Below are 59962 nucleotides of genomic sequence, written 5' to 3'. Positions count from 1 at the left end.
AGGGTCAATCCTAAGGTCAAGTAGCCCTATAGGAACTCTCCTTGAGTTCCCTCATAATGATCTTACCTACTAAGTGCTAGAGGTTAGGACCAATATGTGGAACTTCAAATTGAGTAAAGAGAAGAATTTTTGAGTTTCTAATGGTGAGGGTACCTTTTCTAGTTTTCTAAGACTAGTCAGTAGGAAAGTCCTATGGCTAGACCTAGGCTACTAAAAAAATTTCTAGACCTCAACCAAAAGTGAGGTCAACAAATATAAATAAGGAAATGTGGGAATAAACATTGAATTGCCATAGCTTATTACCATCAAACTAGTGGTTTAGCAGAAGTATCCAATTGTGAAATTAAAATAATATTAGAATGGACTCTAAATACTAATAAAGAGTGCTCTGCTAGACTTGAATTTTCTTTATGGGCCTATAACACTTCTTACAAAACTCTTGTAGGAATGTCACCATATAGGCCCATATTCGGAAAGGCTTATCACTTGTCAGTTGAATTACAATATAAAGTTTTTGGGGTGATAAAGGAATTTAATTATAACTTGAAGGATGTTGGTGAGAAACGATTACTTTAGTTAAATGAGCTCAAGGAAATTAGAAATGAATCTTATGAAAATGCTATAACTTATAAAGAAAAGATGAAAAATTGGCATGATCAAAAGATTTTAGGAAAATATTTTGAGTCTGGACAAGAGATTTTATTATACAACACTCGATTGAAATTATCTCCCATAAAACTTAAGTCCATGTGGTTAGGATCATTTATTGTAACAAAAGTCTATTCTTATGGTGTTGTGGATATTAAATATCCAAAAACTGAATAAATAATTAAAGTAAACGAACTATGATTGAAACCTTACATTTGTGGAAATAAGCCTTGGTATGAAGAGATTCTAATGCTAGGTCAACAAGACTAATAACATTGGATACGTCATGTTGACGACATTAAACCAAGTGCTTTGTGGGAGCAACCCATAGTTATCTGTGTGGATTGATTTATGATTGTTATTGTTATATGGACCATATGTTGTAGTATTGAAAACTACAAGATGTAAGGAGGCACAAAACACTAATTTGATAATTGAAACACGAATGGGACATGAAAATTTTGATGTGAGGCAAACCAACCCTTGGTAAAAAAGTGGGAAGCAGCCCATGGACATGAAAATTCATTCAATTGGCTTTTGAAAGGAGGAACTTCTAGAAGATTATTGAATGGAGCACATTTTGAAGAGATGCCAAGACACCTTTTGATTTTTTATCGAATGAAGCACATTCTTAAATTTGAACTCTTATTAAAGGTTAATTTGAGTTTAGAATTGAAATTGGGTAGGATTGGGGCCAAATTGATGGACATTTGAGGTGGATTTGGGGGGGCCTTTAAAGGTAATTTGGGGGTTTTGGTCAAAATGGTTGAATTAGTCAAATTGGGTTCAATTGGAGGGTACAAATTGTTTTTGGAAACATTTGGAGTGATTTTTGAGGGTTTGGGAAAGTTTGGGGTGCCAAGGGTGTTTTTGTAATTTTGGCAAATTTGGGGGTATTTTGGTAAATTTAAAAATTTTTGGTGGTTTTGGGTAATTTGATTATTTTGAAATGGTTTTTGAACAAACTTTGGTATTTTTGAGTGAAATTGGGATTTTTGGCCAAAGTTGGGATGTGGGGGTGTTTAGGTAATTTGGCTAGGTTTAGGGGTAAAAGGTCAAATTGAATATTTTTGGTAGAATTGGGCTGTCAACCACCATATATGAGCTATGGACCAATGAGATCCCCATTTGGGTCCTCTATGTACTGGTCTTAGCTAAACCCTAGCCTAGGACTAGTGGGTTAAGGGGACCATCTACATGAGTCTCTCAACGGATAAAGAGATCCAAGTCAACCATTTTGGGTTTTAGGATTGTGAGTGATTGTGGGTGAGAGTGAGTGTAGGTGAGTGAACTAGCTCCAGACCAACACTCAGGGCTAACCCTAAGGTCAGACAATCCTATCGGGGCTCATCTTGAGCTCCCTCATACTGACCCCATCTACTAAGTGCTAGAGGTTATGACCAATATGTATAACTCCAAGTTGAGCAAGGATGAGTTTAAAAATTCTAATGGTGAGGGTTCCTTTCTAATTTTCTAAGAATAATGAATAGGAAAGTCCTATGGCTAGATCCTAGGCTATTAAAGAGGGAAAAATAAATCTCAACCCAAAGTAATGTCAACATATATGTTTTGAACTATTTGGTGAAGTAATTGTTGTGGATTTGTTTTGATTTATCACTGCCTTTTGCTTATACTGATTGCTAGTTGTTGATACTGCACTATTGTTTATTTTTCTATACTATTGTTGTTATATATGTTTATTTTGTTAGAGGACTCCTGTACTTATCAATTTATTTTATACATGTTAATTAAGCTCTATTGCTATTTTATAACTATTTTTAAAACCTGCATACTTTAATTTTAAACCCTTTATAAAAAATTAATTTTTTTAAAAAAATGTTCATCCTACTTCTATATTTTCTGTCCTAAATGTTTTAACCTGTTATGAAAAAAAATTAAGTTTGGGGGAGGGAGAAAAACTTTTGAAAAACTTAATTTTATTTGTCCTTAAGAAACTATATTAAACAAAAATATCTTTTTAAAGTAATATGGAGTATGTGGTGTTATTTTTAGAGAACTAATTTTTTTTCCTATAAATATTATGGTAAACTAGTAAATTTTTGGTGATAAAGGTTAGATCTAAGAATTAAGATATTAAGTAAAAGAGAATAGAGATATGATTTTAGAGTTTGGCTTGAAATTGGGTCTAATTGGGTTGGGATTTGATTCTAATTGGGCTTGGACTTGATGAATTTTTGTGTGGATTTGACATTGGGAGAGTTTAAAATGAATATGATGGGTATTGGGGGTGATTTATAGACTTGGGCATTTAAGGGAAATTTGGGAATTTTGGTCAATTTTGGTGAATTTGGGTGAAATTGGGTGAAATTGGGATTATTGGGTGGTTGGACTTGATTTTGGGTATGTTGGAGTGAGTTTGGAATTTTGGGAATTTTTTGAACATGAGGGGCACTTTGGTAATTTTGGGTGGTATAAGGGTATTTTGGGAAATTTGGGGAAATTGGGGTACTTTAGGCAATTTGGAGTGCTTTAGAGTGGTTCAATATGAATTTTTGGTGAGAATTTTAAAATTGGGGCAATTTTAGAAATTTTAGGGCTCCAAGGGCATTTTGGTAATTTTGGGAAAGTTTTGGGGTAACAGCCTAAAGATGGGAGTTTTGGTAGAATTGAAGTTCAATGGATATGCTGATCATGAAATCACCCTCCTTATGCCATGAGACCAATTAGAGAGCCCATTTTGGATCCTCCATACGTTGGTCCTAGCCACCTTAGCCAACAACTAAGGGCTTGAGACCACCCACACGGGGCTCATCTTGAGCTCCCTCATACTGACCCCATCTACTAAGTGCTAGAGGTTATGACCAATATGTATAACTCCAAGTTGAGCAAGGATGAGTTTAAAAATTCTAATGGTGAGGGTTCCTTTCTAATTTTCTAAGAATAATGAATAGGAAAGTCCTATGGCTAGATCCTAGGCTATTAAAGAGGGAAAAATAAATCTCAACCCAAAGTAATGTCAACATATATGTTTTGAACTATTTGGTGAAGTAATTGTTGTGGATTTGTTTTGATTTATCACTGCCTTTTGCTTATACTGATTGCTAGTTGTTGATACTGCACTATTGTTTATTTTTCTATACTATTGTTGTTATATATGTTTATTTTGTTAGAGGGCTCCTGTACTTATCAATTTATTTTATACATGTTAATTAAGCTCTATTGCTATTTTATAACTATTTTTAAAACCTGCATACTTTAATTTTAAACCCTTTATAAAAAATTAATTTTTTTAAAAAAATGTTCATCCTACTTCTATATTTTCTGTCCTAAATGTTTTAACCTGTTATGAAAAAAAATTAAGTTTGGGGGAGGGAGAAAAACTTTTGAAAAACTTAATTTTATTTGTCCTTAAGAAACTATATTAAACAAAAATATCTTTTTAAAGTAATATGGAGTATGTGGTGTTATTTTTAGAGAACTAATTTTTTTTCCTATAAATATTATGGTAAACTAGTAAATTTTTGGTGATAAAGGTTAGATCTAAGAATTAAGATATTAAGTAAAAGAGAATAGAGATATGATTTTAGAGTTTGGCTTGAAATTGGGTCTAATTGGGTTGGGATTTGATTCTAATTGGGCTTGGACTTGATGAATTTTTGTGTGGATTTGACATTGGGAGAGTTTAAAATGAATATGATGGGTATTGGGGGTGATTTATAGACTTGGGCATTTAAGGGAAATTTGGGGATTTTGGTCAATTTTGGTGAATTTGGGTGAAATTGGGTGAAATTGGGATTATTGGGTGGTTGGACTTGATTTTGGGTATGTTGGAGTGAGTTTGGAAGTTTTGGGAATTTTTTGAACATGAGGGGCACTTTGGTAATTTTGGGTGGTATAAGGGTATTTTGGGAAATTTGGGGAAATTGGGGTACTTTAGGCAATTTGGAGTGCTTTAGAGTGGTTCAATATGAATTTTTGGTGAGAATTTTAAAATTGGGGCAATTTTAGAAATTTTAGGGCTCCAAGGGCATTTTGGTAATTTTGGGAAAGTTTTGGGGTAACAGCCTAAAGATGGGAGTTTTGGTAGAATTGAAGTTCAATGGATATGCTGATCATGAAATCACCCTCCTTATGCCATGAGACCAATTAGAGAGCCCATTTTGGATCCTCCATACGTTGGTCCTAGCCACCTTAGCCAACAACTAAGGGCTTGAGACCACCCACACGAGTTTCCAAAAGAGTGAGGGGATAGGTCAAGTAAAAAGTGCTTTTAGAGGCTTGAGTTTAGATGCTTTCTTAAATTTGAACTCTTCGTCACAAAAATTTTGTTCAGTTTTCGTAAGTTTACTTTTGAAAGTTTAGCAATTAATTTAATTAACTTAGTTTTTTAATAGCATTTTATTTAACATTCACTCATTTACTCTAGATTCGAAATTTGTACATGACTTTTGTAGTTTAAATTGTAATTTACATTATAATCATAAGAATTTACCTATAAGCATTTTCAACTTCCCTATGGGATCGATATCGGGGACTCAATTGGAGCCCTTTATTACTTTTATTACTTGAGTGATATGTATACTTGTGTTATTTATGCGTTATTTATTTGGGATTTGATAGTTTAAAGATTTTTAAAAGATAAAACTTTTTTCACTAAAGTTATTTTTGTTGGGATTAAATTGCATATTTATTATTGTATCTGTTGTGTGTATTTTGTAATATTGACAAATATTTACAAAAATAACACACTAAATCTACCCGCATCAGAAGGCAACGACGGGATCGTGGCATACATAGACCACTGAAAGTCCCATCCTTCTCATACTTCTGCTTCGCTTCTACTAGAAACCATTGAGGAAAATAAGCCTACTGACAGTATTCTTCCTCTTTGCTCGTCCCATATTTACTAAATTTAACGATTCACAACATTTACTAAATCCCGGATTTACATCGAACTAATGTCATTTTAGGATTTACCAAATCTTAGGATTTACGGAGATGCATTTTGTTGTTTGGCCGGATTTAGGGTCTGTTTGGGGCAACTGCAACTTATTAATAGGCTACTAATAAACAGCTGATCCAGATAAACTGTAGAGCTGCAACTGATTTGGATAAGCTAGTTGGCTGTTTGGTTTGTGTTGTTGGAAAACAAATGTTTTGCAGCTGTTTATAGATAAATGACAATTTTGCCTCTGTGTTGTAATGTTGTTTGCAACAAAACTGTCATAGAAATATCTTCAGAACAATATAAAAAATAAGATACACACCTCACTTTGTAGTGAATATCAAGATTGCTAAATAGAAAGAAAATAAACAATTAAAATTACAATTAAAAAAATGATAATATTAATTTAAAATACAGACGAGGTATGCCAAGAGCTACATCGTCCTCCAGGGATATCATTCAACCTCAATCACTATCAGAAGTTGAATCTGTCGGACTGTCTGCCCACCGGAAGATGTCACACTTCTCTGCGATGCTCTACGGGCACTTGTAGAACTGTCACCCATAGCTATGTGCCCAACGTAACGTCAGTAAGGAAGTCTGTAGTTCGTAGTGGCAGAGCATTTGTCGTGAGGTTCCTGAAATCCTAGAGCCCATCTTCCCTAAATAATTCAAAAGACAATCAATTAGTCATAAATGAAGATAAATTGACAAAAGAAATAATCAGTTACAGTTTTGTGCACGCGTGAGGTCTCAGAGAACTAACTACACAACCCCACCAACCAGTCACAACAAGAACACAATAGACCTTATAAAACAGGAGTTCTCGGTTGCCTTTAGCTCTCTTATCACCAAGCTTGTGTGTGTCACATAAGGATATTACAAAAAAAAGACCATCCATAAATACCTCAAAAACCCCAACATCGAAAATAAGAAATGAACTATATTACATTTATCAGGATTTCACATGTGACACCAACCAACAATGACTAATAGATAATCTAGAAGAACTCACAAGGTTGAACGTCTCATCATGGACCTCACAAATCTACAAAAAAAGAAACAGAAAAGAATAAAAAAGAAGAAAAAACAATTACAAACAATATAAAACATATAATATCTAAAATATCAATAATACATGGAACATAAAATAAACATGGACTTTATAAATTGATAAAGTAAACAATTATGGTTTTGTGCAGGCGCAAGGTCTCTGAGAACTAAGTACACCAACCCCACCGAACCTGCATAACAAGAAGACAACATATCTTAAAAGACAGAGGTTATTGATTGTCTTTAGCTCATTGAATATCAAGCTCGTGTATCATGCATACCACTAAAAAAGGCCATCCAAAAGTACTTCAAAAACCCCCGTATCGAAAAAAAAAAGAGGAACTTGGTTGCCTTTGTCAGTATTTCACATATGAAACCAACCAACAATAATTAACATACCATCCAGAAGTATCTAAAAAACCCCAGCATCGAAAAGAAATGAGGAACTTGGTTTCCTTTAACAAAATTTCGCATGTGACACCAACCAACTGACTAATAGGCCATAAAAAAGAGCCCACAAGATCGAACGTCTCATCATGAACCTCACAAACCCACCAAAATAAAATAAATGAAAATGAATTGAAGGAGCAAAAATAATTACAAATAGCATAAAATTTAGAACATCTAAAATATCAATAATACATGAAACATAAAATAAACATGAACACATTAAAAAAAATATAAAAATCGCGTAACCAACATCCAACCCTCTAAATTATTATTAGTATTTGTTTTCACTGAGCATCTGGCGCAAGACCGAACCAACCAGCTTAGCAAGGGTCGCCTGGTTTAGAGGCCTGGCCAAGCAGAGGCTACGCTGCCGTGGAAGAGGGAAAAAAAGTGCGCCGTCGCTGGCATATCCTCTGTCTCAATCATTGGCGAAGAGCTCTGCAATTGGAGGTATTTTATTCCTTTTTCTGTTTTCTTTTCCCTCCTCCCCTCTACATTTTTCTTCGGGGTTTTTACATACCTACCACCGGAGGTCACATTTCTAGCGGAGAGATGACCTCAGGGAATCCAGATCTACGTACTTCTTCTTACTCTTTCTCATAAACGTCTAAGTCTAGGTAAAACCTAGCAAATGAAACGAAATCTGATGAATTCATTTAGTTTTAGAATCCAGATCTGCGATTTTGTGGTAATCTTAGCTTTTTTAAAACTTCAGCCTTGACCCTTTATCGAAAGCTTCATTCCTGAATTTGGCTGAGGCTACAAAACGTTGTTTATCTGATGAGATACGATTTCCGCCCCAAACATTTTTGAATTACTTTATTAAGGACTCATCCTTCCTTTAGAGAGTTTCCATCACTTCATGTAAAATACACTGGGTGTATGTCTGACCTATTTATGTGATCCCATTTATTTTGTATGCGGTCATCTTGCTGTCATCTTCTTTGGTTTTGTTGGGATCATGAAGAACTAATATTTCAACTTTATAACTCTAGCACTAATGAAGTATACTGAATATTATTATTTCTACTGCAAATTGCATTATAGAGCTCCTATTTAACTCATTGTCAGACATCCATATTGCCTATACTGCATAAACTTGTACTGCAATCACCGCCTATGCCACTGAATCAATTTCAAGAAAAGAGAAAGTGTGATGATTTTTCGACTCAGCAGATAACTTAATCATATTATAACTGCCAGTAGGCAATAAAAATGGAGGTATGCATGCCCATGTATTGAAGGTTCATGATAAATCACATGGATATCTATATACAACAATGACAGAAAGTAAGATAAAATTATCAATACGTGAGTATGTCTCTACAGAATATGAAGCAAATGAAACATGGTTTATATTTATTTCATTTCAAGACCTCTCATAGAATAAGGTAAGAATGTATATCACAAACAGATCACTAAAAAGAAATAACATGTCAAAGTGAACATGTACAAGTTTTCATATGCAAGTTCGATATAAATCATCAAATTAAAAAAAAAAAAACATACAAATCATCTCATTCAGATAATTCAAATTCAAATTGTTAGACAACTAGGTATACTTGGTTGAGACCAGCCATCATGGTTTAAAGCTCTCGAACCAGTTATCTGCCACACCACGGGTTAGATTCGAAGGACTTATCAGCGCTAACTTGAGCTAACCGCATTGGGCTGTGCAATTATCCTTCTTGGTACAGAGACTTCAATATAATTGTTGATGATAGAAAGATGTACACATAGTTTGTTAGATTTTAAGTTGAGGGGATGAATAACAATGACATATATCATGCAAATCATGTTTATATAATATTAACTAAAGAGCCAAGCCTTTTCTAATGCAACAATATAAAGATGATTTGCAAAAACGTAGATCTTTCTTCTCACCTTCACAACAAGATGGTAATGTTATGCAATAAAATGAACCCAGCTTTTCTTTCCCAGCACTATGATAGTAATTGCATTGATATAAATGATAGTAAGTAAAATGCAAAAAAGCATGCACTATAATGCAAACCTTTCTATTGCAGTTTGGCCAAGAAAAATACCTACATCCTATACTTGAATCGTCCTATTGAGATTTTTCTAAATCTTCTTCGCAATCATAGGTAGAGAAGCTCACAACAAATGCTCTTTCATTGGTAAATGAGCCACCTTATAATTCTAATTAATGTCAAAAGCCCGCTTTGCCTAGCACATGTTTAGATCACAACGTCTCAACTTTAAGGCATGGAATCGGCTACTCACAACATAACTAACTTGATAACATCCTTGTAAATCGATGTACACTTTAAGATTATAGATCTCTCTTTTACAAACGAAGAACAAAGCTCTTAAAGCTGAATATGCAAATGGATGATCAAAGGAAGGGAATTAGAATGATTTGGAGTGGAGAAAAGAGCATCTAGGTTATTTTATTTCTTTTCCCTTTTATTAATGCATAGCTTAAGCCTTTCCGAACTTGTCCATTAACACGTCATGTTTTCAATTAACCTTTTTTAGTTAAGCGCAATCAGTTGTTCATTGGAATAAATTTTGAATGCATTATTGTACTCTTCAATCTTCTTATTTTTAGAATATGAGTTATAGATCGTGCAACATAATGACATAATCTTTTATGGCCCATAGATGGATTATTCAAATGTAATTAATTTCATTGATTTGGCGATTATAGTTTGAATTTTAGCTTGATCATAGTATGATCATTTTTATATGATATGATCAATATAATATAATATGTTTCATAGATGGATATATTAATTACATTTAATTCCTTCAGCTATTTGTCACGCTCCGCCATCTTCAAGAATAATTGGAAAACTAAACATGGGAAATGAAGATTCTAGAGAAGCCCAAAATGTAGAGAGCAATCCAAGGGGCTCTAGAAGATTACATGGTATTCTAGAAAAAACTAGAAAAAAGAAGAATATTTTAAAGAATTCTAGTAAGTTTCACATAATTCCAGAATTATGCTGAAAGAAGCAGGCTTCAAGAGAATTCTAGAATATTATGGAAAGTTCTAGTATCATGTATATGTAAAGAATAATGTAGAACTATCTAGAAATTAGTGTATCTTAATGTAATTTAGAATGTTCCCTTATCTTGAAGAGGAATGTAAATAGAAGTCCCTACCCTCATTTGTAACCATTTAAGAAAGAACCCTAGAAAATCATCTAAGCTTCCAAGTTTTCAAGTGTTGGAATTCTTCTTTCTTAGTGAAGTGTTTCTTTCTCCAATACATCTCCCTATTCTTCTTAGAGTATTTTGTGCTTACAAGTCCAAGTGTTGTGAGGGATATTAGGCTGATTTTGTGCTAAAGAAAAGCGCTAAAGCCTGACTTGGGATAAGTTAGTCCGTGATAGTTGGCATCAGAGCCTCGGTTCGAAGCTATAACAAAGAGCATTAAAGAGCACGTAATGGAGTCTGAAGCCATTAATATGGAAACATCTCAACAAGGGCGAGGTCGTAAGGAGCAACGAGATCGAGCTGCATCCAAACGACATGGGAGGTCCAAGGAGATCACACGACTTACTCAAGTGAAGGAGGCGATGAATGGCGTGGAGGCCCAGATAGAGGATCTTGGCTAAAAAGGTTGATAGACTCGAGGAGGACATCACAATCCATTTAACGATTAGAAGTATGATGCTCCAATTGGAGGAATCCTTAAGGGATCAAATGGAAGACGCGGGAGGATTTGATGGGGGAGCTCTAGGAGGTACGAAAAGCCCATGAAGAAGAGTTGAGAGCCGTGCATGGTAGCTTGGAGGAAATGCGTAGAGACATCTCACTATGCAAGAGGGCTCTAGCGACACCCACCAACCATCACACCTTTGAAGCTAAGAGGATTGAAGTTCCAAAACCAAAGAGTTTTGGAGGAGCTCGCAATGCGAAGTAAGTGGATAACTTTATATGGGGAGTTGAGCAATATTTCGAGGCAATGAGGATTACGGTTGAAGAGATAAAAATACAATTTTCAGCTCTTTTTCTCTTAGACATAGCTATGTTGTGGTGGAGAAGAAGACAAGTAGATATAGAGAAAGGTATGTGCACCATATCCACCTTTAATGACTTCAAGGGAAAACTAAAGAGACAGTTCTATCCCAAGAGTGCGGAGGATGAGGGTAGAGCTAGATTGCGAAGGCTCAAGCAAGAGGGATCAATTTGGGAATACATTAGGGAGTTCACAAGTTTGGTTCTTGAAATTCCCGACATGTCTGACAAAGATGCTCTATTCAACTTCATGGATGGACTCCAACAATGGATAAAGATTGAGCTTAGGAGGCATGGAGTGCACGATCTTGTCACTGCCATCGCAATCTACGAAAGCCTAGTTGACTACTTAAGAGAGTCCAAAAAGCCAATGGATAAGAAGAGTACCTACATCAAAGTTGGGGAGGATAATGATCAACATAAGAAGGAGAGTCGTCGTGAATCGACCCTATCCAAGACAAAAGACAAGGGGAAGTTTAATAATAAAATAAAACCACATAACTGCTTTCTTTGTGGAGGACCTCATTAGGTAAGAGATTGCCCTCAGAGGAAGACCCTAAACTCTCTCTTTGCAAGCCATCAAGAGGAAAAGAGAAGCGATATGGCCGCACAATTGGGTCTATACAACTGCTGAATGGGATGTAAGCTCCAACAAAATCCCAGGCGAAGGGGTTACTCTTTGTAGAGATAGTAATATGCGGAAAAACCGCTAGAGCAATGGTGGACACGGGTGTTTTCCATAACTTTATCTCCACCTAGGATGCAAAGAGATTTGGTTTGCAGATGACTAAATGAGGAGACTCCATCAATTTAGCCAATTCAACAGAAAAACCAATCCATTGAATAACCAGAGGAGTCAAGACCAGCATTGGAGCTTGGCCAGGTACCAATAGCATATGCATTATGGAAGGGAATCAAGCTTGTTTAGTACCGATGACAAGGGCTAACAAGCAGGAAGTTAAAGTGCTATTGACCATCCAATTCAAAGATGGCATTCCAAAAGAAAAGGGGAGTTAGTCGACTGATCTTCACGACTTCGATAAAAAAATGAAGCCCCAAGAAGGCATGCCAAGGGAAGTGGTGGAGGTTCTTAAAGAACTACCACCGAGGGGGGGAGAAAAATCATCTGATTAGGCTTGAGCCAAGGACTAAGCTGCCAGCCATAAAATCTCACTACATGACACCCCTCTTCATACCACCATGGAAAAACCTAGGTTTTCCAAAAGCAAAAAAAAGAAGTTGGTTCGAGTGCTAAGGGGAAGCCGCAATGAGGGCATTGCGAGCTTAAGTGGAGGAGAGTTTCACGCTTCGCCATCTTCAAGAATAATTGACAAACTAAACATGGGAAATGAAGATTCTGGAGAAACCCATAATTTAGAGAGCAATGAGTCTAGAAGATTCCAAGGCATTCTAGAAAAAAACTAGAAATAAGGAGAATATTCTAAGGAATTCTAAAAGGTTCCACATAATTCTAAAAATATGCTGAAAGATGCAAGCTTCAAGAGAATTCTAGAATATTATGGAAAATTCTAGAATCATGAATATGTAAAGAATAATGTAAAACTATCTAGAAATTAGTGTATTCTAATGTAATCTAGAATGTTCTATAAGTCTTGGAGAGGACTATAGATAGGAGTCTCTCCGCTCATTTGTAGGCATCCAAGAAAGGAATTGGGAAATCATCTAAGCTGCCAAGCTTTCAAGTGTTGGAATTCTTCTTTCTTAGTGAAGTGCTCATTTCTCCAATACTGCTCCCTTCTCTTCTTAGTTGTGCTTACAAGTCTAAGTGTTGTGAGGGATATTAAGTTGATTTAGTGCTAAAGAAAAGTGCTAAAGCCGCACGGGTGACTTAGGATAAGTTAGTTCGTGACATATTGCTCGAAATTTAACATGCTTATATAGTACAATCCAATTAGTTTTGATTTTGAATATTTACGTATGTTATTTAAATTAAACTCAATCATATATTAATTGTGAGTGTGTGCAACTCATTTCATGCTTCCTAATAGTTTTAAACATAATATTTAGTCTCAAAAAATAAAAAATAAGAGATGAAATTATTCTTGTTGAAGCTTGAATTTTAGAATGGCGAATTTCATGTCTTTAAATTTATTTAGTGATTAGCTTCAACTTGAGCAAGGTAATTTTCAATGTGCTTAATTTTTATTTTCATTGATCTATTGTTGAAACATTTTAATATAAACCTTCATAAATCTTAAATAATTAAGCTTAACTAAATTATGTATATGATCATCAAAATTATTATTTATACTAAAAATCAAGGGTTTAACATCATTGTCCCTTTCTTTCTTATATATCATTGTCCCTTTAACATCATTGTCCCTTTCTTTTCCTAAAGTACTCCTCTATGTGAGACGAAGCGACCCTTTCAAATATGGAGATACATTGTCTTAAATTTTTTGAGAATCATTCAAGCGGCAATGAACTTCTCAAAATTATTCATGACAATCTAATCATGAGAAATTTAAAGTGATAATCAATGGGCTATCAAGGTCACTGCCCATGACATGGAATATTCAGTTCATTGATCGAAGGCTTCGTCGATGATTCTAGTTCAATTTTTTGTCATGAGGTCAGTGCTGGTTGTCTAGATCCACCTAGGGCTTAGCAAATTGTTGTATTAACCCAAAAGCATTATCTTATGATCATGGTTTAATCATTTGTAAATATGAAAAAAATTTAATAAGGACTTAAACACCTCTTATGAATAATTTAAATAGTCGCTCATTTTTTTTAAATATTTAGACAAATTTTTGTCTCATCAATGAATGTTGTAGTTATGTCGATGAACAAATTACACATGATTGTCACCAACATGGACGAGACACCTACTTACAACCTTGTCAGTTCATTTAGTAGTTTCTTGTAATTGCATTGATTGTTGTTGGTCCATTATCACTGAATTGGACTTGCATTGCTACTGCCCCCAAGTCCACCATAGCTCCCATCCTCTTTATTGACTGCATCCACTATTGCTAATCTTGTCATTGTTTTTTTTGCCTTGAAGTGTTTTCTTGTGTGTTAATGCAAGCCACCTTAGCTTTTTAATTGAGGGCTTAAGTCTCAATCAAGAGATCATGGGTTCAGGCTTTTACACATATGCTGTGCATGTTTTTGCAATTAAAGAACATTAAAACTACTATTGTTGGGTTCCAATCCCTAAATGAGAAAAATGGAGGGTTGTCTTAGGTAGTCGGCAACCAACTAAATTTTTTGTCAAAAATATCATCACTTGAATGTCTTAAATCATTATGTAAATGTTTGGGTGTCCCTAGAATTAACGGGCTGCATGACTTGAATACAATGAAAAGTGTGTAAGAGCTGCTACACCAACGCCTGAGTGTAATGTTAAATAAGCAAGAACTCACACATTATGGATGGATGTGAGGAAAAAAGTTAATCTTTGAAACTAATATTAGGATAAAATCATGGAATATAGACACTCTCACAAGTAAAATAATGGAATTAATAATAAGAAGAAAATATCTTTTGCATTCAAGAAAGTAATTGGGTTAGAGAAAATGTAAAGTCATTGATAGCTTACAGGTAGAAGTCACACTAGAAATTATGTGTGTAATTATAGATAAGAGTTTGAAAGATAATGTTGTAAAAATTAATATAATTGGAGATAAAATTATGACCCTAAAGATTGTTATTGATACTACAATTTTTAATTTTACAATTGCTTATGTTCCTCAAGTAGGTTTAGATATATGTTAAACTTTTTTTTTGGAATATCTATAAGAATTTATATAAATGATACATTTATAAAGAATAATTTTTATTGGAGGAAAGTTAAATTGACATGTTGTTAGAGTGATATAAAATTTTAGAAATATTTGTGGTGGCTACAGTTTTGCAGTTATTGATGAAAAATGTAGAACCATATTAAATTTCACTTTAGTTTATGATTTTGTTATTGCTAGTATTTTATTTAAGAAAAAATATGAACATATTATTACTTATAAAAATAGATTAAGTAAAACATAAATTGATTATTTTCTTATGATAAAAGAGACCGTCGAGAATGTAAAGACTGTAAGGTCATCCTAAGTGAAAATTTAGATACTCAACATCGATTATTTGTTTTGAACTTTAAGATGAGGAGTTCGAAGATGAAAACATATAATGAAGTATTACTATAGAATTAGATGAGAATACCTGAAAGACAAAAAAAAATTACCTTTATGAGTGAACTTCAAGATTTTAAGTGTTAGGATATTTATGAAGAAGTTAATTCTATGTCTGATAAAGTGACAAATACTATTAAATAAGTGGCAAAAGATGTACTTGGAGAATAAAAAAAAAATTATAAACAAAAATAGTTGGCAATGGAATAATAATATGCAAGAAAAAAATAAAATATAAGAAGTTTTGTTATAAAAAATATTTCAGATGTAAAACTTAGAGAACTAGGAATAATATAAGGTGACACATAGAGAGTCTAAGAGAACAACTTGTAATGCTAAAATTTCTACTTTTAGTGATCTTTATAATGAATTTGAGATACTGAAAAAGGTGAAAGATATATGTATAAATTAGCTAAATAAAGAAAAAATAAAAGTAAAGATTTAATTCAAGTAATGCATATAAAAGATAAAAATAGAAAATGCATTTCTTAGTGTAAGATATTTAACATATATTGGTAAGATATTTTAATAAAATTTTTAATAAAATTTTTGGAAGTAAAATTGACTTTAGTGATCTTAATATCGTTAATAGTTATTTTTTTTTTATTTTCACCCTCGCATTAGTAAAAAGGAAGTTGAGGAGGCTTTAAAGAAAAATAAGGTAGAAAATCAGTAGAAATTTAGGAATTTTTGGAATTTTTTGGCTTTCTAAATTTTTTAATATTATTTTAAAACCTAAAAAGATGCTCAGGTAGTGGAGGAAGAATATTTTGGTCTCCATTTTTAAGAATAAAGGGGATGTACAGGGAGGGTATGCAAGTTATAAAGAAATTAAGTTAATTTGCCATACATTAAATAATGAGAAAGTAATTAAATATAAGTTAAGATGTGATATAAAGATTTCCCATAATCAGCTTGGATTTATGTCAGACAAGTCTACTATGGAAGCTATACATTATTGAGAAGTTTGATGCAGAAGTACAGAGAGAGTAGGGATGATCTATATATGATTTTTATTGATTTATTAGAAAAACTTACAATAAGGTTCCAAGAGAAGTTCTTTGAAGAGTTCTATAAAAGAAAGTAGTTAATATTACTTATATTCAAGTCATTAATGATATGTATATAGAGTTGTTACTTGTGTTCGAACAGAAGGATGATTGAACAAGTACTTTTCTATTTCAGTTAGATTACATTAGGGATCAACTTTAAGCTCATATCTTTTTTGCTTGAGTTATGGATAAATTTATTGGATATTTACATGAGGATGTACCTTGGTGTATGCGTTAGGATGTACCTTGGTGTATGCGTGGTGTATGCGTTTTGCTGATGATGTCCTTCTTGTGGATAAGACTAGAGAAAATGTTCAAGATAAACTTGAATTGCGGAGGTCTATATTAGAGTTTGAATGCTTTCGTTTGAGTAGATCTAAAATGGAGTACATGGAATGTAATTTTTATAATAGTAGATCTAGTGGCATAGTTGTAATATTGGGTAATCAAATCATTAAAAGAAGTGATATAGTTGGCGATGTTATTGGTAGAACTCAAGTTGGATATTTGAAGTGGAGGAATGCATCGGCTTATTGTGTGATAGAAAAGTACCTATTAAACTTAAAAGGAAAATTTTATAAAATGACGGTGAGACCAACAATGCTTTATGGCAAAATGAATATATCTGTGAAATGGTTGGCATGTGATAGAAAATTAAACTAAATTTTGCTGAGATGAGAATGCTTAGGTGGATGAGTGGCTCAACTCTTAGAGATATCTGTGAAAGGGTTGGTGTAGCTCCAGTGACAGACAATATTAGAGAGAGTCGTTCTTTATAATTAACTTTTATTCTTTTCTTTTTATAGGGGCAGTAGCTGTCATTTCAAAATATTATTTACTCTTTATGCATTTTTTACTTTTTAATGAAGACCCAGGGTGAATCTCTAGACTGGGGAAATTAGTTTCATTGTTATGGGGTTTATGAAAGAAAGCAAATATCTCTGCAATATAGAACTGATGTGACCATAGGATTATGCTATTCTGAACAATTGGCTGAAAAAATTACATCCCACCTCTTCTTAACAATATGGAATTTTTGTGATAGTTGGAATCCATTGAAAAATTGTTTTAAGTCCTTTATTGACCAAGATATTGATTTCAATTTCATCTAATAGTTTGCAAGTTATTAGATTGACTTATTTTCTATATTTTAGTTACCGAATCTCATATCAAATAATTTTAATTGAGATATAATTAGTTTTAATCTAATTAATCACACTTATAACATTATCAGGTAAATAATTTACTCATTTCATTTCATTTACTAATAATCAGTTGGCAGATTTAATCAATAATCAAGCATGAATTTACTAATCATTTCCTTGAACTAATAAATTAAATTGTATTACTGATACTAGCATTTGCATAATTATTTAAACATTTGTTATAAATCAACCGTACAAGGTAATATCCACATCTCCCTGATATATGGCTTCTCTTGCTTCTATGGCAGAATCCTCAGAACTATGAAGTTTTGATGCTTCCTTCTATTACAAAGTCTGTAAGATCCATCTTTCATCATCTGGAACAAAACACCTCTCAACATCTTATTCCAGGTATGTAATCAGCTTCCCTAAAATAAACTTTTACTAAAGAAAGCAGCATAAAATCTACTGGCGTTTTCCCCTAGTATCTGACAACAACACCAGGTTCACTGAGAAATCAGTGAAATTTTGCAGCATGGTTTCTTCCACCATTGTGGAAGTTACAAAACAGCAAGAATCCGTTTCGGCTAATGTGGGCAGTCGTTGCTCGGCAAATGTCGGTGCCACTCCAGATATCGAAAAAAAATATGTGCACCATGTTTATAATGACATTGCTCAGCATTTTAGCGCTACTAGATTCGCTAAATGGCCTAAAGTTGCCAGATTTTTGAATTCCTTGAGTCCTGGTTCTGTCATCTTGGATGTTGGTTGTGGAAATGGCAAGTATCTGGGCTTCAATCCGAACTGCTTTTACATAGGTTGTGATATCAGCCCACCTCTGATCAATATATGTGCAAGGAATGGTCATGAAGTTTTGGTTGCTGATGCGGTTAATCTACCTTATATAACTAATTTTGGCGATGTTGCTATTTCTATTGCCGTTCTTCATCATCTCAGCACAGAAAGTAGGAGGAGGAAGGCTATAGAAGAGCTGATTCGAGTGGTACGAAAAGGTGGAGTTGTTCTAATCACTGTCTGGGCTGTAGAACAGGAGGATGGTTCATTAATTTCAAAGTGGACACCACTTTCTGGGAAGTACAATGAAGGATGGGTAAGCTCTGGCTGTCCTCAAGTGCGTAATTCTGCCACACAGATGCTAGAACAGATTCCAGAGACAAATGAAGGTTGTAGAACAGAGAGATCCAAATATCATTTCACTGGTCCAGGAGATGGTGAAACTGGTAGAAAGGACAATATGATGGCTGCTTCTTTTTGTAATGTAGTAAATGAGCCTGCCATTGCTTCTAGTAATTGTAAAGCTGATATTAATCAGGAATACTTTGTTCCTTGGCATTTGCCATATCATCGTGCTGAAGTTAATGGCGCTTCGACTGCAGCAATTGCACATGGATTGGCAAAGAAAGATGATCGGAAGGGAGCTGTGGTTTATAATCGCTATTATCATATATTTGCTGAAGGTGAACTTCAAAGGTATGTTGGTCTTCTTGTTTGAAGATGTTGACCTCTGTGATCATCAATTTTATGTCTTTTATTTTTTTAATTTTTTTAGCTTAGAGCTATATTCAAATTAGTATCAATTCCCATCTATGTGGTAGTCTTTCTAATTGATTTACTTATGAATTAGACGTCTCTTATGATAATTAACTGCTTTCCATATTTCTATCTACTTAATATATTGATTTCTCACTTATGCTAGTAACATTTTATTCATTTGCATACATACCACACAATTATTATTTGATTACATATCTAGCACCTAAATTTTTAAATTTATAAACACATTATTCAAATCTTTAATATCATGTGAAAAATATCACTATAACTAACTTTTTGAAAGTGAAACACATCCTTTCATGCACAACTTTTTGACAACATATATATTATGAAAGAATATAAGAAATTTTGAGAGGTTAGGAAATATACAAGAATTGTGGTTTGCATATAATTTCTCATATAAGATTTTGTTTAAACTCTTTTGTGAATTTTCACGTGTTTCCTTCTATTTTTGAGTTTGCCAATGTTGTACTTGCACGACTGAACAAACTATGACTTAGGGTCTGTCTGGGATAGCTGTTGATTATTTATAATCTGCTGATAAACAGATTATTCTGATACTCTGATATTCTGCAGATTATCAGAATAAATTGGCTTGTTGTTTGAGGCAGCTTATTCAGAACAACTTACTTGGAGCTGTTGTTGAACAAATGACCATTCTGCCTCTGTTTGGTTAAGCAGTTTGCAACAGAACTGTTTATGGAAAATAATAGATAAAAAATATGTCTCAAACTATTACAGTTCAGTTACAAAAATTAAAATACATTGTTCATCATTTCATGAGTATCAAAACAAATAAAATAAGAAGAAATACAATTACAATTACAATTACAATTACAAGTAAAAAAATTAAAATGTTCAATTTAAAATTCTGACGTCATCTGTCCTCAGCGGCACGGTCCTCTTGGGAAATCATCGTAACACGATCACTGTCGGCATGGGAGCATGTCGGAATGTCGGCCTAACAGAAGAAATCGCATCTTGTTGAAACACCACTCTGACAACCGTAGAACTGTCTCCCACTGCTATGAGGTTGGTGTGACGTGAGTAAGGGAGCCGGTAGTCCGCAGTAACACAACACAACTTGGGAGGTCCTTCAAATCCTAGAGCTTATGCTGCTACTGAGATAAAACAACCAAAATTTGGTATCTGGTGTCTGGATAGGGCTTCAGGTAGCTCCTTAGCATCAGATATCCAACATCAACCAAATAATACTTTACTGTTATGAAAGCCAATATTAATGAAAAATAATACATGTAATTTGTAGGTTTAAGTGAGATGAACAAACCTGAAGGTGGGTGAGGGAAACAGTGTTCTATTCCTAGTTGCATGAGAAAAAAGATGACTGTCATGTGCACTTTCTTTCCATCCCGCCATTACAAATGTGAAGCATATATTGAAGTCACACACTGCCATGACATTTTGGGTAGTTGTACCACTTTGACCAATGTACGCGATCTTTTTTTGGCTTGGTAGTCGGGCATCCACATGCATACCATCAATTGCTCCAATGCAGTTCTGTTACTCATATGTAGCAATTCAATAGGTTATGAAGCTAACATAACAAACTAATAAAACTTACTTTGAAATACGATATGTAACGGGATCATTTGCAATTTGTTCAGGAATAATTATGAACGATGGATCCGCTGGCTCAATGTTTTCCGCTGCTAAGCTCACAAGTGCTTGTATACCTATGGAGAAGTATCGACTAATTATTTCTGAGAAATATTGAAATTGCTCCATAGCTTCTCTAATTGATTCATTCTATGAGAGAATGTATAATGTTGTAGCCAACACTTCTCTCGTGGTTGTTCTAGAAGAACCTTGGAGGCCGTGGTTTGACATAAGTCGTGTAGTAGATCCATAAAAATGGGCGCAGTCATTCAAAAAATATTGCTGAACCTTATCGGATATCTAGCAAGCATCTCACTTACCCATTTGTCCCCAACATATGAGGACGTCATGCGTGGTAATTGTCTAGTGCTGGAGCGGTAGTATTCCAACAATAATATCGCTATAGTTGCAGCCCCTGCCATTCTTTCACGACATCCTTGCTGTGGATCCTTCTTGAAATTAGAAATGCATTATGATGAAATAATTTATGGAGAAGTGGTGATGGCAAAATAAAATAGTAAAAACATGGAGTACAAAACATCAGAAAATGAATTACATAAATTGTTCAGGAGTACAAAACATCAGAAAATGAGTTACATAAAATGTAATACATCTAGTGACACCTTAATACAAAACAAACTCATTCTTTTACTAAAACATGTAAATATTCAATGCGCAACTCGGGCCGTAGCGCTATGAACATTTGCCTATTAGTAGGGTCCTCAAGTTTTTTAACACATTTTGCCTGAAAGCGCATATCAGCAGCTACTTCTGAATAATATCTAAAATGGCAACGCAATCCCAGATGGTGCTGTCAGGGGGAGGCAGAACTAAAAAAACAGCAATTAGTTGATCAAATGAGCTTTTCACGAAACCATCATTCTCTTTCTTCCTTCTGCCAAGCCTGGGCCTTTTGGACATGGAACTGGACTCTTTCATCTCCTTTTGGTTAATACTAGGTCTTTTTTCATCAGCTATAACTTGTTGAAGTAGCAAGTCATCTGGTATTCCTATAAATCCCAACTCACTTGGGTTGAATGCATGCTTTCCAGTCGCGACAACCCCCTTAAACATTATGCTTAAACATTATGTCTAACATTATGTCTAGTTTTTCCTCGAACTCTGGCTCAATTTCGCACTGCCTATATTTTTTGGCTGTTGGCATGACCTGCATATTGAATGGAATTAAAGGGGTTTCAAAATTAACCAAAAAATACTGAAATTAACAAAATAAGATTGTATTTATTACCTCCAATCTTTCAGCCCACCATTCATCTGAAGTATCGACTGTTCGCTTAACGGGATGCTAACCCAATCCTATGGATCCACATTTGAGCTCCTTCTAAATTTTTCATTCTTTCTTCAACTGTTTCCATTTATTTTTAAATTTGAGCCTGTCGTAATCTCTCCCTGTCAATTATTTGAACCTTCTAGCAATATTTTGCCAACATTCTTTATTGAAACACGTGGTTGACCTATTTCCCAGTTCTATTTTTTTAATACATAGATCGCAAAAAATATTTGTTACTTTATCCCACATAGCAGACAGTCCCCCTTCAGCAGCCTTAGACATGTTGGAACTGTAAATGAAGTATAAAATTATTGAAAAAAAAAATGTCACAAAAGAATTATATGGTTCGGTCAAAGATCTGCATGCACAATAAACATCGAACACGTTTTATTATGTAATTGTGTAAAGTTACATAGTTATGAATCTCAAAGGAGACCCCTATACAATCAGTTTTTCATATGTATCCTCCCTTTTCATATTTACCTCAACTAACAAATAAAAGTAGCTCAACTTAAACCAATGTCGAGCATATTCATTTTTGATTTCACTGCATTCAATGAAAGAGATATTTATGAAGCTATTAGAGGCTTCATCCTGTTTTTGTACCAAAAAGAAATGTTGCCAAATTACTGCCCTATAGTTTCCAGCCATACGTTCATTTCCAGCTGCTGGAAACAGGTATGAAGTATAGAGCTCTACAAATTTTTGAACTGATGCAAACATGTTAATTGCTGGAAACAGATAAATGAATCCAATGGATGAATGTTACGAATGAACAACAACAGATGATTGAATCCAACAGATGAACTGTTGCAGCTAATATCTAAACAGAAATTGCAACTGCAGCTAAAAGGTGCAGCCAATCAATCTGCAGCTAATAACATTACCAAAATAACCAAACTACAGCTAAGCAGAAGTTGCATCACAGAAAGTGCTGCACATTCCATCACATAAGCTGCAGCTAAACAGAAATTACAGCTAATAACATTACCAATATGCCTAAAACCTGCAACAAATTCCATCAAAAAAGCTGCAGTTTAATAGAAATTGCAGCCAATAGCATTACCAATTTGTAGTAGTTTCCTAAAAACTGCACTAAAATCCAATATTGAAACTGCAGCTAGCAAATCCCCATTTATTGAAACTGCAGCTAACAAAAGCTAACAATGATATCAAATAAACTGCAGCTAACGGAATTGATTCATTCGAAAGATCGTGGAAGAGCAATTACCACAACAACTGCTCAACACAATTAAGCCTAAACAAACATTAAAAAGTGAGTGCAATATAAATTTTAACTAATAAAAAAACACAAAAACAACCCAATTCATATGCCTCATAATATGAGTAATTTATCCATACATTCCCACATTATTTATCTGTAGAAAAATGCCTACACATCCATTTTGGATAAAACTACAACTAGTAAGACATATAACCTCTAATAATCAGGGGCTAATTCTTCAAGTTCAGGCCCTCAAAAACCTGAATAACAAGCATATTGGACAATTTCAATGCATAGCACAAATTTTATACTGATGCATCTATCATTGATACTGATGCATCTATCATTGCTAAAAATTCAATCTCCTCACAAAAGTTTAGAAAGCAGGAAAAAATGACAATCCAACGGAGCTGTGGTAACTTTCTAGTAGGCTAATGAATTCAGCTGCCACAAAAAACCACTGAACAAAAAAACAACTGTTCTTTAGACTTTCAGTTTTGTTCTTCTGGTTGGACACCAAAATTCCAGACATAACCTTATTATATTTGACATTAAATGCTCATAACAGCAAAAATTTGGATAAACGACGCCGATGTATTCTTTCAGACCAATATAAATAGTGAAGTTTAGATGTTAAAAACATAAATATATCATGGAAACAACAGTTATCCTCATTTAAGCCCTCACAGGCACGTGCTATCCAATCTGCTTCATCGCCATTACAGTATACATCATTAATGCAGTTTCTATCTTTGTGGAAATTCCAAGTTCTGTACGGTGATTGCCCATTATATTTTGTCTAAATAAAGAGAGTATAAAATGTGTTCTGTATGTAAATGCACCATTATAAAGAGCATAGGAATTGAAATGTAACTGCATGTTCCCTATTTTTCATTTCAACCAATCCAGGGAAATGAAAATATTCCCAAGCAATTCCTGCATTCCAACATTTCCCCATCATTCCAAGCAGAAAATTGATCCATAGCATTCCAACGTTTCAATATTGTAATGGTAAAAATTCCCAAACATGAAATTTTGATCAACGGAACAGGATCATAAGTATGTCACAATAAAAGCTTATTTTTTTTTTCAAATTCCCACATCATATGAGTAATTCAAGCATTTTGAAGCTAAAAATTCCAACAGTTCATTTCTAACGACCACAGGAACAGGAAGGGTCGAATACGTACTCGCGGGAAAGAATGAGAGGGATATCGGGTAGGGCAAGAGTATGAGATCAAAATTATATTCCTCATATGCGCCGATCTCTCCATCAGTGAAGGAGCATAGCCTCGAAAGGGCGAGGGAGAGCTGGGAAGGGCACCACAGAAATTCTTACCCTAAACGCGAAAAGTATACGCGGGACGCTGCTCTAGGCCGGATTGCGGAGGTATTAAGGAAATCACGATATTAAAATGGAGCGGCACGAAAACATCCAACCGAACGTGCTATTCAAACGGGACGACGACATTTTCAAAATGCCGCCGCACCTTATAAGTTGCCTCCAACGGGCGAGAGTGTTAGGTCAAAAATATATACCTCATATGCGCCGATCTCTCCGTCAGTGAAGGAGCAGAGCCTCGAAAGGGCGAGGGAGAGCTGGGAAGGGCACTATAAAAAGTCTTACCCTAAACGTGAAAAGTATACGCGGGACGCTGCTCTAGGCCGGATTGCGGAGGTATTAAGGAAATTGCGATTTTAAAATGGAGCGGCACGAAAATGTCCAACCGAACGCGCTATTCAAACGGGACGCCGCACCTTATAAGCTGCCCCAAACGGGCCCTTAATCTTTTATCAACAAATTTTTGAGGCGAAAAAATTCTAAGTTAATTTGCCTTTGCTGATTTTTTAGGATATCTAGAGCTGTATTCATCCATTGGATATGACTACCATTTACCATCTTGGTAGTTTCATATATGAGACTGCAATGGCTTAAGTCGCTCTTTTGTATAAGGAAGTATTTAGCTTATTCTAATTGAATGTAATTTATTACAGTAATCATTGAACTTGCATGAATAGAATATATTTGCAATAGCACGCATACACAGTTGTAGACCCTTGATCCTCTTCTAGTTCCCTTTATGGGCGATAATGAGTTGACATAGGTCGAGCACACTATTCTATCTGAGTCAAATCTCTTAGGTCAACTAGAGGTGTAATGGAGAAGGATGAGAAAAATAAGAAGTCAGTCTTATCAAATCGTCACTAAATAAACACTTGCATTTCAATTCATCAAACATTTATTGACATAAATATAAATAAGGAAGCATGTATAGTTACCCCTTAAATAAAATACATTGCTTCTATAAATCATTTAATATAAAACATACTTACCCCAAAAGTTTTCTATAATCACTCAAAATTTAACATTCAAAATCTAAAAAAAAATCAAACAAGTGGCTAATGATTCACTTTCTCATTACCTTTTACTAATATATGGTGAGTTGTACATTTATTGAGATAAATAATGCTAAAATAAGATTCATGCATATAAGAGAAGATATGTTCATGTTTGTCGGGGACTAACTTTAGTTACGTCAACATTAGTGAATGAATACACTTTAACACTCAAATAGTAAAAGAAAATATGCTTATAAATAATGCTATACATGAACCAATGCACTTAGTGAACAACTCGAACTCGACTCAATTAATATTGATCATGTTTGTTCAAAGTTTGAATAGTTTTTAAAAAACATTTAAGTTTAAATGAACTAAATCTAAACACTGTACAACTGATTAAGCCCGAGGAAAATTTATATTATATATGATCTTGTTGAATCCTTTTAAGACGTCAAGTCTCGCGTTGTCGGAAGTTCACACAACCCGGGAGAGATCTGTGTGAGGATGGTGGAAGAAGATTGATATGCTCTTCAGTGTTGAATGTGTTGAGTTTTTTATCCTCTTTCGGTGGTGCAGAGAAGATCTGATGAGAAGCCTGGTGCAAGGAATGTTCCATGAGAGTCTAGACATAGGAGCCCTCGATAAAGGCCTGAAGAGTCGATCCTCCATAGTCCCTTCTTTCCCCCATATAGATGTTCAAGAAAACATAAAGATACAAACTACGTTTTACAAAATTTGTCCACGATGCCTTGATGAAAAAACCGCAACATGTATGTCAGAAGGCTTGTAAAGAAGGATGTGGTATTTGTTCATCAATAACTTCGGTCTTGAATTCGATGTTTGATAGTCTCGAGGATCATTGAGGAGGTGAGTTAGGCTATTGAATCCGATTGGTCAATTTGTCAGAAGGAACATGCAGACTAGATCAACGAGCTAATTTGCCATGTCAGTCCGGTAGGTCAGCTCGGCAGCTTGTGCAAGTTAGATGAAATGTCTATAAATAGGGTTGGCAGTTGACCTTAGCTAGTCACACTATTGTTAGTCGTGTCTTCTGGATAATTTGGCTAATTAGGCCCACGAGGTCTGTTAGACGCGAGCTTTGGCCCATAAAGGTTGATTTTTGGTGTACATATCTATTATTTAAATAAAATTTAAATTAGTTATATATCTAATAATAATATATTATTATTTAATGTCCTCCCAAGGATCTAAAAAATCCTTTAATGGGCGATCTTTAAGTTTAAATGAACTAAATCTAAACATGGTGCAACTGATTAAGTGCTCTTTAGTGGTGTTATTCTTGGATTTCTATCTGGTGGTGTTATCGTTGGTTGTATCCCGTGTCATGGTGGTGATATTCTCAGCTTTACTTTCAAGGCTCGCTGCATATTGGCTGCTGGTGTTATTCGTTGTGGTATTCCGTGTTTTGGATGTGTTATGGTTGGTTGTATCGGTACTCTGTCTGGTGGTGTTATCTTTGGTTGTATCCCGCGTTCTGTTGGTTTTATCGTTAGTGGTATTCCAGAGTTTGGTGGAGTTATCCTTGACCGTTTGTCTGCTGGTGTTATTCCGCGCGTTTGTGGTGTTATCGTTGGTTGTATCCCGTGCTTTGATGGTATTCCGCATTTTGGTGCTTTTGGCTTACTTCCTCGTGTTATTGATTGTTGTATCCCATTTTTTGGCGGTGTTATTCTTGCCTTATCGTCTGGCGACATTACTCCGCATTTTGGTGGTGTCTTTATCGCGTTGATCCCGTTGTACGATGGTGTTATTAATGGTGGTATCCTCTATTCTTTTGGTCTTATTGAAGGATTTACAACCCGTGCTCTCTGCAAATTGCTTGGAGTTGCTCTCCCATGGTCGGGTGGTTTTATTGATGGTTGTATCCCGAGTTTTGGTGATGTTATCCACGACTTATGTTCGATTTCTTTGCTGAGGCTGATGCTCTACAATTGCGGAAAATTGTTTGATGGATTTATATTTACTGCATCCTTTTTTTTGAAACATTGCCTTAAATTGCTTTGTTTTTTCATTGATTACCTTTATTGCATATCTAACTTTACTTTTGAGTTTTTGGGTATACATGTAACTAAATTTTGGAGGTTCTCGTGTGTGTTGTATATTGAATGGAGGACCCATAGGGGCATTATTGCATTTTTTCCTTTTTAAAGTGGGATCCTCAATTCCTTTTCTTTTGTACACTCTTTTCTCATTATATAATATTGTAGGTTTTTGGGAGGGAAAGCATAATTATTCCTTTTCAAATCCATAGGAAACGATTACAAGATAAATCAAAGGGATATCTCTCATATTAGAAAAATAACAAAATCAACCATATTTCCCGATTATAAAATAAAAAAAATAATGAATATAACATACTAATAATTCTAAATTCTAAAATTAAAAATATTAAAATCGAAGATACTAAAGTTAAAATCTTTCTAAAATACCAACGCCCCTCCTCAAGTTAGAGCATAGATATCTATCATGCCCAACTTGCTTACAAAGAGCTCAAAATTAGGCCTAAGTAGTCCTTTGGTGAAGATATCTGCTATTTGTTGAGTTGTAGGGGTAAAATTCATGCAAATAGCTCCACACTCAATCTTCTCTGTTATGAAGTGCCTTTCAATCTTCATATACTTTTTGCGATCATGATGCATTGAATTTTTTGCAATGTTTATGGTTGATTGATTGTCATTGTATAAATTTATTGGCATGCTTATCGGGATGTATATGTGTTCAAGAATTCTTCACCCATAACATCTCCCATACTCCATTAGGCATAGCCTTATATTCTACCTCAGCACTACTCGTTGCAACCACATTGTGTTTCTTACTTCGCAATGTAACCCTACACATAGGTGCGGTATCTAGATGTTGATTTCTTGTCAATAATTGAGCCTCTGCCTAATCTACATTAGTCTACGCCTCTATGTTATTTTGTTTGGCCTTCTAAAAGATTAAGCCTTTAATGTATCTTTTAGATATTTGAGAATTTAATTTACTGCTTCAAAGTGTTTCTTATAGGGTGAATGCATAAATTGGTTTACTAAATTCACGACAAAGACAATATTTGGTTTTTTATGTGATAAGTATATTAATTTCTCCACTAATTTTTGATACCTAACTGCATTCGCTGATCAAATTCCTTCCCATCTTTTAGTTTCTAATTTGGATCAATTGGGGTATCTGCAGGTCTACACCCACCCTTCCTATTTTTTTGAGAGGAATAAGAACCTACTTCTATTGGGAAACAATAATACATTTCTTCGATCGAGTATTCTCCATGCGAAGAAAATATCTCAGAGATCGAAAGTCATTGGTTTTAAAAACAGATGATAACAAAATCTTTAAATGGTTAATCTCATATACATCATTTCCGGTGAGAATAATATCATGCACATACACTATCAACATGGCTATCTTCTTATCATTTGAAAATCTAAAGAATATTGTTTGATCTCCTTGCCCTTAAATATATCTCCGATCTTTAACAAATAGTATAAATTTATCAAACTATGCTCTCAGTGACTGCTTTAACCAGTACAAGGATTTTTTATTTTGTTATATTGAACATGGGCTAAGACGTGATACAAAGATTTCTTTTAATCAGTTTGGATTTATGCCAAGCAAGTTTACTATGAAAGCTATACATTTATTGAAAGGTTTGATAGATAAATACAGAAAGAGTAAGGAGGATCTACATATGATTTTTTTTATTTCAAAAAAAAACTTACAATAAGGTTCCAAAAAAAGTTCTTTGTGGAGAGTTCTAGAAAAGGAAGGTTTTTATCTGAATTATATTTTAAGTCATTAAAGATGTGTATACTAGAGTTGTTACTTTTGTTCGAACTGGAGGATTGAATAAGTATTTTTTTTATTTCAGTTGGATTACATCAAGGATTAGCTTTAAGCCTATACCTTTTTGCTTTAGATATTGATGCTCTTATTGGACATATACATGAGGATGTACTTTAGTGTATGGTTTTCGCCGATGATATTCTTCTTGTGGATAAGACTACAGGAGTTCAAGAAAAACATGAATTATGGAGATCTACATTAGAATCTAAAGCCCTTCATTTGAGTATCTAAAACTAAATACATAGAATGTAATTTTAATAGTAGTAGCTCTAGTGGCAAAGTTATAATTACGGGTGATCAAATCATTAAAATGTATGAATGGTTTAGATATCACAGTTATATTATTCAAAGTGATGGTGATATGAATGAGGATGTTATTAGTATAATTCGGGTTGGTTGGTTTAAGTGGAGGAATCCTTCAAGCCTATTCTGTGATAGAAAAGTACCACTTAGACTTAAAGGAAAAATTTATAAGACGGTGGTGAGACCTGCAATGCTTTATGGGTGATCAAATCATTAAAATGTGTGAATGTTTTAGATATCACGGGTATATTGTTTAAAGTGATGGTGATATGAATGGGGATGTTATTAGTATAATTCAGGTTGGTTGGTTGAAGTGGAGGAATCCTTCAGGCCTATTTTGTGATAGAAAAATACCGCTTAAACTTAACGCTTAAACTTAAAGGAAAATTTATAAAGGAAAATTTAATAAGATGGTGGTGAAACCTGCAATGCTTTATGACGCAAGATGTTTTTTTTTTAAGAGAAAAAAAAAACAAAGTTAAGTGTCGCTGAGATGAGAATGCGTAGGTGGATGAGTGACTTGACCCTTAAGAGACAAATTGCGAAACGAATCTATCCGTGAACGGTTTGGTGAAACTTTAGTTGCAGACAAGATTAGAGAGAGTAGTCTTAGATGGTTTGGCCGCATTAATTGTGGACCATCTGATGATTCCATTAAGAGAGCAGATGTTTTAGATCCAAACTTGTGTCAAGAAAGGCAGAGGTAGACCTAAAAAGACTTAAGCATATTGTATAAAAAATGAGCTTAATCTATTAGAATTAGGTAAAAATATGACTCTCAATTAAACATAATGGAGAAAAAGGATTCACGTAGCCCGACCCCACTTAGTGGGATAAAGGCTTGTTAATGTTGTATATCTTTGTGCCAAATTTCTCACTAAATTCTGAAAGTACAAATATACACACTTCTTTCTCCAATTCCTCATTGAGGAAGGCATTCTGTATATTCACTTGTTGTTGGGGTCAATGAAGATTAGCTACAAATGACAGGAAAGCCCTTATAGAGTTTAGTTTTGCGATTGGGGCAAATGTCTCTAAATAATTTATGCCATAGGTCTGAGTGAACCTTTGACAACCAATCGAGCCTTGTATCATTCTTGAGAGCCATCAGAATTATATTTGATTGCAAACAACCATTTGCACCCGATAGTTATCTTCATCCTTCTACTTACATGGATAAATCAATTCCCATGTGCCATTTTTTTTCCGAGTTTACATCTCTTCTAAGATAACCTTCTTACATTTAAGGATTTTCAAAGCATTTTGCACATCATTAGGAATCTCCATACATGACAATTGTGAGGTAAAAGCATGGAAAGTTGGTGAGAGATATTAATACTACAATGGATGTTGGGCGTAGGACCTTTCTCTAATGAGAATGCTACTCAATGTGCTTAGGATTTGAATCAGGCTCAAATTCAAGACTAAAAGACTCAAAACTGAAGATAAATTGGACTGAACATGGGGTATAGGATTAATGAGGGCATAAGCTGTCGAGTTCGCAGATTTTGGGCTGGCAAAGGATTTAATAGACCCTTTCTTTTGAGTTATCATCTGCTACGAGTAGAAAATATCAAATGGTACCACTATATATTTTTTTTTTCTTCTTTGTTATGACATCATGAGGTGACATTATAAAAACTTCAAAATCTAACTATTTAACATACTCCCTTAAGGTTTTTAGGCTGAACAATCAATGTTGACGAGATGCTATTTTGAGAACTTTGGATTTGAAGAAAAGTATGAAACTCAATAGAAATTTTTTTTTTGTTTCCTCCCTTGAAGATGAGGTGAAAAAAGAGGGTTGTAATTCAAAATAAATGACACCCATTGTAACAAATATTTTTCTAGAATTTGGATCAAAACATTTATACTTTTTTTGGCTAGAAATATAACATCAAACACATTTTTTGTTGGCTCGATATTCAAGTTTTCCTTGATTATGAATGTGAACTGAAACAGTACACTCAAATATCCTTAAAAGGTAGAGAAGATGAGAGCCTGTTCTTTGAAATTTTTTTTAAATATTTAAAGGTGTTTCGAAGTTTAAAACCTTCTTGAGTGTTTTATTTAAGAGATTTAACAGTAAGAATGACTTCATCCCAAAGATATTTTGGCATCTAATATTTAAATATAATGTCCGAGCTACCCCCAATAATTGCTTATTTTTCTTTTCAGTCACATCATTTTGTTGTAGTGTTGACACAAAATGTTTGATGAATTATTTTTTTTTTCCAAGAAAATTTGCCCAATATATTTTTGAAATACTCTTGGACATTATCACTTCATAATATTTGAATTGTTTTTTGAAATTGTGCGTACCATGGTGTAAAAAATTTAAAACAAATTTTCCACTTTAATTTTTTTTTTCATTAAATAAATCCAACTCAGCTAGTGTAAAATTGGTCTAAAAAATCATGATATGAAAATTTTGTACTGTTTTATCATCACAAACCATTTTTTCTTTGAATTTGTAAGGTTTTTATATTAACTTTATGTATCACTATGAATTAGAATAATTTGTATAGTTTGCTTTTATATTTGTGGAGGAAACGATGCGCGATGATATTTAACAAACTGATAAACTTAATATTGAAACAAAGATAAATTTTTAGTTTGAAATAATTTGGCAAACAAATATTTTAAATGTTAAAATTTAGGATGACCTAAACTATAATGTCATAATTTAATATCATTGTCTTTAGAAACAATAACATAATTTAAATCAGTCTTTTGATATTGTCTATTCGAGTCAAATCCATCGTCAAAACAATCGAGTTCATTTTTTCTTTAGCACTGCCAATCATCCTCCCCATGGTGATTTCTTGAAACTAACAATACAACAACAACAAAGCCTTAATTCCAACATGAATCCTTTTTCTCCATTGCGTCCTATTTAGTGTCATATTTTCATTTAGTTCAAAAAAATTAAGATAATTTTTTATACAACAAGCCCAAGTTTTCTTAGGTCTACCTCTGCCTTTCTTAACAATAAAAATAAAAATTAGCTTGACATTGATGACTAATAGTAATTTTGTTAATGGACATTAAGTTATACGATAGATTAAGGACATAGAGAATATCATAAATGGTTAATAACGATGAGAGTTTGATAGTTCCTATCTCGACAGCTACCGAGAGGGAACCATCAACAATTTTAACTTGTTTATTTCCTACATAAGGTCTATAGGAGAAAAAGAATTCAGACCAATCAGTCATGTGATCAGTTGCCCCATAATTAATTATCCAAGTATGAGAAAAAGTACAAGGAGCAAGATAGAGTCGGAAAATTTTAGAAATTGAAATACTTTATACAAGTGCTTTTAATTGCTCTTTGATGAAATGGACTACATTCAAATTAGCAGGAGGCTCCAAGGTTTATTCAACTGTGGCTTGATAAGCCTGACTTTCACATGTAGATTTTGGTTTCTAATTTGCATGTTTATCATGAAGTTTCCAACATGTCTCTTTCGCATGTCATGGTTTTTTGTAATGCTTGTACCATGGTTTTTTACACAATTTCTTATCAGTATCAACTTCTTTTGACCTGAGCCGAGTTCTCCTACTCAATGTTACTTGACAATTAAGTGTTGCACAACATAATTTTTCTTCTCGACTCTTGTCTAATTTCAGAGAAAACTTTTTGAATCGAGTATAGAGGTTTCTTACCGAGGATTCATCCTCGGACTTTGTCTATAAACTTTAATTAAGGCCGAGTAAGAATATGTTGACCTGGTTGTTTTCCTCTCTATTATTGTGGCGAGCATAATCATCAAATTCTTATAAGGGCCCGTTTGGGACAACTTAAAACTGCAGGCGGCGTTTTGAAAACGCCGCCATAGTGTTTGGATTGCTTGTTTCAGATGCATATCTAAAAACTAAATTTAATTTTGTGAAAGATGCGGACTGCAAGATGACCCCCGTGGTCCGCGTTTTTATCGCTTATTTCCTTCAATGCCCCCCTCGTCTTCTCCCTCGCTCACAAGAGATGGAAGTCCAGTTGCTTCGGTAGAGAAGAATCTGAGGGTGGATGCTTCCTTTGGGATCACGCTTGTCGCCGATGCTCTCGTTGTTGACTGCGAGGGGTCCTCGTTTGATCTAATTTCACTTCTGGTGGATTTCTGCTGAAGCTCTTTTTCATTTTCTTTTCTTAATTGATGCAAAGATTATTTCGATTCATGGGGTTTTTGGTTGATTTGAGTTTGGGCTGATGGAGGAAGGGATGGTTGGCGCGAACAGTCTTAGGGATTGTGGGGTGTTGGAAAGCACCGTGAAGAAGCATGTTGAGAAAGGGGGTTTGTATGCCGCGATATGTGCTGTGCCGCCTGTTGTGCTTGGATCCTGGGGTTTGCTCAATGGATTAAAGGTAAGATTTTAACTTATTTTTTAACCATTTTCTTTCAGATGAAAGTGGATGTTGTGGACTTACTGATTTATTTGGGAATGCTGAGTAATAAATCTCAGGCATGTGTCTATTTTATTTGCGTACATACCACACAATTGTCGTTGAATCTATTTTAGCTTCAATCTTCAACTTTGTTTTATTCAATAGTACTTTCTGAGTAGCTTTTTGTGTTTGAATGCTTGAAGAGGATACCATGCTGATGCAATGAGTTGAGGTTCTGAAGATCGTCTAACCATGATCATATTAATACTGTCATGAATTTAAAATTCCAGAAGTAAAGGAATATTTAGCTCAAGGAGAGAGTGGAGCTTGCCAAAATGTTTCAATTGTCAAAAAGCGTGGTTGGATCTTTGATGTGATTGTATGGCAATTAGAGATATGTTTGGCTTGTGTTATTATTCAAAAGATGTGTTTGGCTTTTTGAAGTTAGTTTGAAGAAAAAGTTTGGTGGTTCTTCTCTTTTCTCTCATAATTTTCATTTGTATAGTTGTTAGAATCATATGATCAATTATTCAGATTCTCATGCTTAATAAAAAATTGATGGGAAAATAATGATCATTTATTCGCAAATAACTGCAAATCAGTTATTTTCCAAACGCAGAAACCAAACAGCTTATTCAGAACAGGGGCAGATTGGTCATTTATCCAGAATCAACTGTTTTCCAAACGCACAAACCTAACAACCAGTCAGCTTATCCGGATTAGCTGGTCATCAACAGATTATCAGGATAAACTGCTTATCAACATAAGCTGGTTAAGCTGCAGCTTCCCCAAGCAGAGCCTAAATGTCACCGTATCATTGATCATGCTCTTGCCATATTATTACCAAGTCATTGTAATACATAGTAAAACTGTGATTATTTTGTTTGGATTTTCAAAGTTGAGTTTTCAACTCAAAAATTTGTGAAGAATTCTTCAAACTTAAGTATAGATCTCAAAAGAACTCATAGGTATCTTGAGCAATGAAAAGCAATAGATGAGACCTTCCTTTGATACGTTCAATGGAGTTGATGAACCACACCATAATTAGAGAATTTTTGGATTTTAGTTTTCAATGCTAAGTTTTGAAATTTCTTCGATTAAATACCCATATTTGCCTCTCCAGTTAATCATCAATTTTATTGATTGGACCAACTTGAGATAAGTTGATAAATTCTAGGCAGATATTTGACTGGTACAACAATGAGAGGAGTTGTAGTGTGAGGTGAGATGGTTTTAGAATTATTGGTATTGATCGATGTGATAGTATTTTTTTGAATTCCCGTCATTATTGCTGATTTGTACGACATTCTCAGAATTTGAGAATAGCAGCACGAGTGCAGTGGCTACCTCAAGGGAAAAAGAAGCATGCCTAGCTTAAGATATTGACTTGGCCTGCACAATTTCAACCCAGCTATCGATGCTAGAGGATGGACAAGGAACGAAGATCGAATTGGAGTCTTGAATAAGACGATATTAACTCTCTGAATATCATGATCCAGTCATTGCCTTCTTAACTAGCTTTAATCACAACTGTAATGGTGGGGGTCGGTCATGAAGACGATGGTATTGGCCGAACTCGGGAAGGGCAGGAGCGGAGCGAAGGCTTCTTGCAAGAGCAAAACTCTCAAGTGACCATATTAATGGGATTAGATCGTAGTTTTAAAGGAAAAAGTTAACTCTGATACCACGTCGGTTTTGGGATGGGAAAAATAATTATTCCTCTTCAATTCTATAAGAAATGATTACAAGATAAGTAGATGGAGATGACTTTGACATTAGGAAAATAATAAACCATAACTCTCTATGATAAAAGATGGAAATAAAAATTATAACATACCAGAAATTCTAAATTCTAAAAATAGAAAATACTAAAATAGAAGATACTAAGATTAAAATCTTCCTAAAATTCAAACACTCATGTAACTTATATATTGTCATATTTAATTGATATAAATTAACTAAACTAATTCAAAATTTCATAGCTTGTTAATTAACTCATTACTACTGTCTCAAAAAATGTCATTTTGATATATTTCATTTCATCAAATCCTGGCCTAGTCCACTGTCATAATAATTGCTGATAAAGATTGATCATCCTGACTTCGCACTTCCTGGCCTCTTGATACCAATAGGCTTACTCTAATCTTAATATTAATAGTTGAGAATTCAATCATTTCCCTATCCAAGGTTTATCTCATCAGACTACTGTCTTTCACGGTGCATATCAAGAGTTGCGAATTCAATCGTTTCCTTATCCAAGGTTCATCTATCTCATCAGACTACTGTCTTTAGCTGTCCAGGTTATTAGTATGGTTTTTTACCTATCATAATACCCATGATGCTCTCTTGAGCATTTTTATTTTTGATATTTTTTATATACATTTATTTTTTAATTAGGTGTAACTACAAGATCAATTTAGTAAGATGTACGAGACATTTAATGACAGATAATAACTAATATTTGTAATAAGCATTTCATCTCTGTAAATATGTTGTAAAGCTAGAAGTAACATGTGTCAACTAAATCAAACATGCACGATATATCCGAAGCTCTAAATTTACTTAAAAATACTAGCAAAACTTTAATGCTATAAAAATAACTCCCTATTTTAGCAATTGTAACTCTCAACTGAGTCTTCAGGTCGGTCACAAAGAATTTCTCTTGGTTTTCTTCGTGTTCCTTTCCTTACATAAACAGTCTAACAATAATTAATTTCATTAAATTGCATGAAATGTTAAACTCAATTTAATTTAATACAAATAACTATTTTTTGAAGTTTTGCCTCAAAATCACTCATAAATTTTTATTCCTCTCCCTTATTCTTTTAATTCTCCTACCGTCCTTTGGCCAACAAAAATTATGCTTTCTTTTGTATCAGATGCGGTTTGGAACAATTAGATAGGAATAAGAGGAGTTATTTAGATTTAAGGGGAATAAATATAGGCATTAAGATAATTATATCTACCTTAATTGCTTAACCCTCCCACCTCTAAATTCTCCACAAACGCACAAGTTTTTTCCATCCATACAGCCTACCCGAATGCAGTTTCCAATTTTTGGCTGATGTTTACATTAAAACAACGAGATAAAGAGGGTTTTATTAATTTAAAAGATATTAAAATCAGCTTTTACCCTTAATCAACTATTTATAAAACTATATTATTAAAATCAGGTATTATACTTAATCACCTATGTATGCAAGTATTTTTCCTCTGAACTTATGAAAATTTTCGCCGATATCTTCGAAATTTCACCTCCATCTGGCTTCAGTCTCCCGCTAAAGTGCCCAATAGCGGAAACAGAAAGCAGCGAAGCAATGGAGGGCTGTTGGTTAATTTTTATATTTATAATTAATTTAATTAAATCCCTACCCTTCTATTTAATCCAGCATTGCATATGCCACCAAGTGGGATTTGCTACTATGCTCACAGTGATTTATTAGGGAAAACAGAAAAAAAATTAAATGAATTTAACTGATTTATTAATTATTCTTATGAATTTTATAAAAATAGTTTGAATGGATTTTGAAGGTTAGAAAAGTGGAGTATTCAAAAATAAATGAAATGTCTTTGTTTCGCCAATTTTGGATATTACACCCACCTCGGCGTGTATTTGAAAATTATGATTTTCAATGAAGTTTGAATTAAATATAATGTATATATGCTGAGTGACCTTTTAAGTTGATTTGAGCCAACCTATTAATTTCTTATAAATAATTGCTCTGAATTCAAATATGATGCACATTTACTTCTTGATATGCAAGCACACATTCATATATTAATTTTTAGGGAAGTTATATTAACATATGCGGGTATGAATCATAATAACGTGTTTAAATTTAGGTTTATAGATGCATTCATGTGTACTGGTTTTTTATTAATGATTACAGATATTCATGAGAACTGGTTTTTTATTAATCTGTACAATGAGATGCCAACAACAAGAGGTGATTTAGTATTTTGATAAATCATATCTTCTGTTCTTAGTAGATTATTCAAATAATCAGAATATCACTCATTAGAGTCCATTGCTCAAGAATCTTTTGAGGAATTGATCATGATTTATTGAATCCTCTGATCTTGTCATGAGATATATTGTATATTTTTTAATAAATGTTGCACACACACACACACACATACATACATTCAATTTCTAGTTGAACTAAATCAAATTCTTGCATGCCCTTTTGAATAAAAGAAAATTGTTACCAATTAATATTTTTTTGTCATGGAGTAATTTTCAAACTTTCAGACATCATTATAAGCCTTAGTTGTTTACAACCAGAATTTTCTCATTATGAATATAACACCTTGATGGGTAAAATTCGCCAGAGTTGGCAAGCGGCATATTTGAAGGTGGTTGACATAGGAGTGAACAAGAAAGATTTCAGCTGCTCGTACGCTGAGCTAACACTTTCCAGTTTCAACATGTTCATTCAATAGGTGTTTACTCTTTAGTAATTAAGGAAAGGGGCATTCACATACATGTCGCATAATTTTTATGTATTTACACATCAAGCACCTAAAGCTTCATATTTACCTGAATGATGCTCAAATGTATAACATCAACAAAATATTACAACTACTTCAAAAGTGAAGTTCACCTTTTTCATGCATAGCTTTATGTCATATATGTAAATATGAAAGTTTAGGTGTTTAAGAATGTAAATACATGAGAATTTTGTGGTCTGCATGTAAATCTCCCTCAACAAAATTTACCATTCCATTTGATTTTCTTGAAGCAGAAATGTGTTCCTTCATCAGTTTCATTATTAGATGCATTTGATTTTTGATGGTTAGTGCTCATGATTTGACTGATTCATCATCTGGCTGTTTTCTTCACAGTTTTCTGTCAAGAAGATATCCCTCAGCGTTTAACAAATAAGAAGTCTTTCAATCCTTTGTATCGTCTTTTGCAGGCTAGTTGCTGGCATGGATAATGCAGAAACAGTTGAGGAGTTTTATGATAAATCAAATTGGTGCATCATTCTTCGGAAGAGATGAGATGATTTCTTTTGAAAAGAACAATATTTGTGAATTACAGAGCTGTCTTCGAAATGCTTGCAATGGTTGATCCAGCTTGATTTTCCAAATCAAAGCAGTTTTTCAATCCATTGATCTTCAACATGGGTGTTTCGCCCAGAGAATTCACTAGCTGATAAGACCCTCCCGAGAAAACTATCCAGTACGGTGCTTTCTGGTCTGCTCTTTTGGCGGTTGATTGTGTTATTGAATGTCGTCCAGGAAATGTCCAAGTCTTGAGTGTCAGCTTTTGTAATTTTCAGATTGAACTTATTATATGTATATGTTTTATAGAAAAGTTTGCGGTTCTACTCTGAAAACTTGCTTGTGTTATTGAATGAGTAATGAGAAGAGACCATGGGCAGTGATGGTCAAAATTTCTCCTCTTTTCTTTTATACTATAAAATTTAAACTTTTGGAGTGTAACTATTCGCCCACTTCAAAATTTTCACCGCCTTGCCTTTTTTTTTTAAAATTATTATTAAAATATTAAAATTCATAACAGAAGCACAAATTGTTGTATTTTGTTCTGATTACCTGGGTTAGAGAAAGTGAGGGGAAATGGAAACAACAAAATAAAGAGAAGATAAAGGAAAAATGCTTGAAAATATTACTAATTTGAAAAGATTAAGAAAGCTTGCTTTTCAGTTATATCTTGAAATAGATCTTCTTATTTTAAGTTTGACTTCGTTTAGTTTTGCAGTCGCCATGCAAAAAATAATAAGACCATTTTGAGTAGCTCTGGACAGTTGAATTTTTTGTCCGTTTGGTGATTTACTCGGTGTTTTTTGTGCGTTTGTTAGTATTCATTGGCTCAAATGTCAGAATTGGCCCAACGCATTGATAAAAGTTGTATTGTCACTTGACATATTTTCGGTGCAATGGAAATCAAATATGTATTTGTAATTCTCTTTTTATCTTTTCTCTTTAAAGGTTATGTATGCAAAAAAAAAAAAAAAAAAAAAAGGAAAAAGAAAAAAGAATGATATATTAATTAATTTAGTAATAAAGATCCTTAATTATACATCTCCTATTCATGATGTTGATGCGTATGTGGCCTCTTTGTTTTCTGCACCGCTGCTATTGGTAACTAGGGATTGAAAGGTCCTGTTCCCATCAACTGATTAATTCATCTCTTTTCTCTCTTTCTTGTTTGGTTGTGTTTTCTATGAGAAATGGATGTTCCTACTAAGAAGATCAACCTTCCTCGATCTAGTTGTTGCTTTGTTTGGTAAAGACAGAACAAAGAGTGTTAGGTGAAGAAAAAGAAGATAGAAGTTTGAGTTGACGGAGAAAAGGTTGAACCTCCCAAGGTGGGTGATGCATGTAAAATTTGATGTTGTGATATATTATATTTTTTACACTTTTGGTGTGAGTTTTATGTTTTTTTGTTTGTATATTTTGTATATATGTGTAGTCTACAACGAAAATTTAGCACGTGGGGGAATATTTAGCCACTTAAATACTAATCCTCAATAGTAGGAGGAAGTGCCATGGCGCAGGAATGAAAACACCACAATGCCATATACGGGAGCCTCAGTGTAAAAAGAGGACATTTTTTAGCCAAAAACTCGAGAGCATGATTCTTATAAATCCAAAAGCCAGCGTTGCAGCGCCATTGAGCAATGCCCCAACAATTTGAAGATAAGACTTCATGAAAGGAAACACTAGGACCCAACTCCACCATACCATACGAAAATACCCTAATGCTACATTAGCAGTCCCTTGACTCTCTATGCCGACATAGGGTAGTTTTGCAGTTGGCATTTCTTCGGAGCAAAATATTTTTCTCTGTCGACATAGGGTAGTTTTGCAATTTGCATTTCAATGGAGAAAAATGATTCATATAGCTGACCCCACATAGTGGGATTAAGCCTTTGTTGTTGTTGTTGTATGGTTTTTCTATTTTTTACTTGTAAACTTGGTTTCAATTGTTAATTCAATTCATGTTTTTGTTTCAAATCGTGTTTTAACACTTAAAATTTTCTCTTCTTTGGATTGGGTTTCTTTAAAATCTAAAGAAACTCATGTTAAATTTTTGAAATTTAAATGACTTTGTTAATGTTTTAATTTTGCATGCTTAATTGGCATTAATTAGCCAATTTAATTGTTAAAAACCATTGTAGTCCTGGGCTATCAACAAAATACTAGATGCATAACTAGAAATAAGAATATTGTTATTTGACATTTGCAATCGTTTTGCGGAATGTGAATGCCTTAGATCTTTTACAGGGTTAATAAAACTTTATTATAATAAGAAAGTCTATTGTTTGTTAACCTTAGAAGAGAATAAGATGTATTAGGCCTTGATTGTTAACTGCAATTAAAAAATTACTTTGCAAAACTAAAGTTTTATTGAAACAATTTATGGAAACTTTTCAAACTAGGAAAAAAATTAATTCACATTAGTCTTTTGACTTTAAAAATAAGATTTAGAAACTTTTCAAAAATTCAAATATCAAAACTTTTTGAACTAAAATTAGGATTAATAAACTAGTAATTAAACTACTTAGAAAAATAATAAATTTCATATGAAATAGACACTTGAACAAAAAATGCTTATTCTAGTTGATTGATACATATACTTCCTTGGTTAATTTGTGCGTCACCACAACATGGATTAGTGGGAATTCTACTTTCTATTGTTTAAGCCATCGAACTAGTTGAGGCGTCGCATGAGACCTTTGGTGTAGTGCCTTAGGCCATCGTACCAGATACCACAACATATACCATTATGGATACTATTATAGTGCTTTCGTCCTCACCTAATGTAATCTCTTTTTTTTAGATTAAAAAAGTGTTTTAGCATATTATTCTTTTTCTTTGAGCAAGTATAAGATGAATGTTTTCTACTTCGTAAAGAGAGATCCCGGGAATACTCTCATTGATACTTACCTTATGTATTTGAAAATAAGTATTTAAGAAAAAGCTATCATCCTATCTTGAAGAAAAGGTGGTGGGTTAGAAAAATTCCTACCACTACGCCTCTTGAGACCCCAAATCCAATTTCAAAGGCTGTAGCCTTGGTTTTGGAGGGATTCATCCCTCCAATTGATCTTATCTCTAATCCGCCTCAAGTAGACCCCAAGGTAGGGACTGAGAAATATCTTAGGGATAATTCTTTTGGTAGGCATTCTGATTTGCAAGAGTACTTCCTCGAAGAGGATAACCTCCTCGGTGAGGAAATGTAGGATTTTGAGATTACCACTCACCATGTGATGATAGTGACCATGCATGCTCAAAGGTCTGTCATCGATGATCCTGCCCTTGATCTTGTTGAGGTTGATCATCATGAGATTACCGAGACTCACAATTTCCTCACAATTGTTCAGGAGGGTCAAATAAAAATTTGATCATTAATCTCTTATAAATCCAGATTGCTTTTCTGACAGCCCATGTAGCAGGTTTTCAGGTCGACGAGGAGCATTCCCTTGTAGTCTCACCTCTTACTTATGTCAAGGCACATCCAACCTCTCTTATTGTACCTTTCATGTCTGTCAGGCATATTATTGTGTTATCTTTTAACGATACTAAGCTTGAGCATGTTACTTTTGAAATGCACTTGTAGTCCCTACTAGATGAAAAAGGTTAAAGCTGCTTTTGCACCTCAGTAGGGGGAGACCATCGTAAGAAAAGGAAGAGCTTAACTTGATACCTATGAGTACATTTCATATCCTTTAGGGTTTTTCACTCTATGATTCAAAATATTTTATCGTCACACGTTGTTAACATTTTGCTCAATTTAGAGCACTTCGTTGCAACATTAACAATAATGATATGATGTTGCTACACCTTTTTATCACTTCTTTGTCAGAGTTTACTTTTGATATGCTGACTTGACAAACAACGTCTTCAAAATATTCTCCAAGCTAAAGGAAGTGTTTGTTTAGCGCTTTGTCGAGGTGCATCGTCAGGTCATCATTAGTGATTTGACGCTAGCCTAACAAAATCCCAATAAATTCTTATTGGACTTCATTATTTAGTGGTAGAATTTGACCATTAAATATGAGCCACAACTATGAGCCACAAGTTAAAGAGCAGCATACTATTACATTTCTCATGGGCAAGATTGAAGGCCCTATTTCAGTCTTTTTAGAAAAGACATCAATCAAGTCTTTTAAACCTTTGATTAAAAAAGTGGGTAGCCTTCAAGATACCCCAAAACCTTTAGTCTTTATGAATGATCATGCTAAGGCCAAAGGGAAAAAAGCCTTTCATGTTTTTGTCAAAGAGGGTGAAAGAGAACTTAGCATTGACGACATCAAATAATTGGAATGAAACACCTATCAGGTCTACAGAGCCAGTTTGCAGTTTTCCCACCTTCTTGGAAGTAGAAAACCCAATTCAATAAGCAAAGAAAATCCAAGATGTATTCTCCTAAAAAGGAATGACTTAGGAATATCTTTAAGAACATGATCAATTAGAGAATGCAACTACCTCCACCTTAGAGATCTGAAGAGGTAGAGAAGTTTAAAGAGCCCAACTATTTCCCTTACCACAGGAATTTAAGGCATGTGCTTGAGGATTGAATCTCATTCAAGGATTGGCTTGAATTCCGTCACAAGACCAAAGAGATTGATATCCTAGAGAAATACTTGTAGAAGCTATTCGGATGAGGATTAACCAAAGTCATTGTGGCAACTCTGGTTACTAATATACTTGAGGTTGCATTTTATTTAATTTATGATGCAAATGTAAGTGCAGGATAGGATTTTAGGATTTGTTCTGGAAAACTTTATAATTTTGGTAAATTAAAGAAAGGGAATCCTTTTTCTTAATCTTATGTGTCATAGAATTTTATAATTGAATCCTATGAGCTTGATGATGTTGATGATAATGATAATCAATGAGAGGGGCAGTACCCATTATTACCCTCCTTCAGTGGTACATATCACATATGTGATGATTTAAGTCCTCTTCTCACGAAAGCACTAATAATGATACAATGGTTGAGTGTTCCACTAGGGTTGATCCCTTTGGGTCCCTTAATTAGAATATCCGACAAGTGCATTTAAGAATTGACAAATTTTTTCATATGAGGATGGCTAGATCTGCTCTAAAGGAGAAGGGGAAAGATATCATTACCCAAGAGGTAGATGATCATCCCAATGTTCTTAATCAAAATAAAGAAACTAAAGATGTTTCTAGTAAGGTAGATTATAATGTACTGACACACCTTAAAAGGTTGCAGCTCCTTTGAGCATATATAATGCACTCCTTTTGTCCTATGAGTTGAGAGAGACTTTAGTGAGAGCTCTTCAAGAGCCTAAATTTTTTATGCTTATTATGTTGAGAGAATTAAGGAGTTTGTTATACCGCAAAACATAGTTACTATCACCTTTTCTAAGGAAGACTTCTTAATGGCCACTACATATCATAACCATCCATTTTATATGACAGTTCTGATATACGAGACTACTTTTAACCATATCCTTATTAATACTAGCACTTCTGTGAATATTATTATCATCCGTAACTTTGAGATACTTTCTTTAAATACATGGAGATTATGCTCAAATAGGATCATGCTTAATGACTTCAATGAGAAGGGTCAAAAGTCTCTAGGTTTTATAACTCTTCCTCTTCGATTTAGAGAGTTCAAGAGTAAAGCTAAGTTCCATTTGATTGATTGAAATACATCCTTTAGATCTTTACTTGGAGGTTTGTGGATCCATAAATGTGAGATGGTACCTTTGACTTTGCACAAAATTATTAAGTACAAGTGTGGAGGAGAAGAGTTCTTTATATCAGGTAATATTCAACCATTCTCTATTAATGAGGTGTGTTTATGATGACACTAAATCTTATGTGCCTTATAAAAAGGGGCATCAACTAACCTTGAATGTCATGGGACATCCATGGGGCCCTCACCTCACTCATGCTCTCTTGGTTAAAGAAAAAAAGATAATAAGGCAATAAGAAAGACATTGTGCCCCATTGATGCCAATACATTATTAGGCTCTCCCCACCCTGCCATCTTCTAAATAAACAATAGTTGTTGTATTAAATTCTAACTCTGAATCAGAAGAGGTGCCAAAAGTGGTTAGTTCAAAGATTTTGTGTGGCAATAATATTTTAGAGTTAGCGTAGAAGCAAGAAGAAGCTTGCGAGGAGGCATCCTTGGAGCCCTTGGCTGAAGATATATTATCAGCATTCGTAGTCCCTTGTCTACATAATTTATTTCTAGTAAACTAAGTTTTAATTATCAAATTAGTGTTGTAATGAGATTACAAGAGTATGACAAATTTAAGTATATCAATGTTTGATGAGTTGTGCACCTTTTGTGTACCTCCAAAATTTAAATTTAAAGAGAAGGACATTTTCTTACATTGATACACATGTAACCAACCATGACGCAATTATTTCAAATGACGAGAATGAAAAATAGATGATATTCTTCCTTTTATTATTAGTCTCCACTTGTTAACAAATTGTTGGATAATGGGATGTTACCCAAAAGAAAGTCTGTTACAAAGCCAAGATATGCAAGGCTATGTGGCAGAATAAAGCCTCTGGAGGAAAAATTAGCTCAGTGTATGTTAAAAAGCAACATGAAGATTTCCTAATGCTTCATGTGGAATGCTTTTTTCATTTGAATGGTGATGAGGCTCTCACCTCTAGTAACGTGGAATTTGAATTCAAGGATGCCCTTCCTGAATTGGAGAATGGTGTTTTTTAAACTATTGATGAGTTGATACAAATCAAAAAGAGTACGGTTGATGAACCTCATTTGAATTTCTTAGAAAAACTTATGTTGGATTTTATGGATAATAAAATTATAGAAACTTGAAAGAATTTTGTGATTGCCTTGGTTGGAGTTATATCAAGATGTCAGGTTTATCCCTTGAGTAAATTATTTATAATTTGGCCATCAATCTGAGTATCACTTCAGTGAAACAATTACTGATCTCACTTTTTGTCATAGTTGACCCATTTGAACATGTGCACCATGTATTTTTGGCCTAAAGGTAACCAAGAAAAAAATTGGCCTAACGTGATCACACCTTCTTTAGGCATGGTCACGTCTCAGAAGGGCTTGATGTGATCACGCCAAGAACTAACCTAGTTTGTTATGCCTAGCCATAATACGATCATGCCAAGGCATTCCCGGGCATGAACACGCCCGATGTTGGTGTGGCCACTTCTTGTACCACATTAGTGTCACTCTAGGGTCTATTCTCCATTACGATGCGCACTGCTGCCATGCCAGCGACAACCATTGGGAATTGTAAGAATGATCCGAATTGTTGATCCAAAGCAAATGGACAATGATTAGGACCCTTACCACAACCTTCCCAGCCTCTAATTACGGCCTCTTCCCTCTCTTCTTTGTCTCTAAGACTTGCAGTTGCACTTCCACACAGACTTTGTGTACTCTGAGTAGAGGAAGAAGAAGGAAGAAAAACTTCTCCCAGATCCTCCTCATCCAATCAGTCTTCTCTCTGATATGTCCTCTCTTCCCTCCACTTTTAATTAAGTTTAAAAATTATTTATTTTAGTTAGGTTTAGGCTAAGCTAACCCAACTCAATAGCCTTGGATTAGACTTGGGTTTTGGTTTGACTCAGGTTGGCGCAAACTCAACCTAACCTTAACCCAAACTTTAGTAAAGTCTAACACAATCCACATCTAACTTGACCCTAAACTAACCTGATATGACTGAGGTCAACCTTGTGCAACCCAGGTCCAACTTGGGTTCAAACCAGGTCAACCCAGATCAACCCAAATCCAACCTAGGTCAACCCAGTCCAACCCAATTCAACCAAGGTCCAATCTATGTTCAACTGAGGTCTAACCTAAGATAGTCGAGTTCAACTCAGGTCCAACTGAGGTCAACCCATGTCTAACTAGTCTAACCCAGGTCCAACCTAGGTCCAACCTAGGTCAATCCAGGCCTAACCCAAGTTAATCTAGGTTTTACCTAGGTCAACCTAGATCTAACTCAGGTCTAACCTAGGTCAAGCCAGTCTAACCTAGGATTAACCTCGATAAACTTAGATAAACCTAGGTCTAACCCAAATTAACTTAAGTCCAACTCAGGTCAACCCAAGATAACATAGATCAACTCAGGTCCAATTTAAGTCAACACAAATCAAACCCAAGACAACTCGGTCTAACCCAGGTTAACCTCATCTAACTCAGGTCTAATCTAGGCTAACCTTGGTTAACCTAGGTTTAACATAGGTTAACCTAGTCCATCCTAGGTCAACCCAAGTCCAAACCTGGTCAACCTAGGTCCAACCTAGGTAAACCCAAGTCTAACCTAGGTTAAACCAGCTCTAATATATGTTAACCTAGACCAAACCCAAGTTCAACCCAGAACCATCCCAAGTCAACTCAGATCCAACCTAGGCTCAAACCATATGATTCCTTATATCATACCTCAACTTAATTTTTGAGTTAATATGAGCTGAAACCCTAGATTACCTGAGCTCAACCCTAACCCAAGTCTAATCTAGGATAGAAATATGTTATTTTTATGTCACTATTATGCCTAGTTTTATATTTGTTTATTCCATAGACTTAAAAAAACAAAACAAAAATAATAAAAAATACATAAAATAAGTAGAAGGATGAAAATATCTCATAAGATAGTCTTCTCCACAAACATTAAAATTAAATCCTAAATAGAATGAAACTAAAAAATTTCAAAAAATTTTAATTTCTCCACATGGCTGACAAACCTAGGAATTAAAATAAAACATGAATAAAATATTAAGCTTCAAATAACATTTTGAAACAAACCAAGATGCAAAATATGAAGTAAATCTAGGTAGATCTGATATGAACTTTAAGTTAGCTAACTTAGACACCAAACTTGAGGATCATACACTTAACCTAGGGTAGTATGAGTATTAAAACCTAGGTTAGTTTGATAGTGCCCTAGTTAGTGTTTGGTTAAAGGATTATAAAAAAAAAAAAAAAAAAAAAAAAAAAAAGAACTCACCCCCTAATATTAGAGGTAATACCTTAGAATGATGTAACACATGTTTATTTGATGAAGGTATTTCAGTCCGCCTGAAAACAAGAAATACTCCATGATAAGAAAATCAAAAGAGGATTTTCTGGTTATGAGGTTAGTTATAATTTATGAATACAAATGTCTCTAGGAGGCGAAAAGCCATGAGCATCCTGACTGGGAACATTATTCCTAAGATCTATGTTAGTCCACCCATCAGGATTCCTTATAGAGTGTATAGTGTTTTCATTCTAGAAATGCTTCTTATCCAACTCTGTCCTTAGTTTTGGAATCCTAATAACTTCAGTCAATCAAATAAAGTTTACCTAATTCAACTTTAATTCTATCCAAACAATTCAAATTCACCATCAGATCATTCTAACTTCTTTAACCATCTTTTTAGACCTCTTCCATTAGATGATCGAATCCTACACTTAAGCCTTTTGATTACATATAATCATTAAACTACAAGCCTTATTTTGTTGAACTAATTATTCTAATTTGGATGCTTTCCTTAATTTCAATATTTCAACTATGAAAGTCCAAAATTTGATGATTTAAATCATTATATTAATTGAGAGTTTTGTTTAGGAGTCACAACTTTAGATCTATATTAACTACAAGGGAGTGCCCTTGTAGAAAATGAGACTCAAGAATTAGAATAAACCTTGTCTTGAACCTATGAGGTAAGGGAAAAAAACTTAGTTTCGTTTTGGGTGGTAAGATATTTTCTTCCTTTCGGAGGATATGTTATTGTTGACCTCACTTTTGGTTGAGGTTTAGTTTTTCCCCTTTATTAGCCTAGGGTCTAGCCATAAGACATTGCTATTGACAGAAAAAAGGAACCCTCACCATTAGAAACTCTAAACCATTATTTTCTCAACTCGAAGTTTCACATATTGGTCCTAACCTCTAGCACTTAGTAAGTGGGGTCAATATGGGAGAACTCAAGGCGAGTCTTCATAGGATTGCTTGGCCTTAGAGCTGACCTTGGGTGTTGTTCTAGAGTTGTTTCATTCACTTGCACTCACTTTCACTCACTTTCACTCATAACCCTAAACCTAAACTTTGTTGACTTTGATCCCTTGATCCTTTGGGAGACTCTTGTAGATGGTCCCCTAGACCCACTAGCTCTAGGCTGGGGTTTAGCTAGGACCAGTACATAGAAGACCCAAATGGGGATTACATTGGTCCATGACTCACATAGAGTGGTTGGCACCCCAGTTTTACCAAAATATCCAACTTGGTCTTTTGCCCCGTCAAATCTACCCAAATTGCCTAAACACCCCCAAACACTAAATTCGACCAAAATTTCCAATTTCACCCAAAATACCCAAATTTGTTCAAAAGTCATTTCAAACCATTTCAAACCAACCAAATTGCCCAAAACCACCCAAAGTTACCAAAATTACCAAAAATACCCACAAATTTGCCAAAATTATAAAAATGCCCTTGGTGGCCCAAACTCTCCCAAAACCTCCAAAATTATCTCAAATGCCCCCAAAACTAATTTGGACCCTTCAATTGAACCCAATTTGATCAATTTGACCAAAACTCTCAAATTGCTTTTAAATGCCCAATTTCTCCAAATTTTTCCCAAATGTCCATCAATTTGACCCCAATCTTCCCCAGTTTCAATTCTAAACTCAAATTTATCATGCCTATGATCATTTCAAACCAAATCCATGCTTAATTGACCCATGATTTGAGCTTAATTTTGATCCAAACAAAAACCCCCAATTTTGAACATAAGACCCAATCTCACCCAATTGAACCCCATGGCCCATCCAATTGCCTCAATTTGGATCCAAAACTCTTCAAAATACATCTACATACCAATTTGAACCCTCAATTGGCCTTGCTCAAGCTTCAATTTTGCTCAATTTCAACCCAAATTCAAAATCCCCAAGTTTGCCCCAATTTAACTACATGACCAAGTTCCACCAAATTGAATGCCCAAATTCCAAAATTGACACCCAATTGATGTTGAGAATTCTTCCTATTATTCCCCTAGATCATTTTCAACCATCAATTTGGACTTAACCTAACACTAGGCCAAGTCTAGCCCAACACACCCAAATTCATTAAATGTCCAAATTCCTTCAAATTGACCCACCAAATCAATTCAAAATCACCCCAAATCTTTTCTAAACACTTCATTACAAATATCTACACCAACTTGACCAATCAATTGGGCTCAATATCATGGCTAGCCAAACCCAAACCCAAATTCAATCCAATTTGACAAAAAATGAACCCCTTCACCAAAATATTCCTATTCACGTCTAAATGAACAAATTAATGACACTACAACCACCAAGTACACCCTAGTGACAAGCGTAGACCCACGTAAACCAGCCAAGGTGGTCTATGGACAAATGGTTCCATAAATTAACTGATTTCTTCCCATTTTTGGGTAGATGCCAAGGTATCTCAACCATAATGACAAACCATTAAGGGTTAATAATAATTAACCCTCCCCCTGGCTCACTTGACTGCTCTGGCCATCACCCCTGGTCACTGGCCTAGTGGCTAAAAAAAACCAAAATTGAGAGCCCAATGCTTTAACTCAAACCCAATTTCACCCATCAAATGTGTCCAACTCTGATTGGTGTTTAACATTTTGATGCCCTCTACAAAAGAAAAAACACTTAAACGAACCCACATTGAAGCCTTAAGCTCAACCCTACGCCCCTCTATTTAAACCACCTTCTCCATGGTCAAAAAAGAGCTAACCAAAATCCTAGGGGAAAATCTGCAAAAATCTCACCAGAAACTCTCCAAGCATTCATAAGCTCAAGACAACCATCTTCCCCCTCTGGTTCTCTCTGTGAGTGTTCAATTTTGAGCTAAAAAATTAGGTCAAAACCAGGACATTCCTCTCCCCAACTCCATAGTGAACCAAACTCCAATTAACTATACACACACCATTTCCACAGTGAGAGGAGTTGATTCCACACAAAAGCCCCCTCTCAAAAAGCCCTTAGCATAGCTCTAGACCAACACCTAAAATCGAGTTTGATTGAAAACATACCTAGATAATTCACCAGAGCTTGAGACTTCATCTGGAGGTTCGTTGGACCAAATCAAAGCTACCATAACCATCTAATTGAGGTCTCCCCTCTCAAATAAGGGTATTGAGCTCTAACTCTATCCAGAGCTTCTTTCGATTCTCCATGTGTAATGACTTGATTTCATGCTTGATAAATCATTTGAATATGTTCTTCTTGAGTAGATGAAGGTTTAGAAACAAACCCCATGTGATTTTGTTGAGTCTAGGCGAAGATATTAAGGTTTAGTATGAACGGTTCTTGGGTTAGTTCACTTGGGGACGATGACAAAGAACCGTTCGATCAGGCGTTTATTCCATGGACGACTGTGATCGTGTTGGACGATTAGATGGAGCGAAAAGGTGGGCTGATGAGGCGGTTACGTGGCTGGTGGCGTCAAATGGCGGAGCACAACGTGGAGAGTTCGGAGTGGACGAGGTTGAGGTGGCGCCGCGTGGATATGTAGATAAATAGGGGGATTTTTTATTTATTTTAATGTCTGATCTTTAAAAAATCACAACTTTGTGTAAAAAAATCATAAAATTAAAAAAAAAATACCCTCTTGCTCAGTGAATAGAGGAAAATAATGTGTACCAAAAATAAAAATTATTAGCCAAGTGTTTGATTTTTAATTAATTAAATACTCTCATTGGTGTTTTAATTTATCATGATTAAATACTAATCACCATGGCTTGAAATTTTTAGGGTTGATTTCTCATGATAGAGAACTTCCTCTGATTTTTCTAAAGTCAGAGAGCACCTCTGTGCTTCTAGCCCTAATTTTCAAGCCTAAGTGGATATTTTGGCTTTATTTAATCATATAATTAAAATATTCCTCGGAAAATTATGGGATCAATTTTGCTAGGTTCCAATGGTTAGAGGAGCTTAAAAAATTATTTTAATGATTTGAATAATTTTGTATATTTCTATTATTATTTAAAAATTTTTACCTTATATTAATTTATTTAAATTAAATATAAATAAAAAATTGATAAAATCAATTCCACATTGTTCATAAAAATCATTTCAACTCATTGTAAAAATTTCAAATTCATTTAAGTTGATTTGGCCATTAAAATTGATTTTATAAGTAAAGATAGTATTTTTCCACAAAATAAATTATATTAAATTAAATTAGCTTGGGAAAATTATGAAAAATAGTTTTTTGAGTTCCTTATTATGAGGGGCATTTAATAAAAATAGAATCTATTTTTGTAAAAATAGATTCTATTTTTATAAAAATTGAGTTTGATTGAAAACATAGCTAGATAATTCACTAGGACTTGAGAATTCATCTGGAGGTTTCATCCGGCAGTTCTTGGGGACAAAACAAAGCTACCAAAACCATCTAATTGAGGTCTCCCCTCTCATAAAAAGGTATTGAGCTCTAACTCTAGCCCGAGCTTCTTTCGATTCTCCATGTGTAATGACTTGATTTCATGCTTGATAAATCATTTAAATATGTTCTTCTTGAGTAGATGAAGGTTTAGAAACAAACCCCATGTGCTTTGGTTGAGTCTAGGCGAAGATCTTAAGGTTTTAGTATGAACGGTTCTCAGTTTAGTTCACTTGAGGACGATGAAAAAGAACCGTTCGATCGCACGTTTATTCCATGGACGGCTGTGATCGCGTTGGGCGAGTAGATGGAGTGAAAAGGTGGGCTGATGAGGCGGTTACGTGGCTGGTGGCGTCAAATGGCAGAGCACAGCGTGGAGACTTCGGAGTGGACGAGGTTGAGGTGGCACCGCGTGGATATGTAGATAAATAGGGGGATTTTTTTATTTATTTTAATGCCTGATCTTTCAAAAATCATAACTTTGTGTAGAAAAATCATAAAAATAAGAGAAAAAATACCCCCTTGCTCAATGAATAGAGGACAATAATGTGTACTAAAAATAAAAATTATTAGCCAAGCTTATGATTTTTAATTAATTAAATACTCTCATTGGTATTTTAATTCATCATGATTAAATACTAATCACCATGGCTTGAAATTTTTAGGGTTGATTTCTCATGATATAGAACTTCCTCTGATTTTTCTAAAGTCAGAGAGCACCTCTGTGCTTCTAGCCCTAATTTTCAAGCCTAAGTGGATATTTTGGCTTTATTCAACCCTATAAATTAAAATATTCCTGGGAAAATTATGGGATCAATTTTGCTAGGTTTCCAATGGTTAGAGGATCTTGAAAATTTTTTTTAATGATTTGAATAATTTTGTATATTTCGATTATTATTTAAACATTTTTACCTTGTATTAATTTATTTAAATTAAATATAAATAAAAAATTGATAAAATCAATTCCACATTGTTCATAAAAATCATTTCAACTCATTGTAAAAATTTAAAATTCATTTAAGTTGATTTGGCCATTAAAATGGATTTTATAAGTAAAGATAATATTTTTCCACAAAATAAATTATATTAAATTAAATAAGCTTGGGAAAATTATGAAAAATAGTTTCTGAGTTCCTTGTGATCAGGGTCATTTAATAAAAATAGAATCTATTTTGTAAAAATATTTTTTTAATGTATATTTTGAATTAAAAATAATCAAAATAATTAAAATTTTCAAAAATACAAAAATAGTTCAAAATGTGTCCAATTATTCCCTGCCCACTTAAGACACCTTAAAACATTTTTCTTGATTTTTCTAAATTAAAAATAAATTTCTAAAGGCTTAAAAATGCATTTTTTCATTTCTCATTGAATAGATACATAAAATTAAATATAAATCATAAAAATATAAAATTTGTTCCTTTGAGTTTCTTGGGCTTATGAGGGTTTAATGGAAGTTTAAAGGGGCTTTTGAAGATTAAAACATATTTTTTGTATTTAATTAATCATTAAAAATGACCTTTGAATAATTATAATAATTACAATTTTATTCAAAAAATCATAAAATTTTTTCTAAGTATTCTTCTGACTTAGAAAAACCTCCAATAATTATTTTCATGAATTAAAACTTCACTTTGATTAATTAAATAAATTAACACTGAAAAATCTTAATGATTATAAATAAATCCCACTCGCTCATGAAGTAATTCAATATATGTTAGTACTGGCCATATAATGAGGGTAAGGATTTATACATCACTGGAAATGAGGGTAAGGATTTATGATAATAGAAATATCCTTACCCTCATTATAATGGTTATAGAGGTAATTTTAGATTTTGGAGCCTTAATCAAAATTTAGGATTAACCATTGGGGATGGGTAGTTTTGAACCTTAATGAATGCATTGGATGATTGAAATGCAATGGTTAAAGGTTGAAACTCATTACCAGCTTTTCACAAAATCAACAAAATCCTACTTTCCCTAATCTTCATGACTTGGAAGTCAATTAAGATCAAATGATTCTTAAGTGATGAGCTTATGCTAGGAAGATGATAATTCAGTTGTCTTAAGCCTAAAATTGATGATGATTTGATCATTCAATAAGAATAATGTCACTTAAACCAAAATTTTAACTAACACCATTTTTCTCCATTATGATTGATAAGGACTTGGTAGTGACCTAGGCTCGATGTCTAAATTCAAATAACGGATTTAAAAGATAATATGATTGGGGATTAACACCTCTTTAAGAACTCCAAGCCCATTTGTGATAAGAACCAAATCTTTAATAACTTGGGTCTGCCTTAGGGGCATTCATCCATATAAATCTCAACTAAAGTGTCAAATTGATTAAGTATCTTATCCTTGAGATAATTGAATTGTTAAGTTTCACTGGGAATCGGGGTAGCCACACTCTAAACTGGGATGATTAATAGAATAATATGATAAGTTCAAAAGATGAACTCAAAATAATTCAAGAGATCTTCAAAGTAGTTCAGGGTCATACCCCCAACACGTTAAATCTTTTGGATATTTTGAAGGACAAGTTGAACTTGCCATATATTGTTCTAAAATTATTCACTAAGAACTTCGGAGGCTCAATAAAATCATAGCTTGGGGTTTGGTAGCTATACCTTCATCTACTCTTGCAATTTAAATTCCTTCCAAAATTGTATACATGCCTTGCAAGTACTAGCCTTTTGGGTGGAGGAATGAGAATTATCGACATATACACTTTTAAATTGTTGCATTTATGTTTCTGTACTTCTTGGTTCAAACATAGGATTTATGACAACCCCCAGTCTCTCTTTTTTTGGATTCCATAAAATGTTCCAAATTTTAGCCATTCCCTTTTCTCACCTTTTTGCCCAATCTTGTTCAAAAGTCTCATTCCCTTGACCTTCTTGAAGACAATATCCCCTGATTTTCATCGAGAGTTTTTTTAGGTGACTTCAGTTATCTAAGATGTAATTAACTATAAGGGCTTGCCTTTATAGGAAACTTTCCGAACCCAGCTTAGTATAAACCATATTTAATTTTTCATATTAAATAAGGAAACTTGTCGGCTTATAATAAAATGGTTTCACAGACCAAATGGATGTCATGTGTTTCTTAGTTTATTTGATCAAGCCTCACCCTCAAGTCTTGTGTTTATCTTTTGAGATAAATACGTGGCTTGTGGCGTAGTACTCTTTCATTTAAACTATGAAAGATATGAGATCAGTTTGATTTAATATTTTCCTAAACGTATATATATTAAATGCCTTTCCGAAGAGGGTGATGGGATTTTGATTCCGGTGGCCGATAGCTTCCAATAGGCAACTCCTCAACTTTTTAGTGCCGACAAACTTCTGACGATTCCGTTAGGGATTAGTTTCTCTCTCCATTTAAATTATGGAATATTGTCTTCATACATCAATAATGTATTCATGTCCTTCATGAACCATATTACCTTTCTCTATTGACATGCTTCACCCATTTCATTTTTGGGGATGTACGATCAACTCTTTCAGACTTCAGGACAGTCTGTTCAATCACCTTTGAACAGAGAGGTTCTGGAGTTCATTAGGACTTTCAATCTTTGTGTGGGGTTGGACCCCCGATATGTGTGTCAGTGGACTAGTTCTGCCTGGGCATTGTGCGTTGTGAAATCGGTCCCGCACTGGGTCCTAAACTTCACTTTCCTCTTTGAGTTTGGTTTGTTATTTTGCAAATTAAGTTGAATTATGTTGTGTCGCGCTTGCTCTTTAAACCTTTTATATATAATTAATTAAATTCTCCCATTTTCAAAGATTACTTTTACTAAATTCTAAAATATTTTCACAAACTAAAGAATTGAAATAAAAGACTTGCTCAGTCTCTGGATTGACCTTTGTTGATTTTAGTGCTCGCACTAGAATTGCAAAGTATTGGCCAAATAATTAACCCCAGCACTTTCTTTTTGAAGCCACTGCAATAGCTTTCCTAATGCTCACCTTTTTGTGCAACATGCTGACAAGCCGTGATGCCCGCATCATTGTCCCCACCATCAAGTTTGGAGTTGGGTTTGAAGATGTCGAGGTCATCCTCAGGAAAGCTCCCTTCATCATAATGAAAGTTGATGCTCCAAAAGCCTAGGAACTGTTTGTTGAGTTCAACCTGAACTGTCTATAGGATTTCCCTTCTTACGAGAAGGTAAAGACTACTACCACCACGACACATTGTTCCCATTTCTGCTAAGGGAAAAGAAGTTATTATTGTCAAAGACCCAGCTGAAGGATTTGTTGTTCCACCGTCAGTATTTGAAATTTGATCGAGTTCGAGGACTGCACCGTTAACCCGAACTCAAAGAAGGAATCACAATAGAAAAATTCATAAGGCTACAAAAGCCCAGATCTCTAAAGAAATGTCTATTGATGAAATTTCTCATCAGGAGGTACCAAGGCTACTAGAAACCTATCCACTTCTGCGGGGGAGTAGGTTCCACCTCTTAATGGACACTGATGGGTATGAGAGTATCCAGAAGATTGCCGCTAACTTACCGTCACCTCATGGACATGGTGGGGAGAGAAAGAATCCCACTCCTATCACTTGAGTCAGCATAGTGTTCCAGAGACTAACTGCCAAGGAAGGTTGTTCCGCAGTGAATTACTTAAACGAGTGGGATGTGCTGTATCCCCTCACATGAAGAAAGAAATTCTAAGGGACGTCAAATCTGCCAGACGGTCTCACACACCGACTGAAACTTTACCTGCACACATTCCCGTCAGATTCTGTTTGGGAAGTAAAGTGGATACAAACGTTACCACCATCAATTTTACTATTGTTGCTGCTCCGAGACCCGCAGGCCGTCGACCAGTTAAGTCACGTTTGGGTTTGAGAATTCTGACAATCACTCATAATGAAGTTCTGAAAGAAAGGATAAGGAAGTTACCTTGTACTGTATCTGGTCCGCATTATGGGGTGCATACCTCTCTTTGACGTACCGACGTTGAGACACCCACTCTCGAGGCATCTTTGCTAAAGAAAAAGGTATTGGTACCCAAGGTTGCCATACTAATACGGTATAGTGAGCCCGTAGGGCAGGATCATGGAATGAAACAAGGGTCCAAAATATCTGACATTATTGCAGCTATTGCTAGTGATATGGATGAGCACGTAGAGGATGTTCGACATAGTCCTCCAGTTCTAAAGAGACACAAGAATTGATAATTGAAGAAAAGGTCGAGAAGCTCAGGTTTGAGATTTCTGAGTTAGCCTGAGATCATGAAGTTTCTGTTGATGACTAGGATGAAAAAGATTTTTGATTTAACAATTAACTTGAGGAAGACTTCACGGACATTCATGTCATCAAAACTAGATATGTTGCATCTGCGTGCGACGCTCAACCTCTCGTCGAAGAGAATGCCATAGATGAATTTCATAGGCCTGTTTTCCTAAGGGATGAGAAAATCATCCAAATGGAGAAAATAATGGAGGAGATGACCACTGCCATGGTCACCATGGCTACAATCCAGGGACGTCTCAACCTTAATAGTTAGCTTCTCCAGAAGTGAATCAGCTAGTGATTAAACATATTACCGATGAAAGGAGGGAAGTTGCCTCAGTAAACAGAGATGATCAATAGAAGAAAGATTATCCATCGAATGATATACTAGAAAAGGAATTCAAACAGATGGTCAAACAAGTTCGGGAGGCCTTAGCTTAATCTAAGGGTGGTGCATTGATTTTGAAGGGTTGACCCTACCTGGAGGAGTTCGTTGCCATACCCCACCCTAAGGGTTTTATGTCACCAAAATTTAAGATATTTGACGGGACCAAAAATCCCAGCCAGCATATAGCACATTTTCGAGCTAGTTGTGGCAACACAGGAGAAAATGAAGCTTTTCTCTTCCAACAGTTTTTCAGCAGCCTGTCAGGGATAGCTTTTGATTGGTATACCAAACTACCCAACAAATCAGTCAAGACATTCACCGAATTAGAACAGTTGTTCGTGAAAAGATTTGCCGGGGCGCAACATCATGTGTCTATTGGAGATCTCATAGTGGAGAAGTAAAAGACCAATGAGACCCTAGTAGATTACATTTTGAGGTGGAAAAACCTTAGCGTGAAATGTGAACCAAAGCTACAGGAACATCATGCAATTGAGATCTTACTTAAGAGAATCCATGGGCCAGTAGCTTTCATGCTCAAGGGACTCACGATCAAATCCTTTGAGAAGCTTCCCAACAAAGCTAGCAATCTGTAAGAGGAAGTTAAACATATGGATTCCCGCGAGAAATCAGAAAAGACCAGAACAACCCGAATATTCGAGAAGCAGTCTGAGATGTAGCAATGCTCGATAAAGGAAAACAACTAATGAAGATACATGTATAAAATGCTCTTCAGGATTTTTAGTTATCATCACAACAATGTCAAAAACAGACACAATAGTATGGCCAGTCTAGCCAACAATCGCATTAGGGAGGATCATACTGAGTAGAGAGTAAGAGGGGCTCATGTCCAAAAGGAAGAAAGCAGTGTATTCCTTCAAAGTTGAAGCGGTACCCAAGATGTTCAGAATTCTAATGAAGAAGTTTGAGTTCATATTACTAGATCCCTAGAAACCTAAAGAGGTTGACATAAGGAATCAACCTAATTATTGCCGGTATCATAGGATACTTGGACGCACTATAGAGGATTATTTCTTCTTTAAGAATTGGCTTGAGAAGAACCTTAACAAAAGGAACATAAAAATCTCGAAAGAATATTTAAAGGAACCTGAAAAAGGTTAAGTGAATATGATTTCGACCAAGCCATTCACTCCACTAGATCCGTATTCAGAGAAGGATGGAGTACGGTTTGAAATAAGTCGTCCAAGAAGATACTAAATCACATTCAAACCGCTTTAGCATAAGCCTCCATTTAGAGTTTTCAGCCTGCCGAGCCCAAGTTGGAGATTTCACCGGAGAAACCACCACAATCAGAAGATAAAAAAAGAACAACGCCGTGAAGACTGATAGTACAGGGGGTAGGATAGGGGCTGCCACAATTAAATTGATTGTCTCAGATTCGAGAAAGAAAATCCTTGAACCCCTGACCATGTATAATTATCTTTTTGCCCCACCGGGGTATTATGAATATAATGATTATGATTTCAGCTATGTTCTAACTGTTTCTGGTGATGATGTAACTAATTTTTCTCAATCTAACTTTGATCTCGATTCCCAAACTAATCCTCAAATCATACTTAAGTCCGATGAACCCGTTAGCAAGATTGAAGAAAACATCGACAACACCGGTTACAATAGCATTGGGAGTGAAGAACCAATCCTCGAGCACCACGATGCACCACTTGCTGTCAACTTAGATCTTTCCAAAGAAGAAGCACTGCAAGTTTTTCCTAAAACATCTCAAGAAGAAAACATTACAGAACTAAACTTAAGGAGCTAGATGGTATTACCCCCGAGAACAACTTCGACAGATAAAGGAAAGCAAGTAGTAGCCCAAAAAGAATTACCTCCATGTTGACCTCACTTTTGGTTGAGGTCTAGAAAACTTCTTTAGTAGCCTAGGTCTAGCCATAGGACTTTCCTATTGACTAGTCTTAGAAAACTAGAAGAGGTACCCCACTATTAGAAATT

At 34.6% G+C, this 59962-nt stretch overlaps 1 protein-coding gene across 3 annotated transcripts; it reads left to right on the top strand.

Annotated features, from left to right (window-relative positions):
- Positions 1-7361: 7361 nt before the first annotated feature.
- Positions 7362-39413, top strand: LOC110036569 (alkylated DNA repair protein alkB homolog 8). 3 transcript variants are annotated; one of them, XM_020741043.1, is made up of 4 exons: positions 7362-7507; positions 17701-17803; positions 17914-18883; positions 38914-39412. In XM_020741043.1, exons 2-4 carry the CDS (start codon positions 17725-17727, stop codon positions 38996-38998), a joined length of 1134 nt encoding a protein of 377 aa, XP_020596702.1. In that variant the 5' UTR covers positions 7362-7507; positions 17701-17724; the 3' UTR covers positions 38999-39412. The 3 variants fall into 3 exon arrangements, with proteins under 3 accessions (XP_020596702.1, XP_020596704.1, XP_020596703.1); XM_020741045.1 differs by lacking the exon at positions 7362-7507 and having other exon boundaries at positions 17720-17803; positions 17927-18883; positions 38914-39413; XM_020741044.1 differs by lacking the exon at positions 7362-7507 and having other exon boundaries at positions 17725-17803; positions 17897-18883.
- The last annotated feature ends 20549 nt before the right edge of the window (positions 39414-59962 follow it).

The sequence above is a fragment of the Phalaenopsis equestris genome, unplaced genomic scaffold (genome assembly GCF_001263595.1).
Source record: "Phalaenopsis equestris unplaced genomic scaffold, ASM126359v1 Scaffold208657, whole genome shotgun sequence".
Taxonomy (NCBI): Eukaryota; Viridiplantae; Streptophyta; class Magnoliopsida; order Asparagales; family Orchidaceae; genus Phalaenopsis; species Phalaenopsis equestris.
This window is presented reverse-complemented; position numbering and strand designations above follow the sequence as displayed.

Coding starts and splice junctions, on each gene's coding strand:
- LOC110036569 (XM_020741043.1), top strand. CDS start 17,725: ATGCTTCCTTCTATTACAAAGTCTGTAAGATCCATCTTTCATCATCTG. Junction 17,804..17,913: donor CTCTCAACATCTTATTCCAG/GTATGTAATCAG, acceptor CTGAGAAATCAG/TGAAATTTTGCAGCATGGTT. Junction 18,884..38,913: donor GCTGAAGGTGAACTTCAAAG/GTATGTTGGTCT, acceptor CGTCTTTTGCAG/GCTAGTTGCTGGCATGGATA.